The sequence below is a fragment of the Moschus berezovskii genome, chromosome 6, assembly GCF_049115385.1.
Source record: "Moschus berezovskii isolate FMDL1 chromosome 6, NW_MosBer_1.0, whole genome shotgun sequence".
NCBI lineage: Eukaryota > Metazoa > Chordata > Mammalia > Artiodactyla > Moschidae > Moschus > Moschus berezovskii.
The window spans coordinates 96,089,729-96,161,817 of NC_142465.1; the positions used below are offsets into that span (position 1 = coordinate 96,089,729).

The 72,089-nt window shown below is 40.3% G+C and overlaps 2 pseudogenes; one reads left to right on the top strand and one right to left on the bottom strand.

Moving 5' to 3' along the window:
• Positions 1–2,332: 2,332 nt before the first annotated feature.
• On the bottom strand, positions 2,333–4,312 carry LOC129536119 (heterogeneous nuclear ribonucleoproteins A2/B1-like; annotated as a pseudogene).
• Positions 4,313–18,691: 14,379 nt separating this feature from the next.
• Positions 18,692–39,491, top strand: LOC148777691 (uncharacterized; annotated as a pseudogene).
• Positions 39,492–72,089: the final 32,598 nt, after the last annotated feature.

The window sequence follows — 72,089 nt, forward strand, 5'->3', positions numbered from 1 at the left end:
TTTGGTTCATATATATTTGAATATATTCATATGAAAGTAAGGAAAAAACATTTACAACCATTACTAGTTTCTGCCACTAGTAACATGGTGAAGTTGGTCTTTAAAAACAAACAAACAAACAAACTTGTTTATTTACTTGGCTGCATTGGGTTTTAGTTATGGCATGTGGGATCTTTTGTTGCAGAGCACTAACTCTTTAGTTTTGGCATGTGGGATTAGTTGCTCCACAGCATGTGGGACCCTAGCTCCCTAACCAGGTATCCAACAGGCAGTCCCTGCATTGCAAGGCAGATTCTTAAGCACTGTACCAACAGGGAAGTCCTGAAGCTGATATTTAAAAGTTCCCTCTTCCACTCCTCATTTCATATTCTCTTTGCCTTAGAGAGAACCTGACTGCTCATGGTTCTCTATGATCCAGTGCATTAATCCCTAACGGGCTCTGATGTTAACAGTCTTGCTTATATTGGGTTGTTGTGGACTGGAACTTTTACCACAGCATGGGTGATGCTAAATGGCACTAGAGAGAATTTTCCAGGTCCCAAACATACTCCTCCTAGTCTACATAGTAGTAGGAGAAATCCAATTCCTTCTTAATAGTCAGAGTCGAACACCCCAACCAGTGTGGTAAACATCCTTCCTTGCCTTTTGCTTCAGTGGAATAAAGAGCCTATGGTGTCCAGGAAGTCCCACAACTTCCTGTTCAGGGGAGCTATGGCTGTGTCCCCTGATGGAAGCAGTCCTTCTTTGGGAACTAAGACTTCTAAATCGGCATAGCCCAATGTTGTAGTTCAGTTCAGTCACTCAGTTGTGTCTGACTCTTTGCGACCCCATGGACTACAGCACGCCTATCCATCACCAACTCCCGGAGTTCACCCAAACTCATGTCCATTGAGTCGGTGATGCCATCCAACCATCTCTTTATCTGTCGACCCCTTCTCTTCCCACCTTCAATCTTTCCCAGCATTAAGGTTTTTTCAAATGAGTCAGTTGTTTGCATTAGGTGGCCAAAGTATTGGAGTTTCAGCTTCAACACCAATCCTTCCAATTAACACCCAGGACTCTTCTCCTTTAGGATGGACTGGTTGAATCTCCTTACAATCCAAGGGACTATCAAGAGTCTTTTCCAATACCACAGTTCAAAAGCATCAATTCTTTGGCTCAGCTTTCTTTATAGTCCAACTCCCACATCCGTACATTACTATTGGAAAGCATAGCCTTGACTAGTTGGACCTTTCTTGGCAAAGTAATGTCTCTGCTTTTTAATAAGCTGTCTAGGTTGGTCATAACTTTCCTTCCAAGGAGCAAGAGTCTTTTAATTTCATGGTTGCAGTCACCATCTGCAGTGATTTGGGAGCCCCCCCAAATAAAGTCTGGCACTGTTTCCACTGTTTCTCATCTGTTTGCCTTGAAGTGATGGGACCAGATGCCATGATCTTAGTTTTCTGAATGCTGAGTTTTAAGCCAACTGTTTCACTCTCCTCTTTCACTTTCATCAAGAGGCTCTTGAGTTCTTCTTCACTTTCTGCCATAAGGGTGGTGTCATCTGCATATCTGAGTTTATTGATATTTCTCCCAGCAATCTTGATTCCAGCCTGTGCTTCATCCAGCTCAGCATTTTTCATGGTTCCTCTGCATAGAAGTTAAATAAGCAGGGTGATAATATACAGCCTTGACGTAATCCTTTTCCTATTTGGAACCAGTCTGTTGTTCCATGTCCAGTTCTAACAGTTGCTTCCTGACCTGCATACAGATTTCTCAAGAGGCAGGTCAGGTGGCCTGGTATTCCCAACTCTTTCAGAATTTTCCAGTTTGTTGTGATCCACACAGTCAAAGGCTTTGGCATAGTCAATAAAGCAGAAATAGATGTTTTTCTGGAACTCTCTTGATTTTTTGATAAGCCAGGGGATGTTGGCAATTTGATCTCTGGTTCCTCTGCCTTTTCTAAATCCAACTTGAACATCTGGAAGTTCACGGTTCACATTTTATTGAAGCCTGGTTTGGAGGATTTTAGGCATTTAGTAATGTGTGAAATGAGTCCAATTGTGTGGTAGTTTGAGCATTCCTTGGCATTGCCTTTCTTAGGGATTAGAATGAAAACTGACCTTTTCCAGTCCTGTGACCACTGCTGAGTTTTCCAAATTTGCTGGCATATTGAGTGCAGCACTTTCACAGCATCATCTTTTAGCATTTGAAATAGCTCAACTGGAATTCCATCACCTCCACTAGCTTTGTTCGTAGTGATGCTTCCTAAGGCCCACTTGACTTCACATTCCTAGATGTCTGGCTCTGGGTGAGTGATCACACCATCATCAGTATCTGGGTCGTGAAGATCTTTTTTTTTTTTTCTTTAGAATTATTTTATTAAATCATAAATGTACAACAGCTTCTTAACTCTATACACGCACTTAAATTTTTTTAAAGGAAAAACGTTATGTCTTATTACACCATGATCCTGGCTCATAGCTTTTCAAAACTTTGAGAAAAATCTTAAAAAAGGTTTCACATGTCACCTGAAACTTACAAATTTAACATTATCCAAGAAGGAATGCTTTTACACTCTTACAAAGACCACTAGAAAGAAACAACGATTAAAAAGCTAAGAAACTGTCTCAAAGGCATTTTTCTGTTTACAATCCTTCCTCCATAGTAAGGTAATGTTATTAAATAATCCAATCCATTCACAAAATGGCTCTCTGCATCTGCTCTGGTGTCTTCTGCCATATCACTGCATATTTATGCATGACTGAGGAAAGATTTTCCTTAACATTGTCATTTCGATAACCTGAAGCTGTTCTGTTACCTCTGGGCTCTCATCCTCTCCTATTTATACAGTGAAGCCCATGGCAAATAGGAAGAAGCTCAGTGTCTGCTTCTCGCTCCATAACCCCCACTTCCTCCACTGCCTCCTGGACTATAGTTTCCTCCACCATATGGTCCACCCATGTTCCTGCTACCACCAAAATTTCCGCTCTTCACTGGACCATAGTTAGAAGGTTGTTGGTTATAACTTCCAAAATCATTGTAATTTCCACTCCCGTAATTTCCTCCTCCATAATTGTCATAACCACCTCCGTAGCCCCCACCCTGGTTGCCATATCGAGGTCCTCCACCACCATATCCTCCTCTTCCTCCTCCATAACCAGGGCTACCTCCAAAATTGCCACCTCCAGGTCCTCCTCCATACCCATTACTGCTGCTGCTAAGTCACTTCAGTCGTGTCTGACTCTGTGCGCCCACATAAATGGCAGCCCACCAGACTCCCCCGTCCCTGAGATTCTCCAGGCAAGAACACTGGAGTGGGTTGCCATTTCCTTCTCCAATCCATATGCATTACAGCCATCCCCAAATCCACGGCCACTTCCATATCCATCAGATCCTCCTCTAAAGTTACTTCCTGGTCCTGGTCCAAAATTTCCACTGCCACCACGAGAATCTCCAAAACCAAAGTTGCCTACAATAAACACCCTGGTTAGTAACTAACATTTATACAAATAAATCCTAAGAAAAAAATTGAATTATAAGTTACCTTCTCTTCCACTTCTAGACCTTTGGACTTCTTGCATTTCTTGTCTAGACAAAGCCTTTCTTACTTCTGCATTATGACCATTGATAGTACTGTATTTTTGCAACACAATCTTATCCACAGGATCATGGTCATCATAAGTAACAAATCCAAAGCCTCTTTTCTTTCCAGACTGCCTGTCAGTAATTATCTCAATGGTATCAATTTTTCCATATTCCTCATAGTAATCTCTAAGATGATGTTCTTCAGTATCTTCCTTAATTCCACCAACAAATAGCTTCTTCACAGTTACATGAGCCCCTGGCTTTCCAGATTCCTCTCTTGCAAACAGCACGTTTTGGCTCAACCACTCTCCCATCAATTGAATGAGGTCTTGCAGCCATGGCAGCATCAACTTCAGCCATGGAAGAAAAAGTCACAAAACCAAATCCTCCTGATCTTTTGCTTGCAGGATCCCTCATTACCACACAACCTGTAAGTTTTCCCCATTGCTCGCAGTAGTTCCTCAAACTTTCTTCTGTAGTTTCAAAGCTCAAGCCACCAATAAAGAGTTTACAGAATTGTTCCTTTTCTCTCTTTTTTTCTCTCCAAAGGAACAGTTTCTAAAGTTTTCTCCAGCGCGGACTCAGTCGTTTCAGCCCGATTTCCCGCAGCCGAGCGAGATGAGAGCCATCTCTGCGGACGAACATGAACCGGACTCGTCCTGGCGCTGTAGTGAGGACTGCCGCTGCTCGAGAAACAACACGCTGAAGCACCTCCACTCCAGACCCGGCGCTGCTGCTGCTCCATATTTATTTTATACTTCCGCTGTAACCTTGGAGTTTCACACTTGAGGTGACGGTTTGGTGAATGGAGGCTGATCTAGTCCCAAGAGCAAGTGTGATTTCTGAGTTCTTCCTCTTTCGATCACAGCTCCCTCTACTTGGAGCTCTCTCCTCCTCTGCAAGGAAAACCTCCATTCAGCCTTCCGATAACAGCTCTTGAAGATCTTTTTTTGTAGAGTTGTTCTGTGTATTCTTGCCACGTCGTCTTTATATCTTCTGCTTCTGTTACACCCATACCATTTCTGTCCTTTATTGAGTTCATGTTTGCATGAAATGTTCCCTTGGTATCTCTCATTTTCTTGAAGAGATCTCTAGTCTTTCCCATTCTATTGTTTTCCTCTATTTCTTTGCATTGATCACTGAGGAAAGCTTTCTTACCTCTCCTTGGTATTCTTTGGAACTCTGCATTGAAATGGATATATCTTTCCTTTTCTTCTTTGCTTTTCACTTCTCTTCTTTTCACAGTTATTTGGAAGGCCTCCTCAAACAGCCATTTTGCTTTTTTTGCATTTATTTTTCTTGGAGATGGTCTTAATCCCTGTCTCCTGTACAGTGTCACAAACCTCTGTCCATAGTTCATCAGGCACTCTATCAAATCTAGTCCCTTAAATCTATTTCTCACTTCCACTGTATAATCGTAGGGGATTTGATTTAGGTCATACCTGAATGGTCCTGTGGTTTTCCCTACTTTCTTCAGTTTAAGTCTGAATTTGGGAATAAGGAGTTCATGATGTGAGCCACAGTCAGTTCCACGTTTTGTTTTTACTGACTGTATATAACTTCTCCATCTTTGGCTTCAAAGGATATAATCAGTCTGATTTAGGTATTGACCATCTGGTGATGTCCATGTGTAGAGTCTTCTCTTGTGTTGTTGGAAGAGGGTGTTTGCTATGACCGATCTGTTCTCTTGGCAATACTCTATTAGCCTTTGCCCTGCTTCATTCTGTACTCCAAGGCCAAATTTGCCTGTTACTCCAGGTGTTTCTTAACTTCCTACTTTTGCATTCCAGTCTCCTATAATGAAAAGGACATCTTTTTTGGCTGTTAGTTCTAGAAGGTCTTATAGGTCTTCATAGAACCATTCAACTTCAGCTTCTTCAGCATTACTGGTCAGGGCATAGACTTGGATTACTGTGATATTGAATGGTTTGCCTTGAAAACAAACAGAGATCATTCTGTCGTTTTTGAGATTGTATGCAAGTACTGCATTTTGGACTCTTTTGTTGACTACGATGGGTACTCCACTTCTTCGAAGGGATTCTTGCCCACAGTAGTAGATATAATGGTCGTCTGAGTTAAATTCACCCATTCCAGTCCACTAAGTTTGCTGATTCCTAAAATGTTGACATTCATTCTTGCTGTCTCCTGTTTGACCACTTCCAATTTACCTTGATTCATGGACCTGTCATTCCATTTTCCTATGCAGTATTGACCTTTACAGCATTGGACCTTACTTCCATCACCAGTCACATCCACAACTGGGTGTTGTTTTTGGTTTGGCTCCGTCTCTTCATTCTTTGTGGAGTTATTTCTACACTGATCTCCATGTGACATGATAAAGTAAAATTTTTGCTAATAGATCATTAAGTTGCAAGGAATCGCTCACATCTGTATTTCTTGATTCCCAGGCCATGAATCCTCGCTATGGTAGAAAGAGTATTGTATTTTGTTTGCTGAATCAGGGCATATATTGACTCCTAAAAGCAATATCCGAGCTCTAAAAGCTGGCATGATAACTGAGTCTTCAGGCCACTCCTCTATTCTATCAAGCCAAGCTCTTGAGAGTGATGTAGAACCTGATGAAAGCAGGGAATCCTTTGATCAGGAGCATGATGCCACGTTTCATTCACTGGACAGTGAGCCCTTTGGTCAGAAGTAATTCGGGTTGGAATACCGTAAGGGTGAATAAAGGATCTATAATAACCTGGAAACTAGTTTTGTCTGAAGTATGTAAGGCAAGGCAGATCCACATGAAGAAATGAAACAGACTGATGTCTTCTGTGATGGGTCTCATTCAGTTAATCAGTGTACCTTCATTTCTTCTTAGTTGCCACATTGAGGGCTCAGTGTTGGTTCCTGCTGATGACCGGTCATGGTTGCAGGTTGACCTTTCTGAGCAAAAGCCCGTGTTGCTGAACTCTCCTCTAATCTCCGTTCCTGTTGCTCTTGTCGTTCTGTGCAGGAGCCCATATGGCAGTGGCAGAAGTGACTGGAGAATAAGTGACTGACCTTCCCAACTGGGTTGTGTTTTCTGTTTGAGTTTCAAGAATCAGTTACAGTGAGCATTTACATGGGGCACAGCTATTCTCACATGATTTGCCAGTCCTGAGAGGTCTGTCCAGATAACTCTTCCCCTGACCTTGTTGTCATCCGTGTTAAAGTTGTGCTCTTTCCAAGTCTCCGATCACCTCGAGAAATGGTTAGCCATTGCTTGCGAATAAGTGTAGATCTGTACCTCTGGAAATCATTCCTTCCAGTCAGAATGAATGTATCCAGTTCTCTGCCCAACGATGTGCCTGCTGGGATAGTTTCCTTTTACTGCTGTCCATGCCTGAATGGACTGCAGTGCTCCAACTAGCCACTTATAGGTTGTATCTGTGTTTATACAAAACCATCTGCAGAACAGGCTCACATTTTTCATTTATCAGCTAACTGGCCCCTATTTTCACAAACGTGGTGGTCTAGAAAATACTAGTTCATGATTGGTGGCTCAGATAAATTTCTAGTTCGTGTTCAAGCATTCAGTTTGTATTAGGTCCCATGAGCAAGCTAGGGAGGATAGTTAAATGGAGAATAGTTGTATGTAGAAGTTGAAGTAAAGATTAATGGCTTCAGAATACTGAAGGCCTATATTGTGATTCACCTTTAATGACCACAGGCTTCCTGCTGCTGCTGCTGCGAAGTCACTTCAGTCGTGTCCGACTCTGTGTGACCCCATAGACGGAAGCCCACCAGGCTCCCCCATCCCTGGGACTCTCCAGGCAAGAACACTGGAGTGGGTTGCCATTTCCTTCTCCAATGTGTGAAAGTGAAAAGTGAAAGTGAAGTCGCTCAGTCGTGTCCAACCCTTAGCGACCCCACGGACTGCAGCCTACCAGGCTCCTCCATCCATGGGATTTTCTAGGCAAGAGTACTGGAGTGGCTTGCCATTGCCTTCTCCGACAGGCTTCCTACTGCATCTCTTTAAGTACCATTGGATCTACTGGGTTATATGGACCAAACAGTAGGGTAGCTTGCACGATAAGCTGCATCTGGTGCAGAGCCTTCTCTTCCTGTGACTCTCACTCAAAACAGATAATTTTATAGATTACTTGGTAGATGGGTCAGAGCAGCCTGTGCAAGTGATGTGTGTGTTGTTGTATCTGTTTTTTAGTAACAGCTGGTACAAGGTCAGCAGCACATCCATCTTAGGGGGGCTGTCTCAACATGCCTTTGAACCCCTGGAAATAATAGCAAGAATTCAGGTCTGTGTTTATTTGCTCCAGTTGGAAAAATATACATCTGGACCAGAAGTTGCAATTGAAGCTGAAACCTGAATTATTGTTATTCCTTAAGAGCTATTTATTTTCTCCCAGTCCAGAGAGGTGGATTAAATGGGGATTTGGTAGGAATTGGGCTTCCCTGGTGGCTCAGATAGTAAAGAATCTACTTGTGATGCAGGAGACCTGGGTTTGATCCCTTCATTGGGAAGATCCCCTGAAGAAGGTAATGGCTACCCACTCCAGTATTCTCACTGGGAGAATTCCATGGACAGAGGAGCTGGGCAGACTACAATTCATGGAGTTGCAGAGAGTTGGACTTGACTGAGCAACTAACACTTTCACTTTCTTTTTCACTTGGTAGGAATAATCATACTTCATCCTTCAAGTCCTTGGTGGTAGCGCTAATTTTTGCAGTGCTTACAGAAATATACTTTACTCTTTTTGTAGGTAGAAGTTATAGAAGATTAAAAAAAAAATCTGTGTGTGCTTAATTGCTCAGTCACGTCCAACTCTTTGTGACTCACGGAGTGTAGCCCACCAGCCTCCTCTGTCCATGGGATTTCCTAGGCAAGAATACTAGAGTGGGTTGCCAAGCCCTCCTCCATGGGATCTTCCTGACCCAGGGATCAAATGCATCTCTTGTGTTTCCTGCACTGCAGGAAGATTCTTTATCCACTGATCCACTGGGGTGTCACTTTTTAAAAAATAATTTTGTTTATTTATTTATTTTTTATTGTTAGTGGTACTGGGTTTTCATTGCTGTTCAGTCTTTCTCTAGTTGTGGTGAGTGGGGCTATTCTTTGCTGTGGTGTGAAGGCTTCTCATTATGGTGGCTTCTCTTGTGGAGCATGGGCTTTAGGGCACTCAGGCTTCAGTAGTTGCTCCCATGGAGCACAGGCTTGATAATAGTGACACAAGGGCTTAGTTGCTCTGAGGCACGTGGGAGTCTTCCCAGATTAGGGATTGAACCATGTCTCCTGCGTTGGCAGGCGATTCTTATCCACTGAGCCATCATGGAAAACGTGTTATAGAAATTTTCGCTTGCTTTTTCCCTTAATATTCCATAGGGGATCCATTTGGTATTAGTCTATTAGGCATACCATAACCTAACACCACTGACTAGATGACTTAAACAGTAGGAATTAATTTTCTCACAGTCCTGGAGGCTGGATGTCCAATATCAAAGTGTTGGTTTTAGTTGGTTTCTCCTGAGGGCTCTCTCCTCTTGACCTGAAGATGGCCCCTTTCTTGCTCTGTCTTCACATGGCCTTTCTGTGTGCACATCATCTCTGCTGCTCTCTTCATGTCCTAATCCCCTCTTCTTATAAAGATATCAGTCAGATTGGAGGAGGGCCCTCTATAATGGCTTCATTTTAATCTAGTCACCTCTTTAGAGGCCTGTCTCCAAATACAGTCACATTCTGAGGTGCAAGGGCTTAGGGCTTCAATATAGGAATTTTGGGGAGACACAGTTCAGTTCATAAGACTTACTGTGTTAATTACCTTCTGTGATTGGGGAAGTAGCCATGGAGAATCATTGAGATTCCTTTGGGAGAAATCCAAGCCAAAATTCCCACCTGATTTCCTAATTCTGTGCTCTGACTAGTAGACCACGTTTGAGTTTGGGTCCCTAGGAATTCATGTTGGATGTGAGCTACTGAACAGAAGTCTCTGAAAAATGTGGGTAATTACTTTACTCAATGCACAATACTCTGGAAAATGGTTAACTGGGTGAATGGCTATTGGTCACGTTGTTGTTGTTTTAGTCTCTAAGTTGTGTCTGACTCTTTGTGATGCCATGGAGTGTAGCTTGCCAGGCTCCTCTGTTAATGGGATTTGCCAGGCAAGAATACTGGAGGCAGTTGACATTTCCTTCTCCATGGAATCTTTCCAACCCAGGGATCGAACCCATGGCTTTTATATGACTCTGGCAGTAGCAGGCAGATTCTTTACTACTGAGTCACTAGGGAAACCTGTTGGTCTCTTTAATAAAGTGTGAAAGGAAGATTTATAGTACACATTTTAAAAGGATAACAAGGATCTTCTTCATGGGGACCTGGCCTTTTCTTCCTCAGTAGACTGTAGGTCTGGGAACACTCTTAAGTCTGGAAATCAGTTGAGGACTCACAGCTCTATGGAGGTTATTGAAATCACACTTTTGCTCATCAGAACAAGACAAATCAAATTAAACTTTTGCCATCTTCCCATTGGAGAAGGCAGTGGCACCCCACTCCAGTACTCTTGCCTGGAAAATCCCATGGACGGAGGAGCCTGGTGGGCTGCAGTCCATGGGGTCACTAGGAGTTGGACATGACTGAGAGACTTCACTTTCACTTTTTACTTCCATGCATTGGAGAAGGAAATGGCAACCCACTCCAGTGTTCTTGCCTGGACAGTCCCAGGGATAGGGGAGCCTGGTGTGTTACTGTCTATGGGGTCACACAGAGTCAGACATGACTGAAGCGACTTAGCAGCAGCAGCAGCAGCAGCAGCAGCATCTTCCCACTGGTTCCAGTCCTAGTGACAGCATGATCCATTAGCTAACATGAAAGAACTCAGGGTGGGGGGGTACTTTCTGATGGCTTAGCTTTGCTGTCATTACAATAAAATTCATTTCCATACATACTTTTATTCCCCAGGTTTCCATCACTGTAAACTGGAAAAACCTGATATTTTGTCATGTGTGGGACCTCTTACTGGGCCATGCTTTGTCCTCAGTCCCATAGATCCTACTAGGATCTGAAGCTAGTTATAAGTGTAGAAGCAATGAGAGGTCGTAGAGATGAGTCTTGAAAGAGGATCGTCATCTCCCTGCAAGGTCACTTACATCAGCAAAGATCACTGCAGTATCTTCAGATAAGGCAAAGCTGCTCTCTTTGGAGAGGAGATGAAGAGCTATTTGTGTTAGAAGAGGAAGTTCAGCAGAATTTAGGTGTCCAAGGCCCGCATTTCCTTTCTATCTGCCCAAATTTTCAGGACCCCATTATTTTCCTAGTCAATATCTTTAACATAGATCTCTTAAAGCTATGAATTTAATTTGCATTGTAATTCAGTCACCTACAGATACAGATTTTGGGTTTCATTTTCAGAAATAAAAACCCTGCGTGAAGAGGAGAGGAGGATCTCCTGCAGAAACATTATAAATGTTTTTTGCCTTCTTACCTGAGTCAAGATGAGAGAATTTTAAACTTAGAGATGATCATTTTCTTTCTCCGAGCTCCTCTGGTAGACAAAGAACTCCACAGTCTTTATTCTCTTTCTTTCCATGATGATGTTAGATGGATGGCAGCAATTTGGTCACCCAAGCCTTGACTTTGATAGGCATGCAATTGTGAGTGACTTCAAGTGATAATTTAAGTGACTTTTGCCACTGGATATTATGGAGTACTATTGTCTTGTTTACTAACAGCAACAGGGTCACTCATGCATTTCTTTATATCTAATTAAAACAGAGGGGGAAAATGTCAGACTAATATAATATCACTTGTATGTGGAATCTAGAAAAATGGTTCAGATGAACTTATTTGCAAAGGAAAAATACAATCACAGATGTAGAGAATAAACTTATGGTTACCCAGAGAGGAAGGTGGGATAGGATGAACTGAGAGATTGGCATATATATATGTACACTGCTGCTGCTGCTGCTAAGTCACTTCAGTCATGTCCAACTCTGTGTGACCCCATAGACAGAAGCCCACCAGGCTCCCCCTTCCCTGGGATTCTCAAGGCAAGAACACTGGAGTGGGTTGCCATTTCCTTCTCCAATATGTACACTACTATGTATAAAATAGATAACTCGTGATAATAGACTGTATGGCACAGGGAACTCTGCTCCATGCTCTGTGGTGACCTAAACAGAAAGGAAATCCAAAGAAGAGGGAATACATTTATATGTGTAACTGATTCAGCTTGCTGCCCAGCAGAAACGAATACACCACTGTAAAGAAACCATAGTCCAATAAATAGCTAATTTTAAAAAAGTCAGAGTCCCCTCTCTATGATCTTGTTCTTCTGAAACCATATTCAGTACTAAACTGGAACCGGCAGTAGTCACTCAGTAAACCAGCCACTAAAACACTGGGATTTACCTTAGAAATTAGCACTTACTACTTATATGCAGAGTACATCATGAGGAACGCTGGGCTGGAAGAAGCACAAGCTGGAATCAAGATTGCTGGAAGAAATATCAATAACCTCAGATATGCAGATGACACTACCCTTATGGCAGAAAGTGAAGAGGAACTCAAAAGCCTCTTGATGAAAGTGAAAGAGGAGAGTGAAAAGGTTGGCTTGAAGCTCAACATTCAGAAAACAAAGATCATGGTATCTGGTCCCATCACTTCATGGGAAATAGATGGAAAAACAGTCGAAAAGTGTCAGACTTTATTTTTGTGTGCTCCAAAATCACTGCAGATGCTGATTGCAGCCAGGAAATTAAAAGACGCTTACTCCTTGGAAGGAAAGTTATGACCAACCTTGATAATATATTAAAAAGCAGAGACATTACTTTGTCAACACAGGTCCGTCTAGTCAAGGCTATGGTTTTTCCTATGGTCGTGTATGGATCTGAGAGTTGGACTGTGAAGAAAGCTGATCGCTGAAGAATTGATGCTTTTGAACTGTGGTGTTGGAGAAGACTCTTGAGAGTCCCTTGTACCACAAGGAGATCCAACCAGTCCATTCTAAAGGAGATCAATCCTGGGTGTTCATTGGAAGGACTGATGCTAAAGCTGAAACTGCAATACTTTGGCCACCTCATGCGACGAGTTGACTCACTGGAAAAGAGTCTGATGCTAGGAAAGGTTGGGGGTGGGAGGAGAAGGGGACGGCAGAGAATGAGATGGCTGGATGGCATCACCAACTCGATGGACATGAGTTTGAGTGAACTCCAGGAGTTGGTGATGGACAGGGAGGCCTGGCGTGCTGTGATTCATGGGGTCACGGAGAGTCGGACACGACTGAGCCACTGAACTGAACTGAACTGAACTTGCAGGAGGAACCAGGAAAGTGATGATCCGGATGAGTGGAATCAGGATCAGAAAAAGCCACTAACACAAAAGCCAGAACCTTTAGTGTTAATGTTTGGGTCAAAACTCATGGGAAAAATCCCCCAAGCAGAAAATCCCCCAAAGTGTCTGTTTAAAGCAACGTTGCAAAGATAAATTACACTGAAGGGGAATGTGAAGGGGGAGCTGGTGGAGAGGTTTGTAGAAGCTGCCACCTCTGTGGGAAATGCAGTCTAGGATTTGATGGTGGACTTGGGTTACTCTTGACTGACATAGCCAGAAGCTGGGAAAAGACCTTAAAGCTGGAGCCCTTCAGGCACTTTTACCGCTTCTGTCACTTTGGCTGGCTAGCTTTATTTAACCCTGGAATTTATGGGAAGGATATCCTGGGAGATGTCATTACAAGCCTCAGGGGAAGTGATAACACCACATTGACAAAACACAAGCCAGCATATAGGCAGACAGTGGAATATGGGTACTCTGTGTTATCCTTTTATAAATTAACAAGCAATTTAAAGTAATAGACACAGTGTAATATTTGTTTTGTTCCCGTTCATCAGGTTTGTCAAGAAGGGTGATATTAATTGCAATTTGGACTCCTTTGCATCACCGACTCTGTGGACATGGGTTTGAGTGAGCTCCGGGAGTTGGTGATGGACAGGGAGGCCTGGCGTGCTGTGATTCATGGGGTTGCGGAGAGTTGGACACGACTGAGCGACTGAACTGAACTGAACTGAACTGAGAGATTTTACTCAGTTCTAAGACACTTTACCCATTCTTGAAAAAGAGATACCCATTGTGATCAGTCATGTGGCTGCTCTCAGGGCAGGGTCTAGGTTTTTCAGAGACAGGCACTTCTCAGTGCAAAGTTTTACCACGGAGACATTCATCTTCCTGGTGGCCATATTTAGGAACCCTATACTTTCTTGATGAAAGTGAAAGAGGAGAGTGAAAAAGTTGGCTTAAAGCTCAACATTCAGAAAACTAAGATCATGGCTTCTGGTCCCATCACTTCATGGGAAGTAGATGGGGAAACAGTGGCAGACTTTATTTTTTGGGGCTCCAAAATCACTGCAGATGGTGACTGCAGCCATGAAATTAAAAGACGCTTACTCCATGGAAGGAAGGTTATGACCAACCTGATAGCATATTAAAAAGCAGAGACATTACTTTGTCAACATAGGTCCATCTAGTCAAGGCTATGGTTTTTCCAGTGGTCATGTATGGAGGTGAGAGTTGGACTATAAAGAAAGCTGGGTGCCGAAGAATTGATGCTTTTGAACTGTCGTGTTGGAGAAGACTCTTGAGAGTGACTTGGACTGCAAGGAGATCCAACCAGTCCATCCTAAAGGAGATCATTTCTGGGTGTTCATTGGAAGGACTGATGTTGAAGCTGAAACTCCAACACTTTGGCCACCTGATGTGAAGAGCTGACTCATTTGAAAAGACCCTGATGCTGGGAAAGATTGAAGGCGGGAGAAGAAGGGGACGACAGAGAATGAGATGGTTGGATGACATCACCTACTCAATGGACATGGGTTTGGGTGAACTCTGGGAGTTGGTGATGGACAGGGAGGCCTGGCGTGCTATGGTTCGTGGGTCGCAAAGAGTCAGACATGACTGAGCAATTGAACTGAACTGAACTAAACACTTTTTTTCCTATGTGATTAACTGTTTGGGGCCATGCTTAGGAGGAGTTTTGTGCTTTCTATTACAGGGAGTCTATACTTCTCTTCCCCAAACTTGTTTATGTCAAGAAGCTTCCTTCTTTAACCATAGAACTCTATAGCATCGAAAATGTCTTCTCTTCAGAGAAATTCAGCCTCATTCTTTTGAGAGGCTTGAGTTTCCAAAAGCAAAGAATATGTACAATTGTCTTTATAGTCATCCCCTCCTTCTGTCAACAACTCTCCTAATTCCCCCAAATTGGAAGGTTATCTTTCTCATCTGTTATTTTTTAAAAAATAAAGCATAAGTGAATTTCCTAATCACTCTTCTTTTTAGTAAATTGTAATAAATGTCTTATCTGTTGACTAGACCGAGAAGGTTATTGTTTCAGCTAGATTTCTTAGAGTTTCTGTATTTGTTTTTTTGCATACTAACCTGAGAAAAATTTGATGGGCTTTGATAAAGTTTGGAACAGTTTTAAAGGTTATAGGAAAAATATTTAAGTTTGATGTATGGTTTGACGGGGCTTCCCTGATGGCTCAGTGATAAAGAATCTACCTGCTAATGCAGGAGACATGAGTTCAATTCCTTTGTGGGGAAGATCCAATGGAGAAGGAAATGGCAACTGACCAGTATTCTCGTTTGGGAAATCTCATGAACAGGGAAGCCTGATCGGCTACAGCCCAGGGGTCATAAAATAATTGGACATAACTTAGCAACTAAACAATAAGCAACAAGCAGTGGTTTGATCTTTGAGGATGAATTTTCAAACTAGCTTATATTTTGTAATGTTAAATGGATTTCAAAGATACTTGATATGTAGGCAGATATTATGATATTAAGTGATTGGGTTGTGAAGACTTCTAGTTTGTGATTTGAAATCATACAGACTCTCTCTCTCTCTTTTTTAAAGCTGTGATGAACTCTTCTTTTTTAAAAAAGTATTTATTTAATTTTGGCTGTGCTGGTTCTTCCTTGCTGTGTGTGGGCTATTCTCTAGTTGCAGCAGCCAGGGCTTGCTTCACTGTGGTGAGTGGGCTTCTCATTGCAGTGGCTTCTCTTACTTCTGAGCATGGGCTCTAGGGTGTGCAAACTTCAGTAGTCATGTGCAGGGGTTTAGTTGCTCTGTTTATGTGAGATCTTCCTGGACCAGGGATCAAACCCATGTCCTCTGCATTGGCAGGTGGAGTCTTAACTCCTGGACAACCAGGGAAATCCAGACTCTTAGGAGATACTGTGTATGTAATCGTGTGGGGTGTGTGTGTATTTACCTTTGTGTTTACTCATATCAGTATAAGGGAAATTACCTGTCATGCAACAGCACTAAATCCACTACTTACAGTCTGGTTCAGCACAGAGCAATCTTGTATTTTGTCAGTATTACCACAAAAGACTCTCCAGATTTGATGTCACCATTGGGGAATTTTGTATCCTCAGGCTCTGAACAAAGTGATAAATAAAAGAAGAAAATGACAGATGGAGGACACAGTATTATCTTCAATATTGACAGTGGCTTAGAGGATGTGGCTCCAGTTCTGGTTAGCAAAGTGACCTTACTAGTTCTGAGCCCCAGAATTAGACAGGCTGATGCCAACAGACTCATGCAGTGTTGGACCAAGCCAGACACATTGCCTCCACCCCCACCATACAGTAGAGGATTCTAGACTGTCTCAGGACAAGCTGTCTCCTAAAAAGGAAGAAAGAGAGAGGTGGGCTTAGCATACCCAGATTATTATTCCCAAATTCACCAAGAAGTTGAAGCTTTCCAGCTCCCTTAAGGTGGAGTGATTATGAGTGAAGCTAGCTGGAACACTGAGTTGTCCTCTTAGCAAGGAAACCTAAAGACCAAGGAATAAATTTTATCTCCTAATATTGTCAGATTGAGAGGATTATAAAGATAGTGAGAGACTTAGGTAGGTTGATAAGGGGTCTGGAGCCCTCAAAGAGGAAGGGTTCCAGTGACCTCAGGGAGAAGAAAGGGACAGACTTTTTTTCTACATAGATTTGTCTTAGTCATGTAAAACATTTTTCTTAAACTCTGAGTTGTTAGGACAACAGTCTTTAAGACTAACTTTCTTTAAGCCCAGAGCTAGTGATTATACAACAAAACAACTCATCTTGCTCAAGGGTATGTTTGTCCTTAAGCTCTGTAAAATTAGAGATACCAAGGGAACATTTCATGCAAAGATGGGCTCAATAAAGGACAGAAATGGGACCTAACAGAAGCAGAAGATATTAAGAAGACGTGGCAAGAATACACAGAAGAACTCTACAAAAAAGATCTTCACGACGAAGATAATCACAATGGTGTGATCACTCACCTAGAGCCAGACATCCTGGAATGCAAAGTCAAGTGGGCCTTAGGAAGCATCACTACAAACAAAGCTGGTGGAGGTGATGGAATTCCAGTCGAGCTATTTCAAATCCTAAAAGATGATGCTGTGAACGTGCTGCACTCATGCCAGCAAGTTTGGAAAACTCAGCAGTAGCCACAGGACTGGAAAAGGTCAGTTTTCATTCATTCCAGTCCCAAAGAAAGGCATTATCAAAGAACGCTCAAACTACCACACAGTTGCACTCATCTCACATGCTAGCAATGTAGTGCTCAAAATTCTTCAAGCCAGGCTTCAACAATATGTGAACTGTAAACTTCCAGATGTTCAAGCTGGATTTAGAAAAGGCAGAGGAACCAGAAATCAAATTGCCAGTATCCCCTGGCTTATCAAAAAATCAAGAGAGTTCCAGAAAAACATCTATTTCTGCTTTATTGACTATGCCAAAGCCTTTGACTGTGTGGATCACAACAAACTGTGGAAAATTCTGAAAGAGATGGGAATACCAGACCACCTGACCTGCCTCTTGAGAAACCTGTATGCAGGTCAGGAAGCACCAGTTAGAAGTGGACTTGGAACAGCAGACTGGTTCCAAATATGGAAAGGAGTACGTCAAGGCTGTATATTGTCACCCTGCTTATTTAACTTATATGCAGAGTACATCATGAGAAACGCTGGACTGGAGGAAGCACAAGCTGGAATCAAGATTGCCGGGAGAAATATCAATAACTTCAGCTATGCAGATGACACCACCTTTATGGCAGAAAGTGAAGAAGAACCAAAGAGAAGACCTTTCTCTTGTTGGTAACCGAGTTAAAAGGTATATAAGGCCTTGATAAGACTAATGAGTGGGGCACTCTCCATCCCCCTTCTGACATCTATGTCTTTCTCTGTCCTTTTAAACTGTAATAAAACTTCTGTCATACAAAAGCTCTGAGTGATCAAGCCGGGTCCCTGATCCTGAAGCTAAATCTTCAGAAATCACGAATCCGACATCATTCACTGTAAGCTATCAGTAGCTGGTTGTTGGTGGTCAGTTGCTAGGTCGCATCTGACTCTTTGCAGCATGCCAGGCTTCCCTGTCCATCACCATCTCCCAGAGTTTGTTCAAACTCATGTCCATTGGGTCGATGATGCCATCCAACCATCTCATTCTCGGTCACCCCCTTCTCCTGCCCTCAACCTTTCCCAGCATCAGGATCTTTTCCAGTGAGTTGGCTGTTTGCATCAGGTGGCCTAAGTTTTGTAGCTTCAGCTTCAACATCAGTCCTTCCAGTGAGTATTCAGGGTTGATTTCCTTTAGGATTGACTGATTTGATCTCCTTGTTCTCCAAAGATATCTTTGTTGTTGTTCAGTCGCTCAATTGTGGCCGACACTTTGCGACTCCATGGACTGCAACACACCAGGCTTCCCTGTCCTTCACTATCTCCCAGAGTTTGCTCAAACTCATGTCCATTGAGTCAGTGATGCCATCCAACCATCTCATCCTTGTCCAAAGGTAACCATGACTTATCAAATTGCTTCAGTCTATTCTTTTGTCTGATTCCTTTAGTCCCTGAGACTCTATTGGCTGCTAACCTGTTATAGAAATCCAGTGGGTGCTGGGTGTAGTAGGCATGTGTGTGATGGAAAAGGTGCCTGAACCTAAAATATCCCCTCATCTAGTTTCTGTTAGAAACTACTGACTTAGATTGCAAATATGCCAGTTTATATTCCTCTGTGGCTTTCATGAATCTTCAATTTCTGTTGCTTATCTGATTCTGACTCAGCACTTCATGGACCCTGCAGGTTTGCATATGTTCTACTTTTCTGGTCCTGGAGTTTCACCCAGGCATCAAGCACACTGGTGTCCCTATGACAACCAAGCCTGAGGAGGATGGAAACGAGGTACGGACATGCTATGGGAGAGAGTCGCCGCCTTCACGGCCGGCACTGATTGGAAAGAGAACAGTTGGCGGCTATAACGCTCCAACTTCAGGTCAGCAGCTTGAAGCCCTGAGCTGCCACCAAACCAAAGGACTTATCTGGATGGGGTTGGAGGAAACCAAAGAGAAAAGGATGAGATATCACAAGGGCATATGAGAAGGACATCTGTTTAGTGAACGTTTGAATGTGTAGCAAAGAGTGTCTTGTTCAGGGCTCATGAACTGGCTGATGCATTGGGAAAAGAATCCAATTTGATGCCTTTTATGACTTAGACTCTCTAGTTTGGTCCTGTCATTCTCCTCCTTTTGCTGTTTCTTTTTAAACTAGGCTGAGGTCCATGTTGATGTTATCTGTTCTGACCAAAAACCATTTGAGTTTGTTGCCCCAGGTCTACTGTGAACTTGAGATTTTTTAAATAATCCAAACTCTTGATCCTCCCTCTGCAGCCATCTTTGGCTTTCTTGGGGAAAGATCTTTAATTTCTCATTGCTTAGTTCCTCTCTAAACCTCAATATAATCCTAAAATGCCTTGGCAGTGAGGAGTCAGTCAGTTACCAGTTAGGATGACACTGTAGTTTTTATTTTATTTTTAAAATTGTCTTTCTTTATTTCTTTTAAAAATATTCATTTCTTTTTGGCTGTCTCAGGTCTTAGTTGTGGGGTGCAGGCTCTGTAGTGTGGTGTGTGGGCTTAGTTGCCCTGTAGCATGTGGGATCTTAGTTCCTGGACCAGAGAGCAAACCTGTGTTGCCTGCATTGGAAGGCAGGTTCTTAACCACTGGACCACCAGGGAAGTCCCTGAAACCATGGTTTTTTAAATTTAAAGAACATGGTATGCTCTCATGTTATGGGCTGAACTGTGTGTGTTCCCCGCACCACCCCATGCCCCCCTGCCCGAGTCCCCAACCCCTTGTTCTGTCTGTTAAAGTCCTTACCCTCAGTAACTCAGAATGTGAGTATATTTGGAGACTTTAAACAGGTACTAAGTTAAAATGTGGCTGTTAGACTGGGCCCTAATCCAAACTTATGGGTGTCCTTATAAGAAATGGAAATTTGGGCATATGAAGGGTGTGTGTATAGGGGGGGTGTTCCCAGGTGGCTCAGTGGTAAGAATCTGCCTGCCAATGCAGGAGACACAGGGTTGATTCCTAGGTTGAAAAAATCCCCTGGAGAGAGAAATGGCAACCCACTCCAGTATTTTTGCCTGGAAAATCCCATGAACAGAGCATCCTAGTGGGCTATACAGTTCGTGGGGTTGCAAAGAGTTGTACATGGTAGGAAGGCCACCATGTGCAAGCCAAGGGGGGAGGTCTCAGAAGAAACCAACAGGGCTGGCACTTTGACCTTGAACTTTTAGCACCAAGAATGTGAAAAAATAATTTTCTGTTGTTTAAACCACCCAGCCTGTGATATTTTGTTATAGCAGTCCTAGCAAACTAATACAAACCATTTTATGTAGGAACCTGCCATTCTGCATGTATCCTAGTGGAAGGAGAAGAGGAAGATTCTAATATTTTGTTTTTCTTTGCTTTTATCTACAAAAAGCCTTATGTAACAGTGTCTCCGTTTGTGCCAAACATCCTGTCTTCTTTTTTTTTTAGCACATGTCACTAAGCAGACTATATTCCAAGTCCCACTCTCCAGAGCTTCTTTTTTTTTTTTGTTTTAAAAAGACTGTTTATTATGATATACAACTGGTAGTTAAAGACAATCTAGTACATTTCTTGGTCTGCCTGTCACTCAAACCAAATGGCCCAGATCCAGTGCAAGCCTGAGGGACCCCAAAGATAATCTAGGTAAAAAGTAACCTAGGTCATCTTCCCTCATGATTTTATTTCCTATTTTCCCTATAGGTTCCTTTGCCCATATTGTATCCAAAATGAAGTACAGAGATAAATATAGTTACATGTGGAAGCTAAGCACGTACAGGGGAATGCAGGGGAAAGCTGAGCAAACAGATAATAACTTTGATCGACTTGAACAGTTATCTGAGCACCTTGGGTAAAACACTCCTGTGTGCTGTTTACGGCATCTGGTAGACTTTTAGTCAAAAATAATGTAATTGTTGATTTCAAAAAGAAAACTGCATCTCCTGTTCCAACATAGCATTTTGGCTCCTTCATCTTCAGACATTCCTGTCATTAAGATTATTAATTTATTCCCTTAGCAAACACTTTGAAAGCCTTATGTGATTCTTGACATTGAAGATTAGAAGAGTGTAGGAGACCTATGACCTGCCCTCAAGAGATTACAGTCTGGACGGAGGAGACAAACATAAACAGATAACTGCAGTGATGTATGTGGGGTCACTTCACCATACACAGATGATTCTGCATTAGCAGTTGCCAAAGAAAAAACCACGGGCATTCTTTATAGAGAATATTGCTGATATCCTCAATATAAAAATCACTCTAGATGAAAGAAATCATCCCTGAATATTCATTGGAAGGACTGATGCTGAAGCTGAACCTCCATTACTTTGGCCACCTTATCCAAAGAGCCGACTCATTGGCGAAGACTCTGATGCTGGGGAAGATTGAAGGCAGGAGGAGAATGGGGCGACAGAGGGCGAGATGGTTGGATGGCATCACTGACTCAATGGACATGAGTTTGAGCAAGCTTCGGGAGACGGTGAAGGACAGGAAAGCCTGGAGTGCTGTAGTCCATGGAGTTGCCAAGAGTCGGACATGACTGAGCAACTGAACAACAACTAGATGAAGATCTAGGAAGACGTTCCTCTGAGGAACCATGATGAATTCCACTCCCTCTTTCACTTTGATGGAAAGGAAATCCAGAACAAAATTTACAATGCAATTTTAGTAAATTTGTAGTGTGGATTGGTAGCTGAGGAACCCCCTGCCCCTTTCATCATCCCTCAAACACACACATACAGGCACTAGGAAGAAAGAATTGGACTAGGCTTTCTCCGTTGTCAGAACTATGTGAGAGAACAAGAAGTGTGGGGTAGGATGGGAGAAGGAAGTGAGGAACGCTGGGTGGAGGAGAGGTTGATGGGAGGGAGAGTTAAGGAGTTAGGACCTTGGAAAATCTGGTTTCTCATGTAGGATGAGAGAACTGCAAGGTTGGGCCAAGGGCTTAATTTCTGAATCAAGGGCTCGTCCCTTGCCTCTCACCCAGATACAGTCTCTAAAGCTTTGGCGGGTACTTCCTTGATGGCTCAGCAGCGAAAGAATCTACCTGTAATGCAGGAGACACAGGAGACACAGGCTTGATCCCTGGGTTGGGAAGATCCCTTGGAGGAGGAAATGACAACCCATTCCAGTGTTCTTCCCTGAAAAATCCCATGGACAGGGTCACAGAGTCAGGCACAACCGAGTGCCTAAACAGACAGAATAAGCAGATCTGTGATTTTGCAGGGCCTTCTATAAAGAGCTGTTTACATCAGGGAGGCTAGAGTATTTCCTGTGGGAGAGACAAGGGCTGTGGCTTTCATCCCAGTTCAGTGATGAGTGGCAGCTTCCTCTTGGAGATTCCCAGTCTGAGAGGAGCATCTACCCAGACTCCATGCACAGTTGAAGAAACGAGGACTGTCCACCCAAAAAAATAGTTCTCAGCAAACTTTGTGGGATAGGAAAACCAAAGGTACTTCTTTCTTGGGCCAGGACCTTAGGGCTTGACTGGAAACAGAAATTTCCTCATGATACTGTCAGTTCAGTTCAGTCGCTCAGTCATGTCCGACTCTCTGTGACCCCATGAATCACAGCACGCCAGGCCTCCCCGTCCATCACCAACTCTCGGAGTTCACTCAAACTCATGTCCACAGAGTCGGTGATGCCATCCAGCCATCTCATTCTCTATCGTCCCCTTCTCCTTCCGCCCCCAACCTTTCCCAGCAACAAAGTCTTTTCCAGTGAGTCAACTCGTCGCATGAGGTGGCCAAAGTATTGCAGTTTCAGCTTTAGCATCAGACCTTCCAATGAACACCCAGGATCGATCTCCCTTAGAATGGACTGGTTGGATCTCCTTGCGGTACAAGGGACTCTCAAGAGTCTTCTCCAACACCACAGTTCAAAAGCATCGATTCTTCGGCGATCAGCTTTCTTCACAGTCCAACTCTCACATCCATACATGACCACGGGAAAAACCATAGCCTTGACTAGACGGACCTTTATTGGCAAAGTAATGTCTCTGCTTTTTAATATATTATCCAGGTTGGTCATAACTTTCCTTCCAAGGAGTAAGCGTCTTTTAATTTCATGGCTGTAATCAGCATCCACAGTTATTTTGGAGCCCCAAAAAATTAAGTCTGACACTGTTTCCACTGTTTTTCCATCTATTTCCCATGAAAAGATGGGACCAGATGCCATGATCTTTGTTTTCTGAATGTTGAGCTTCAAGTCAAACTTTTCACTCTCCTCTTTCACTTTCATCAAGAGGCTTTTGAGTTCCTCTTCACTTTCTGCCATAAGGGTAGTGTCATCTGCATATCTGAGGTTATTGATATTTCTCCCAGCAATCTTGATTCCAGCTTGTGCTTCTTCCAGCCCAGCGTTCCTCATGATGTACTCTGCATATAAGTTAAATAAGCAAGGTGACAATATACAGCCTTGACGTACTCCTTTTCCTATTTGGAACCAGTCTGTTGTTCCATGTCCAGTTCTGACTGTTGCTTCCTGACCTGCATACAGGTTTCTCAAGAGGCAGGTCAGGTGGTCTGGTATTCCCATCTCTTTAAAAATTTTCCACGTCTCATTATGTGTCCTCCAAATCCATCTCTCATGTACCAATTTCATATTTTTGCCCATTTTACATTGAATACTTGCGCTCCTGGTTTTTCTTTTAGAGGAGCGCAAGTATTCAATTTTTACTTACTATTTCTGTTAATAAGGTCATTTTGAAATTCTTAAAAAAAATTAACTTTGTTCTAAGTAACTAGTACTTGTGAAACCATAGATTCTATGTGGTGTTTTTTTAATTATTGTTTTTTTATTATTTACTATTATTGTTATATTACTATTGTTAATATCTTACTATTAATATAATACTTAATATTATTATGCACAGGCTTTTCTCTAGTTGCAGTGAGCCGGGGCAACTCTTGATTGCGGTGCGCAGGCTTCTCATTGCAGTGGCTTCTCTTGTTGGTGATGCGTGGGCTTCAGGCATGTGGGCTTCAGTAGTTGCAGCTCCCAGGCTCTAGAGCACAGGCTCTGTAGTTGTAGCACACAAGCCCAGTTGCCCCAGGGCATGTGGGATCCGCCTGGACCAGGGATTGAACCCACATCCCCGGCATTGACAGGCAGACTCCTATCCGCTGCACCACCAGGGAAGTCCTGTGCTATATTTTTAAAAATGTACATAAAATACAAGTAAAATTTCAAATAAAGTGAATTTACATATCACTTAAAATCTCATGTACCAGTTTGAGTAACACTTTCATAATATATTTATTTTAAAAATTTTTGGTTATAAATTTAAGAAATGTATCTTCCTAAGCTACCTTGGTAACCCACTCCAGTATTCTTGCCTGGAGAATCCCATGGACGGAGAAACCTGGTAGGCTACAGTCCACGGGTCGCAGAGTCGGACACAACTGAGCGACTGAACGGAACGGAAGCTACCTTAGTTACTGTGTGGTGGATGCTGATGAGAGTGTGTGTAGGAAGGAAATACGGGTACAGGTGTGATGCTGTCAGGATGGATTTGGGGGTCTTGGGGTAAGTCTCGTTGGCTTCCCACCAGTAGAAGCCCTTTCTGGAGTTGGCGGTCCAGTCTCATTTAATGATGACTCTTCTGCTCCCGATTCTCATGGACACCTGCCCCCCACCCCGGGTTATTTGGGGGGTTCTGACACAGCGGAACTTGTCCAAGGAGCTCATCCTTGATTTTTCTGACTCTTAAGTGAAAACCCACAAATGTGTCACGTTATCTGGGAGAACACACAGGTTGGCATTTCTAGGTACCAGGGCTGCCAGATTGCCAGGTTTACATTTTCTATATTTTTATGAAATTTTGGCCTACTTTTGACTATATTATTTCAGGCCTGCCTAGCAGAACTCATGCATAAATAGACAGGCTTGTTTTTGCCCGAATCACTATGGTGATTGCAAAACCTTTTCTCAGCTTTGGCTGGAGACTCGGGGTAAGAAGGGGAGGTTTGGAGTCTGCCTGAGTCAACCCCTGTACTTCTTTCCATCCCTCAGGCCCCCTCTGGCAGGACCCTCACCTTTGGTTTCTTTACCTGTGCCAGCCAACTTGCTTACAAAGAGAAAGAGTGGCTTCTAGGAGTGAAGTCTTTTTCAAAAAGCTTTCAGAAGCAAAAATAGCCCATTTCTTTTCTGTGAGGACTCAGATTAATCGCTGATCTCTCTTTTTTTTTTCCATTTGCAAAGTTCAATTGCACCTTTCCTCACAAATGTGGTCTGAATGTGCACAGCTTGGGGTGGCCTAGAATTGTCACATATGGAAAATAAACTGAAAAGGAAGTTGGCTTAAGAAATTGGGAAGAAGCAATGGGCAATTCATTTTAGGACCGTAATCGGCCAGTGTTCGCGAGTTTTACTGTCGTACAGCAAAACCCACGGATACATTTCCCAGGCGATTTCTTAGAGATATTCCATGACTGCCTTGCCAGCTAAATACGGTGCACATTGAGAGCTGGCTGTTTAAGAAAGCCCAAGATTTTGTACAGTAAGGTTAAGAACTGTAATATTTTCTGTGAGCCAAACAATGGGAGGCTTTCCTTTTAGAGGAAGCACATTTTAATGGCAGAAGAGGAAGAATAACCCTGCATGTTTATTTTTTCAACAGTCAACCTGAACAGATTCAATTCAGCTAAAAAGCGTTTGCCTTCCATTTGCATTAAGCCTTTTCTGTTCTCCACTGTGAATTGGCCATACCCCTCTGCATCACTTTCTTAAACCGACTTCATTGGCTGATGCTCTGGGATATCACATGCTTTCAGAGAAGTAGAGAGATGGAGCTTTTAATTCTGCATACAGCAGGGGCCTAACTCAGAAGGGGATGATGCTCTCCCTCCACACCTTGACCTGCTGATCACAGTTGAAATGAAGTTGGCATCCTCTGTGGTCCTGGGGTGCAATTTTAGACTCCATCTTGGAGTGCCTCCACAGCAACCTCGTGCTTGTTCTGTGGGTTCTGAATCATTGCGTCATGTAACACAGTCCCTAGAATAATCTGAAACAGTGAGCAGTATCATTCTTGTTTTTTTTTTTTTTTCAGATTATGGTTAGCATTTTTAGCAATAAAGCATTTGTTAAAAATTCATTCTATTTATTTATTTACTCTCTTTGGCTGCCCTGGGTCTTTGCTGCTGTGTGCAGGCTTTCTCCAGTTGTGATGATTGAGTGAGTGAAGTTGCTCAGTCGTGTCTGACTCTTTGCGACCCCATGGGCTGTAGCCTGCCAGGCTCCTCTGTCCATGGGATTTTCCAGGCAAGAATACTGGAGGTGTTTGCCATTTCCTTCTCCAGGGGATCTTCCTGAGCCAGAGAACAAACATGGGTCTCCTGTACTGCAGGCAGACTCTTTACCATCTGAACAACCAGGGAAACCCAGTGACAAGCAAGAGATGCTCTCTCGTTGTGGTGCTTCTCATTGCGGAAGCCTCTCTTGCTGCGGAGCATGGGCTGTGAGGGGTGCAACTTCAGTAGTTGCAGCACATGGGCTCAGTCGCTCTATGGCATGTGGAAGCTTCTCAGACCAGGGATGGAACCTGTATCCCCTGCACTGGCAGGTAGATTCTTAACCACTGGATCACCAGTGAAGTCCTCATCCTTGTTTCTTTTTTAGCAAGGAAAGCAAAGCGTAGATAGGTTAAGCAACTTGCTCAAAGTATCACAGTTTGGAAATACCTGGTTCTGAAACCTGTTTTCCTTGCACACCATTGCAAACATTGATGGAAGTAGATGGTAATTTCAAACATGGTGTTCAAAGTACCCCTGGCCCCCAGATGTTTCTTCCTGTGCAAACTGACCAGAAACTCTCCTTTAATCAAAAGAAAGGCTTTGTCCAAAATGAAAATTCATTCATAAATGCAGAGAACAAATGAGTGGTTGCCGGAATGGAGGGGTGTGGGGGCCAAATAGGTGAAAGGATTAAGAAGTACAAATCTCCAGTTATGAAATAAGTCACCAGGATGTAATACATAGAATAAAGAATATGTAATACAGCATACAATAATAAGAACTTTTTGTATGGGGACAGGTGGTTACTAGACTTACCATGATGATCCTTTCATAATGTATGCAGATGTCAGATTGTTGTGTAGTACAGTCGCAATGAACATAGTATTGTACACAACTATATTTCAGTAAAAAAATAAAAAGAAATTGTGGGAAGGGGAGAGGTATATGGAAATTCTCTGTGTTATCTGCTCATGTTTTTCATATAAATGTAAAACTGTTTCAAAAGATAAAGTATTTTTTATTGAAATATAGTTGACTGACGATGTGGTGTTAGTTTCAGGTGTACAGTAAAGTGATTCGGTTATACACACACACACACATATTGTGTGTTAGTCACTTAATCGTGTCCAACTCTTTGCAACTGCATGGTCTTTAGCCCACCAGGTTCCTCTGTCCATGGGATTATCGAGGCAAAAATACTGGAGTGGGTTGGGTAGCCATTCCCTTCTCTAGGGGATCTTCCCAACCCAGGGATCAAACCTGCATCTCCTGTGTTGTAGGCAGATTAGTTACCATCTAAGCCACTAGGGAAGCCTATATATATATATTCTTTTCCTTTATGGGTTATTGCAAAATGTTGAATATAGTTCCCTGTGCTGTACAGTAGGTCCTTGCTGGTTATCTACTTTATATAAAGTAGTGAATATATGTTAATCCTGAACTCCTAATATATCCCTTCTCCCTTTCCCCTTTGGTAACCAAAGTTTGTTTTCTATGTCTGTGAGTCTATTTCAGTTTTGTAGATAAGTTTATTTGTGTCTTTTTATTTCTTAGATTCCATGTATAAGTGATATCATATGATGTTTGTCTTTCTCTGTCTCACATACTTAGTATAATCATCTCTAGGTGCCATCCATGTGGCTGCAAATGGCATTACTTCATTCCTTTTTAGGGCTGAGTAATTCAGAAAACTAAGATCATGGCATCTGGTCCCATCACTTCATGGGAAATAGATGGAGAAACAGTGGAAACAGTGTCAAACTTTATTTTTTTGGGCTCCAAAATCACTGCGGATGCTGATTACAGCCATGAAATTAAAAGACGCTTACTCCTTGGAAGGAAAGTTATGACCAATCTAGATAGCATATTAAAAAGCAGAGACATTACTTTGCCAACAAAGGTCTGTCTAGTCAAGGCTATGGTTTTTCCCGTGGTCATGTATGGATGTGAGAGTTGGACTATGAAGAAAGCTGAGCACCGAAGAATTGATGCTTTTGAACTGTGGTGTTGGAGAAGACTCTTGAGAGTCCCCTGGACTGCAAGGAGATCCAACCAGTCCATTCTAGAGGAGATCAATCCTGGGTGTTCATTGGAAGGTCTGATGCTAAAGCTGAAACTCCAATACTTTGGCCACCTCATGCGACGAGTTGACTCACTGGAAAAGACTCTGATGCTGGGAGGGATTGGGGGCAGGAGGAGAAGGGGACGACAGAGAATGAGATGGCTGGATGGCATCCCCGACTCGATGGACATGAGTTTGAGTGAACTCCGGGAGTTGGTGATGGACAGGGAGGCTTGGCATGCAGTGATTTCATGGGGTCACAAAGAGTCGGACACGACTGAGTAACTGAACTGAACTGAAATGAACTGAATAGTCCTTTGAGTATATATTTATAAAACACATCATTTTTATCCATTCATCAGTTAATGGGCATTGAGATTGTTTCCATAGTTTGGCTATTTTAAATAGTATTGCAGATAACACTGGGGTGCATGTATCTTTTCAAATTATAGTTTTTTCAGGATGTATGTACAGGTGTGGGATTGCAGAATCATATGGTAATTAAAAAAATTAAAGTCTAATTTTTTTTAAAAAAGGCTTCATCTTTCTTTATTGATTACTCCAAAGCCTTTGACTGTGTGGATCACAACAAACTGTAGAAAATCCTTCAAGAGATGGGAATACCAGACCACATGACCTGTCTCCTGACAAATCTGTATGCAGGTCAGGAAGCAGCAGTTAGAAGTGGACATGGAACAACAGACTGGTTTCAAATTGGGAAAGGAGTACCTCAAGGCTGCATATTGTCACCCTGCTTATTTAACTTAAATGCAGAGTACATCATGAGAAATGCTGGGCTGGATGAAGCACAAGATGGAATCAAGATTCCCGGGAGAAATATCAGTAACCTCAGATATGCAGATGACACCACCCTTACGGCAGAAAGTAAGAACTAAAGAGCCTCTTGAGGAAAGTGAAAGAGGAGAGTGAAAAATTTGGCTTAAAGCTCAACATTCAGAAAACTAAGATCATGGCATCTGGTCCTATCACTTCATGGCAAATAGATGGGGAAATAGTGGAAGCAGTGGCAGACTTTATTTTTTGGGTATCCAAAATCACTGCAGATGGTGACTGCAACCATGAAATTAAAAGATGCCTGCTCCTTGGAAGAAAAGTTATGACCAACCTAGACAGCTTGTTAAAAAGCAGAGAAATTACTTTGCCAGCAAAGGTCTGTCTAGTCAAAGCTGTGGTTTTTCCAGTGGTCATGTATGGATGTGAGAGTTGGATGATAAAGAAAGCTGAGCTGCGAAGAATTGATGCTTTTGAACTGTGGTGTTGGAGAAGACTCTTGAGAGTTCCTTGGACTGCAAGGAGATCCAACCAGTCAATCGTAAAGGAAATCAGTTCTGAATATTCATTGGAAGGACTGATGCTGAAGCTCCAATCCTTTGGCCACCTGATGCGAAGAGCTGACTCATTTGAAAAGACTGGGAAAGTTTGAAGGCAGGAGGAGAAGGGGACGACAGAGGATGAGATGGTTGAATGGCATCACCGACTCAATGGACACCAGTTTGAGTAAACTCCGGGAGTTGGTGATAGACAGGGAGGCCTTGCATGCTGCAGTCCTTGGGTTCGCAAAGGGCTGGACACGACTGAGCAACTGAACTGACCTAAACTGAGCTGAAGGCTGTTGAAGACTCTTGTTTATGCCCAATGTTTGTGGTTAGATTTATGATGGTTCTCAAGCTTGTTCTGGATACAGACATCAAAACGTCATGGTGCTTTTCTTGTGTAATACAATGAAATATGGTTATATTAGTTTTCCAACTCTGAAATAATTAGTTTTTGAGAAATGAGGGTAATAGAAATCAAGTATTAATTACCAGTGTGAGAGGGAGGGAACAGTTCGGAAAACAGGGATGAAAATGTGACTTATCTGAATTTATTTTATGAGTTTGTCTTTGAAAATATTTTGTTTTTATTACTATTCTTAAGAAGTTATTTTAGTCTATACTCTTAAAATAATGGTTGAAAAGTGAAAGTCACTCATTTATGTCCAACTCTTTGTGACCCCATAGACTATACAGTCCGTGGAATTCTCTAGGCCACAATACTGGAGTGGGTAGCCTTTCCCTTTTCCAGGGGATCTTCCCCACCCAGGAATCAACCCGGGGTCTCCTGCAATGCAGGTGGATTCTTTACCAACTGAGCTATTATTATATATTAATTTAATTAATAAAATATAAGCCGAAAAACTTATAAGCTTTCTCTAAAAAGTATTCTTGATTTATAGGCAGCTTTGAGTGAACTCCGGGATTTGGTGATGGACAGGGAGGCCTGGCGTGCTGTGATTCATGGGGTCGCAGAGAGTCGGACACGACTGAGCGAATGAACTGAACTGAACTGAACTGAAGTTTGTTTCTGCTATCCTCTTGAGATGCATGTCAGTGTAACTGTCTTTATACGTTAAACCCTAGCAGGATTAGCGGTTTAATAATGAAGTCCAGATACTCATTTTTGCCAAGTTTTCAAGTCATACTGTCTTTGTCCCTTATGGTTTTTAAAAACAGCTTTGTTTAGCTATAATTCCTACACCATACTTTCTACCCACTTAATTGTACATTGAATGATTTTTAATATATTCACAGGACTGTTCTGTCATGACCACAAAAATCTATATTAACTGTGTAGAACACTTCTAGGATCATTTTTCTTATTCACAAAATACATAACTTGAAAGTTCCTTTGGTGAAAGTCTGTTGGTGGTAAGCTCCCTCAGTTTTTGTTCCTTTGAAAATATCTTCATTTTACCCCCATTTTGAAGTGATAATTTTGCTAGATTTACAATTCTGGATTGACAGTTATATTCTGTCTGGCTCTGAAGTTAGTAATGCTCAGCCTTTGGCTTCCACTGTTGCCAATGAGGGGTGGGTTATGGGTATAATTATCATTCCTGGTAAATGACCTGTCTTTTCTCTCCATCTGTTTCGATGTTTCTTTTCTTGTTTTCAGTATTCTGTAGCCTTTTAAAAAGTGCCCCAATGTGTATCTCATGGTCTGTCCTGTTTGGTTTATGTGCAACTTCCTATTCATGTGTGTGTGTGTGTGTATACAGTGTATATACACTTTATCAATTCTGAAAATTTTTATACTGATTGTATCTTCAAACCTATCCCTTCTGTGTTTTTTTCCATTTTGTTTTTAAAAATCATTCAGCAACATTGTTTAATCATGTTCTTATCAAAACAAAATTTGCAGAAAAGTTCACAAATCAGACATCTTGGCACATTATCACTTGGTTATCCATTTTATTCATTTATTTATTTAAATTTTTTTAAAATTTATTTTTAATTGAAGGATAATTGCTTTACAATATTGTGTTAGTTTCTGCCATTCATTAACATGAATCAGCCATAGGTATACATATGTCCCTTCCCTCTTGAACCTCCTTCTCTCCTCCCACCCGATCCCATGTCTCTAAGATTGTCACCGAGTACCAGTTCTGAGCTCCCTGCATCATACAGCAGTCTCACTGGCCGTCTGTTTTAGATGTGATGATGTACATGTTTCCATGCTGTTCTCAATTCGTCCCTCCCTCTCCTTCCCTTCCTGTGTCCACAACTCTGTTCTCTATGTCTGTGTCTCCATTCCTGCCCTGCAAATAGGTTCATCCGTCCCTTTTACATTTTCAAACGTTCTCTTCTTCCGGGGCTCCATTGGATGCATGATAGAATCTCTCATTTCTCTGTTCTTTCATACCGTTCTAGTTTTCTTTCTGTGCAGTACTCTAGGTAATGTTTTCATATCTGTCTTCCAGTTTACCAGTTTGCTCTGCTCTGATGCCTCACCCATTCCCTGAGACTCCATCTTTACCCTATATGTGTTTTATTTCTAAATGTTGATTCTGCCTTAATTCCTCGTGGTGTTTTCTGATCGTCACTTCCTTAATCGTATTTTGGCCCAAATGCTTTAAAAGATTGTACCGTTTTATACATGTTCGTTTATGCTGTTGTTATGTTTCAGTCATTGAGTCTTGTCCAACTCTTTGTGACCCCATGGACTGCAGCACCCCAGGCTTGCCTATCCTTCACCATCTTCCAGAGCTTGCTCAAACTCATGTCCATTGAGTCTGTGATGCCATTCAGTCATCTCATCCTCTGTCGCCCCCTTTTCCTACTGCCCTCAATCTTCCCAGAATCAGGGCCTTTTCCAATGAGTCAGCTCTTCTCATCTGGTGGCCAAAGTATTGTTTATGCTTTGTATCTAATAATTATAAAAGCCAAGTCTTTGATGTCCTAAAACCGTTGTCTGGCTTTTCTGCTCATACTCACAGTGGGTTGTATGGTCTCTATTTTGGCCATCTCTGTTTCTGAAGTCTCATTACTTTGAACTTAAATTAGATCCTAAATCAGGGATATATTTCTGAATTTTTTAAAATTTATGTGTCTTGTAGCCTGTATTCCTTGACAGGAATATTAGCTCCCCAAGATTAGGAACCCTATCTTATTCACACTGTATTTTCAGTATCCTGAACAAGACCTGATAAGTAGAAATTACTCCATCTTTGTGTATTTTCTCATCCCCCTACCCAACACACATACACATGCTCATACTTTGTCATGAGCTACCATTGATTCTGCTTCCCAGGTGACTCAGTGGTAAAGAAACCACATGCCAATGCAGGAGATGCATGTTTGATCCCTGGGTTGGGAAGATCCCCTGGAGAAGGAAATGGCAACCTACTCCAATATTCATTGTTCATGCCTAGGAAATCCCATGGACAGAGAGGCCTGGCAGGCTCCACTCCATGGGGTCGCAGAAGAGTTGGACACAACTTAGTGACTAAACAACAGCAGCAGCCATTGATTGTAATTCAATAATGCTGCTCTAAATTCACTTGTTTGGTCATATACATATAGTGCACTCAGCTTCTAAGATGGGAAAAAATGTGCCAAGTATTTTCAGGTCATATTTCCTTATATTTTTCCAATTTATGCCTCTGAGATGGGTGCTTTTAAATACAAGTTACTATTGATTTTGGATCAATAAGTGCTTGAAATTGCAAGCTTAAGACGTTTGCCCTCATGGCTGAAAGGGTAAATGCAGTTGAGAGTTCCTTACTTAATCCTGAAAATAATTTCATGTGTTTTCTGAAGAGACTTTTCTAAGTCACAGTAAGTTGTTAAGATCCTCAGTGTAAATGAGGTAACGAACAAACATTGCCTTATTAAGCTTAGAATGATTTAAAATATAAAGATTGAATCCTACAGTCTTGAAAAAATGTTTGTGATTAAGTGGACTGCTTCAGGAGCACAGAGAAAATATGACCAAATCAATAATACATTTATAAAACTGATATTTACCCAGGAAATTTTGCATTTAATCTCTAAAACAAGAGATTTGAAACAGTCTTATCAGGCTCACACTTAACTTGGAATTGAAAATTATAAACTATTTCTCATTCTGAAGTCTGAACTTTGTATGCTACATCTTCTTTAGGTATTTATAAAATGCCTATGCAGAGTAGTAAGTTCAATTCAGTCACTCAGTTGTGTCCAACTCTTTGTGACCCCATGGATTACAGCATGTGAGGCTTCCCTGTCCATCACCAACTCTGGGGGCTTGCTCAAACTCATGTCCATCAAGTCGGTGATGCCATCCAACCATCTCATCCTCTGTTGTCCCTTTCTCCTCCTGCCTTATCTTTCCCAGCATCAGGGTCTTTTCTAATGAGTCAGTTCTTTGCATCAGGTCACCAAAGTATTGGAGCTTCAGCTTCAGCATCCCTTCCAACAAATATTCAGGACTGATCTCCTTTAGGATGGACTGGTTTGATCTCCTTGCAGTCCAAGGGACTCTCAGTCTTGTCCAACACAGTCAAAAGCATCAGTTCTTTGGCACTCGGCTTTCTTTATGGTCCAACTCTCACATCCATACATGACTACTGGAAAAACCATAGCTTTGACTAGATGGGCCTTTGTCGGCAAAGTAACAGTTGAGTCTCAGAAATTAAGCATTTTTCTCAATTTAGTTGCTTGCATACATAGGGCACTTGACAATAACCTCCACACTATAAAGTAGGCATTATCATTTATTAAGGTCATAAAAGATAACGATAATAAGAACCCTGGAATGAATCCCTTAAGAAAAATCGTTAGGCCACTAGGGAAGTGGATTTAGGGAAATGATTTTAGGAACTAAGTGCTATGTATGTTATTAATGAATTGTATGGTAGTGGTGGCAGTTTAGTCTCTGAGTCATATCCAACTCTTGTGACTCCATGGACTGTAGCTCACCAGGCTCCTCTGCCCATGGGATTTCCCAGGCAAGATACTGTGAGTGGGTTGCCATTTGCTCCTCCAGGTTATCTTCCTGAGCCAGGGGTCGAACCTGTGTCTCCTGCATTGGCAGGTGAATTCTTTACCACTGAGCCACCAGGGGAGCCCAATGAATTGCATGTTTACCTTCAAAGTATCATTCATGAACTTGTAACCTGTTATCAGAAGCAGTGTGTACTGGAACATAAATAGCTTTATAAAACATTTTGAAGACCCTACGAAGATCACAAATGACTAAAGTGTTTCTACCTTTTTCTTCCCTGAAAAATTGGAAGTAAGGCCATTGGAAATTCTACTTCATTAACAACTGTGTGTTCTCTGCATTTCATCCAGTGAGAGTGATTTTATGGAACCACTTTTTAAACAAGGATTTTCAAGCCTTTGGAGAACTTCCAGATCCTTTGGGTACTTAACAGGAAGAGAGTCAGGGACTGAATTATCTGTGTCAGTGCTTCAGTGCTGTCTCATCCTCATTTTGGAGTCTCAGCTTCTAACTCCCTTTCTGGTGTTTCTTCCCTGTGCTTTATTCTTCCTGACACCTAGAGTATACAGGTGATGAGGACAGATCGAAAGTTTCTTCACCTCCCACCAGGTGAACAGTATCTGAAGTAGCCTGCAAGAAGACATTATGCATTTCTGAAAATATCAAGACTCTTGGGAGAAGTTTCTACTTGGACTAGTAGAGTAGGGAATCATATTATGTTTGATTTCATGAGTAATGACATGCTTAAGATACTAGTAAAAATTCAGGAAATGCTTATTGAATGAAAGACTCATTTTTAAAAATTTATTTATTTTTAATTGGAGGATGATTGCTTTATAGTATTGTGTTTGTTTCCACCATATATCAGTGTGAATCAGCCTGAAAAACATATTGAATGAAGTTATTACATGTGGAAAAAGGGTGAGGTTGTAACTGGCTACCTTGATGCCAGGTATAAAGTAAAAGCAAATGTGTTTTTGCTGTTAAAGTACCTGAATTGTCTTCCAGAATTTTATTCAGAGATTAAATCTTTAAACCAGAAGTTGTAAATGAATGAAAAAAAATGTGAAAACTGAAACAAGGAGCCAGTGTAGGTTGGCTTAAAAAATAAATATACACTGAGTGAGTATCAAGTTTATAGCTCTACAAATGACTAATGAAATCGCTGCCACAATAACACAGAACTGAGCCTGGAGAATATCCAGGTAGACTTGATTACATTACATTTCCTTTATATAATTCTCCAAACCCAGCTTGCCTTCCTTTCTATTCAGATATTTCCCTCTGGATGAGATTCAGTTGTGCTTTTTTTGACTTGTCCTCACATTTGCCTGTTAAGAGTCCCTTCAAGCACCAATGTCCTTTTCTTCAACACTTTCAGGCAAATGGACCTTTTTTAAGATATTAGGCTGCTGATAAAGTCTCCTCTACCCCTCTTTCTTTTGTGTTGACTGTGCTAAGGTTTTTCACTGTTTTCCTGTAAGTTCTTTCCCTTCCTTCTAAGGCACTAGAAATATGATACAGGCCTATTACCTTCCAGCCAAATGTACTGGAAGAAATTGTTCAAAGCAAAATGTGCATGAAAGGAAGGATCATTATGAGTACTGACATCTACCTCCCATGCTTGGTGAATAAAGAAATGGAATTCATAAGCGAAAAAAAAGAAAATAAAATTTTTTGATGTGGCACTTCAGTGGCAGCTTCGTTGGTAATTATGGGACATTAAAAGCTTCAATAATTATCACCACTATTAATAATAATGCCACCTGAACAACCAGTCACTCTAACCCAGTCATCTGGAAAAATCATGGCAGCCTCTTATCTAATTATCACTTTGAGCTTTTATCCACAATGCACATTAATCTGAATTTATCGACTTTTTGGTTTTAGGGCATGCAAGATGGCAACTACAGCATCACAAATTTTGTAGAAGATTAAAACTGCTAAACCTTTTTTTCAATGACTAAAATAAAATTATTTTGTAATTGATGTTATATCTCCGTCATTAATGAAACATTGCTCAGAATTTGGAGTGATAAAATAATAATGATAACAAAAACAACAATAATAGCAGCTCCTGTTTGATGAGTGCTTCATGTGTGTCAAGCACAAGGTTAAATGATTTACATGCATTGTCTCATTTGCTTTTCTACCTCAAAGTAGGTATTATCTCCATTTTACAAGTGAAAATTGAAGCTTAGTGAGTTTAACTTGCCCAAGGCCACTTAGCTAATACGTAGAACAGAAACCTCAGTCTGGATCTGATGGCACAGTCTAGCCTTTGGCCACATTGCTGTTCTGTGTGTGTGTGTGTGTGTGTGTGTGTGTGTGCGTGTGCGTGCGCGTGCGCATGTGTGCACACATGTAGGGATTGTCCATATACCCAGCTCAACTGCTCATGAAATACAATAGACATTTGTTAGCACTGAGACACTTGCCATTGCCGAAACAGGTTTAAATCTAAAAGACACAGTTTTGGTTACTGAGTAATTTCTTAGGGGCACCATGTCTCTGCCTTGGAAGATGTCATCAACCACTTGATGATGCCAACTGGGATAACCAGTTATCACTAATTAGGGCCTTTCCTCAGGCATCCCTCTTTGAGAATTTTAGACATACAGACATATAATTCAGCAATTATGTTATGGAGATATGAAAAAACAACTCTTCCATCCATATATTTATGATTTGTCATTTTCCGTATGCAGGTGTTTCAGTTTCTAAGAACTATTGTTTTGTTTCACTGATGAAAAATCTGATGTACAGGCAGTTTAAGCAAGTTACCCTAAAGTGTAAAGACTATAACTGGCAGAGCTGGGGTTGTAATCAGACCACTATACCACAGAGCACATGACCTATGACAGGGGAGTCAGTGGTGAGAAGAACTCTCTAATCCTCAGGAATGTAGAAGTTCAGTTCAGTTCAGTTCAGTTGCTCAGTCATGTCCGACTCTCTGCGACCCCATGAATCACAGCACACCAGGCCTCCCTATCCAAAGATATAAATAGCAGTTCTCCGCTTTAGTCAATGAATAACCAATGAATTAATTTTCCAAATCAGAGCTTCATTGTGCAATAGAAACTTCCAATAGATTGTGGGGAAACTTCATTTCTTGTGATAATTTGCTTATTGGTAAAGTCTTGGGGCTTCCCAGGTGGCTCAGTGGGTGAAGAATCTGCTTGCAGTGCAGGAGACACAGGTTTGATCCCTGGGTTGGGAATAACCCCAGGGAATGGCAACCCATTCTATTATTCTTGCCTGGAGAATCCCATGGACAGAGGAGTCTGGCAAGCTATAGTCCATAGGGTCAAAAAGAGTCAGACGTGACTGAAATGACTTCGCATACATGAAGAGTCTTGAACTATTGAAGGTGAGGCTGACAGTAGCGCCTGCTGAATTCCTACCTTTAAGCTTAACATGGCTTGAAATACTACACCTGGATAATTCGTGCCAAAACAAGCACTTTCAAGCCAGAATTTCCCAGATATTTAGCTTAAAGCAGTGGCCAATAAATATTTACTTTGTGCTGCTATTTTTTCAAATCCATTCTTCACTTATATGAGTGTACATGGTTTACATAACCCTGATAAAACAAAGTTTGTATGTCTTCAAATGGTATCTTTCAATCAGATACTCTCGTGAGGTATCTTAGTGTGTTTGTGCTGCTGTAAAAAAGTATCATAGACAAGGTACTTATAAACAAGGGAAATTTATTTCTTATGGGTCTGGAGGCTGAGAAGGCCAAGATCAAGGTGTTGACAGATCTGGTGTCTGATGAGAGCTTGCTTCTGGGTTCATGTGTCCTTACTTGGCAGAAGAGGTGAAGGAATCTCTGGACTCTCTTTACCAGGGAACTAACTCCATCATAAAGGCTCCATCCTCAAGACTTCATAACCTCCTAAAGACCTTGCCTCCAAATACCATTGCATTGTGAATTTTTTTTCAATATATGAATTTTGAGGGGACACAAACATTCAGTTTACAATGTGAGGTCAAATTATAAATAAGGCAGTGAAGATGAAAAAAAAAAAAAACGAAAAACAAAAACCAAGAGCTAAAAGCCAGAATAGAGATCAAGACATATTAGTTTTGATAATTGGGTAAAGACAGAGTTTATTACTTCATTTATTTATTTCCAAACTCAAACTGTCCCACAAAGGATTTGAAGTGGCTTATACAAAATTCATAAACAAGCATGTTAAAAACAACAAGAATTTTTAAGTAAAAATATCACGTAAATATACATTAGAAGATCAAGGCAAAATTATAGGCAGGATTAAGAGTTTGAGGTAATGATGCATCTCAGTCAGTTTTTAAATTGCTATATATGAAAAGGTAAGAATTTATACTCCTGAACTAACTACATTGGGTATCTCTACCAGCTAATTTGTCTGGGTAGATGCAGGCTTCATTGGGCATTCCAGTATAATTTTTAGTACATGTGTGTTACAACATTGTTCTGAAAAGCACAAGCCTACTCATTCACAGAGCAAAAGCTGGACAGACATAAAATCAAGAGATGATGTCACAATCTTAGTTAAAACATCCATTCAGCCTCATTTACTTTTTTTTTACTTTTGTAGACTGGGAATTTTCCATTGGAAACTGCATTGTGATTGGGAGTGCAGTAGCAACACGGACTTATTTAGCTACTGTGCATTTGCCCGCATTAGACATTGTCAGAAGGATTGGCAGTGGAATGATTCAAGTGGGTGCTTACTGGGAACCACCCACACTCCCCCACCTACCTCACTATGGCCATCAGTTCCACCACCAGGCTGGAGGGACTTGAGGAGCCACCAGTGATCACTAATGGAAAGTACTTTGTGTTCCTGCAGTACAGTCAGCAGACAACTGTTTATTACTGTTGCTGTTATCTTTATCATTATCATTATTTTTGAATGGAGTCAGGAAGGAGGAGGAGATGAGGAGGAGAACGGGGATAGGATGACGATGGTAGATGTCACACAGGAGAACAAAGAGGAGGAAAATAACAGCCGAGGGAGGAAGCACTGATCAAAGGAGAATAGAAGGGGAAAGAGAAAAACCAAGAATGAGATCGAAACTGATGGGAAAGAAACAGATTTGAGGTGGGGAACCAGAGACAGAATCAGTTTGACATCTCTGTTTGTCCCGTTATGATCCTACTAATTCCTGTGGATGCCAGCTTGTTCATTTCTGGGATAATGGGGGAGGATAAGCAATGAGACCTCAGAGGTCACTGCCTCGGTCACTCTTTGGTAACTCCAGCCTCTAGGAACCTGTAGGCAGCTGTGACCGCTGTGGGAACAAAGTGCGGGGGAGGAGGAAAAGTCTCAGTTTATTGGTGACTCATTCTGGCACCGACTTGGCCTTCTGAAAGTAATTTTACTCCACTGGGCTGAACCTCGTCATAATTAATAACAGGATACCTGTTTATAGAGTTGGTCCAGTATTATCAACAAAGTGCTGCCTCAGGCAGAGGCTGGCAAGAAGAAACAATGGCAGCAGAAAAAGAAAAGGGAAACAAGAAAAGGGAGAGAGGACAGCAATAGCTTCCAACATTCTTTGGGTTGTAGGGGCCTTGCAGGGGGGCAGTTTGTGGGTTCATATGTATAGTGCAATTGAGATTTTATGAAATTAATACTTCACTGCCTATTAGGTACCAGACAGAGTGCTGAATGCTTTTTCTATGTAACTTGTGTAATCTCTTCAACAGTCCTGGGCAGCAGCTGTTACTATACTTCTTCAACTGAGGCTAGGAAAATAGCTTGCTTGATATAACAGGTTTGAACTCAGGTCTACAGGGCTTGAATAAATGCTTTGAACTTTAAAATAATTGGACAATCTAGACTATACTTAAAGAGACATAGCTCCAGTGTTCTTGCCTGGAGAATCCCAGGGACGGGGGAGTCTGTGGGCTTCTGTCTATGGGGTCACACAGAGTTGGACACGACTAAAGTGACGCAGCAGCAGCAGCAGCGCATATAAAAAAACAAGCAAATTTTCTGCTGGAGTCATTGCCTCTTTTTTCTAGTGTCTAACTGTCTTAAAATCCCAATGTGCCAATCTGTCTTTCAGACTTAGAAGATACTCAAGGATTCTGGGGTGGGAAGAAAGTGGAAGGAAATGAACTTCAAAGTTAGAAATCTGGCCTTGGATTTTATCCTCACAGTTAGGCGTCCTTGTGTGTATTTAGTGCGTGTGGGTGTGTACTTAGTTGTGTCCAACTTTATGGCCCCGTGGACTGTAGCCCACCAGGCTCCTCTGTCCATGGAAATTTCCAGACAAGAATACTGGAGTGGGTTGCCGTTTCCTTCTCCAGGGGATTTTCCTAACCCAGGGGTCAAACTTGTGTCTCTTGCATTGGCAGGTGGATTCTTAACCACTGTGCCACTTGGGAAGTCCTAGATGATCTTTGGAATCTGTAAAATAGGATTACTATGGGTTGTTTTTTTCTAAGGATGGATGAGTTATGGGGACGTACCTAGCATGGTGCTTTTCACTTATGGGGCACTAAATTATTGGTTTCCTTTCTTGAAATTTTAGATAGGATTCGTTTCATAATTTCCCAAACTAGGCTTTGCAGAAGGTTAGGAGTTGTGAGAGATGTTACTAATATTCATCATTAAAACATTTTTAATGGTTGCCTATGTTGGCATTAAGTAAATTATTGTTTTTCCTTTATTCTTACCACCCCTCCCCCCAAATATTCTACCACATAGGGTTCATTGTATTAAGAAACTAAATGTAAAAACTAAAAAATAAAACCACTTAGAAAAAACATATAAAAATATTTATACGATCTTTTGATAGTGAGGATTTCTTTAAAAAGATAAAACCTCAAAATGTGGAGGAAATAATTTCGACTGTGTTAAACTTCTGTATGACAAAAGACACTATTAAAGTATATACCAGTCATACACTATAAGAAGATATTCAAATGTATTTTACTCACAAAGGATTAGTATCTGAACACATAAGCATTCTTATGTATTAGTAAGAAAAAGGCAAACAGTGTGATAGAAAAATAAGCAAAGGGTGTAAATTGACAATTCACAAAAGGATATGTTACATGGCCAAGAACATAAAAAAAAGAATAATTTCACTAATAATTGAGGAAGTGTCAACTAATATAAAAATACATTACACTGATGAAATTCACAAAAGTTGAAAAGGTTGACAATATATGCCTCTTTATTGTTAGTTATTAATATTATTTCTACTATATTTCTGCACTTTACTAGAAGTAGAGTAACATACCTCAACACACAAACACGTGCAAATGATATGGATTGCACAAGGATTGGGAAAGAAGACACAAAACTGTTATTATTTATAAAGAGTGGAACATCTACCAAGAAAATTCAACAGAAACTCCCGATGAACTATTAAAACCAATAAGGTAGTTTAGCAAGTTGATAACGTTTAAGATGAAGTTTTTTTTCTTTGTGTTTTTAAATTCAATTTTGGGGAATTCCCTGGCAGTCCACTGGTTATGACTCCAATGCAGTGGGCATGGGTTCGATTCCTGATTGGGGAGCTAAAATCCCACGTGCCAAGTGGCGTGGCCAAAAAAAAAGTTCAGTTTGTATAAACTGTACAGTAGTAACTACAAGAGCCTTTAATGCTGTTCAGTAAATAATTTTGGTTCTGTCTTAGTACATGGCAGTTTGATCAGATGATTGTCTGTGACCAATGAAATGTAATCAGAAGTGATTCCTGTCACTTCCAGGTGAAAGCATTGGGAACTAGTATTGATACATGACTGGAAACACTTTTTCATTGTTTCTTAGAACATGGCAATCTTTTGGGTAACACCTGTTTTGTCAGTTGGGCCCTGGGGTGAAAAAGAATAGAGCAGTGGCCCACCTAATACATGTTAGACATGCAGCATAAATGAGAAATAAACTTTGTTGCTTTCAGTCACTGAGATTTTAAAGTTAAAACTTCTCTGAGTCCATAAGAATGAAATCTGTGAGGGTTGATACAGGAATAGATAAACCAGTGGAATAGAAAAGGAAATTTAGAGCCAAATCTATTTGAGGAGTGTAGTAATAAAATTTGGCAGAAACAAGATGAATTATTAAATAAATGATATTGTGACAAAAATTGATATAGAAAAAGTTTATATCTCTTCATGTATACAAAGTGAATTCCAGATGAACTAAAAGCCTAAATTTAAAAGGTAAAATAATAAAATATAGAGAAAAAACATGGGAAAATAGTATTTTAGTTATATCAGCTCTAGATTTCTTACATGTGATGTAGAAGCACAGACAAATAAGGAAAATATTAATAAATCTAACTACATGATCACTTCTGTAATATTCTGAAAAATGTGAAAAAAGAAGATAAAAACTGTCAGAAATTTGTAGTGTATATAACCATTAAAGTATTAGTATCCAGAATATGTAAAGAGCTTCTGCAAATTAATGATAGAAAGCAAACCAACCTAATAGAAAGATAGGCAAAGGCCATGATAGGCAATTCACAGAAGAAAGTGAGTACAAATGAAATTTTGAAAAGGTTTCAGCATTGTTAGTATTCAATTAAAAGTCATGACATGCTATATCAAACTTATATAATGAATACAATGTAATAATTCTGGTGACACCTGCTGGAGAGATTATGTATTAACAATGGTGTTATAAATGTGAAAAGAGATGGGGACGGCAGAGGATGAGATATTTGGATAACATCAGCAACTCAAAGGACATGAATTTGAGCAAACTCCGAGAGGTAGCTAAGGACAGAGGAGCCTGGCATGCTACAGTCCATGGGGTCCCAAAGAGTAAAACAGTACTTAGCAACTGAACAACAACAAATATGAAGGTACAATTATACATTTAGGGAGAAATTCATGTATATAAGCAGACACATTATATATTTTTCAACACTGTGTTATAGAGCCATACAAATAAACAAATTTGAACTGCAGGTGCCAGCATAGATAAATGTCAGAAATATAATTTTTAGGGACTTCCTTGATAGTCCAGTGGCTGAGACTCCTCACTCCCAATGCAAGGGGCCTGGGTTCCATCCCTGGTCAGGGAACTAGATCCCACAAGGAGCAACTAAAAAAAGATCCAAAGTGCCGCCACTAAGACCTGGCATACTCCAATAAATAAAAAGATATTAAAACAGAAATGTACTTTTAAAAAAAGAAATATATGTTTTAGAGGGAAATGGTTATATTTTTTTAAATTTATGTATTTTAATTGGAGGCTAATTACTTTACATTATTGTATTGGTTTTGCCAAACATTGACATGAATCTGCCCTGGGTGTACATGTGTCAAAAGGGTATATTTAGTATGTATGTAAAGTTTTAAAGTACACTAATATTAGTACATTTTCTTTATGGAGGTAAATGTCTCAAAACTTATATGAAAAACATACACAACAATTTCAGCAAAGTGATTGAGAGGAAGAAGAGAGGAAAACAAGGGATGTAGGTCTTTAATTTTAGCTGGAACATTTTATTTTTTCAAAAGGAAAAACTGAAACATAATGGGAAACATTAACATCTGTTCATATTAGAGGTAAGTTAATAGGTCACTGTTACCGTATTTCTACACTTTTCATGTTTGCAGTATTTCATGATTAAAATTTGAACTTGAAATATCCTTGGATGGTATATTTGTATTGTAAAACAATGGTTCTTAAATCTTACAGCTAAGCAAAGGAGGAGGAAATGGCAACCCACTCCAGTATTTTTGCCTAGAGAATCCCATGGACAGAGGAGTCTGGTGAGCTCCATGGGGTCGCAAAAAGTCAGACACGACTGAGTGAATAATACTTTATAGTTGGTCCTTTATCATAAATAAGACAGTTTTTTCTCAGGTGTGTTTTTCTAATCCATGTTTTAAAACAGATGGCTTAATTATTTCTAGGATCTTTAGCAATAATATGCATATTCTTAAACCCCACCCCCTGAGTTTATATGTCAAAGCCTGTTATCCCCACGTAATGGTCAGTTGGAGATTTGGCCTTTGAGAGAGAATTCAATTTAGATGAGGTCTTAAGGGTGAGAACCTTGTGATGGATTAGTGTCCTTATAAGAAGAGAAAGAGATATGAGTTCTCTTTGTCATACAGGGGCACAAGAACATGGCCATCTGCAAGCCAGGAAGAGAACTTGACCATTCTAGCACTCTGATCTCAGCCGTTTAGCCTCCAGAAATAAATTTCTGTTGCTTACATAAAAAAAAAAAATGGTAAGGTCTACGAGCTTAATTTGAAGATGTTCGCTTGATTGTCACACATTCCTCAGGAAGCAGACGCCCTCTTTTTATTTTAAAGATTTTTTTTTTTTTGATGTGGACCATTTTAAAAATCTGTATTGAATTTGTTACAATATTGCTTCTGTTTTACATTTTGGTTACTTGGCCTTGAGGCATGTGGGATCTTAGCTCCCTGACCAGGGATCAAACTTGCAGCCCCTGTATTGGAAGGTGAAGTGTTGGAAGGTTAACCATTGTACCGCCAGGGAAGTCCCCACCAGAATCTGACATGAAGATCATAGGACTGGGACAGATTGCCTCCAGTCTTCTCTTGAAAAGCAACAAGGCTGTTCCTTGTACTTGGGATTTCATCCCTTAAATCAAATCATTCTTTTCTGCCTTCAACTGTCATCATTTTTTGTTTTCCTTTCGTGTATGATGGGGTCCATACTGGGCAAAGGTGACCTAGAAATACAACTCTTTGGCCATGTTCTCAGTGATCTCCTTTTTATTAAATATTTTAATTTGCCTTCAATGTATGGGACTGTTAATGATTTTAAGTCCTAGCATGAAAAGGCAGACTAGAAACATTTCAAAGGAAATTTTTTGGGCAAGCATTAGCATTATAAATTCTGAGGGAATAAGATATCCTTAAAGTAACAGGTATCTACAGGAAGAAGTGAGAGAGGTAAGAGCGAAATGAACCAGGGAGAGGAGAGCAAGATGATGGAAGGAGAGAAAAGAGAGAAGAGGAACAGGATCTATGATGATAAAGTGCTGCTGACAACGGCCTCATGGGCTCCTCAGTGGCCCTCAGGCTCCTTCGCATCTGCTGTCATCCATCCTTTCTGGTCATGCAGGGTTTTCCAGGTGGGAACCTGACATTTAGGAACGAGTTTTGCAACCCAATCTGCTGCGGTCCATGCACTGACTTGCGTGTAATGCTGGCAATTGGCATTGCTGGAAGTGGAAGCAGACAAGATGCTAAAGGGTGAGGAAAGGAGAAAAACTCGGACACATGGGAGCTTCAAGAGAAGAGTCACTGAAGTGTGTGACATGTAGGTCTTCTCTCTGCCAGGCAGAGTTCATTAAGTGGCCAGTGTCTACCGCTTCCAGCTCACAAACAGAAAGATGGCAATGACAGCTCAGTTGTCACTAATAGATCAGACAACTCTTTCTTGACATTATTCCTCCAATTAAAGAGAGTATCAAATCCGACATTGGAAGGAATATAATTAACATGTAAGATCAGCAAACTTTCTATGTAAATTTCACTTAAAATATCAGAATTGAAGACATTTTAGCTAGGTTCTAAGCTGAAATTTGTATAGAAAAAGGCAGAAACAAGTTTAGTGGGGGTATTTTTCAGAAACTTGTGTGTATGGATGAAATTTTAAATATAGGTAGATTTTTAAATACTGCACTGTTGAGAAATGCAGATTCTAAGAAAAGTAAGGAGAAATAAAATAATATGAATGAAAGAATCTCTGTGGTATTCTTTACCAAAACACCTATCTTGCTATATGAGAGAGATGAATTTAATAACTGAACTATTTTTTTGTTTGTTAAAATTTATGTATTAAACTTATCGATTGAGGATCTGTTCTGTGCTTGGCATTGTTTTAGGTGTTTGGGATGTATAAGTAAATCAAAGGCACAAAATCCCTGCTCATGTCCTACATTCTACTAAACGTAATAAATAAGTAAATTATATAATACATTAGAAAGCAGTAAGTAATATAAAAATCGAGCCTGTTTGAGGCCAGGGAGCATGTGTGTTTGGGAGAAGGTCTGTGCAGTACAGTTTTATACTAAGTTAGGCCTCATGAGGAGCTGATACTTGAGCAAAGACATATAAGGAGGGGGAAATGCCATTTCACGCAGAGAAAACAGCTAGTACAAAGCCTTCAGGTTGGAGCGTGCCTGGTGCGTTCAAGGACCAGTATGGAGGCCAGTGATGACTGGTACAGAGTGAGCAAGATGGCAGGCAGAGGATGATTTCATCAAGGTAACAGGGGCTAGAGCACAGGAAACCTAGAGGCTGTGCATGCCACGTTGCTTCAGTCGTATCTGACTCTGTAACCCTGTGGTCTGTAGCCCCTAAGGCTCCTCTGTCCATGGGATTCTCCAGGCAAGAATACTGGAGTGGGTTGCAATGCCCTCCTCCAGGGGATCTTCCCGACCTAGGGATTGAACCTGAGGAATCTCCTGCGTCTTCTGCATTAGCAGGTAGGTTCTTTACCACTAGCGCCACCCGGGAAGCCCCACCTAGAGGCTATTGTAAGGCTTTTGTCTTCAGGGGGTCTTTGAGGTATCTTGAGCAGAGTGACATGATCAAACTTTGATTTTAGAAGGATCACTGTTGAGAACAGACTGGAATGGTGAGTATGAAAGTACATAGATTCATAAGCATTCCAACACAGTAATCCAGGTCGAAGATGATGGTTGGAGCAGGGACAGCAGTGGATCTTGGAGCCAACACGTTTCTTTGATAGAATGGATAGAAAGAATGTGGAGTGAAAGAGAAATCCAGAAATCCAGAATGACTCTTGAGGTTTGTGACAAAAGCACCTGCCAGGGTGGGATTACAGTCAGATGAGTTAGGAATCTACTGGTTTAGAGTGAAAGATTAGGAGTTTGATTTTAGACTTGTTTAAATTTGAGATAACTATTAAATATATGGGACTTCCCTGGTGGCTCAAGGGTAAAGAGTCTGCCTGCCAATGTGGGGGACATGAGTTTGATCCCTTGGTGGGGAAGATCCCCTGGAGGAGGAAATGGTGACCTACTCCAGTATGCTTGTCTGGGAAATCCCATCAATGGAGGACCCTGGTGGGCTACAGTCCATGGGGTCACAAAAGAGTCAGACACAACCGAGCAACTAAAGAGTAACAACATTAGATATACAAATAGAGGTTGTATCAGTTCAGTTCAGTGGCTCAGTCATGTCTGACTCTTTGCGACCCCATGGACTGCAGCACGCCAGGCTTCCCTGTTCCATCACCAACTCCTGGAGTCCACTCAGATTCATGGCCATTGAGTCGGTGATGCCATCCAACCATCTCATCCTCTGTCATTCCCTTTTCCTTCTGCCTTCAATCTTTCCCAGCATCAGGGTCTTTTCAAATGAGTCAGTTCTTAGCATCATGTTGGCCAAAGTGTTGGACTTTCAGCTTTAACATCAGTCCTTCCAATGAACATTCAGGACTGATCTCCTTTAGGATGGACTGGTTGGATCTCCTTGCAGTTCAAGGGACTCTCAAGAGTCTTCTCCAACATCCCAGTTCAAAAGTATTAATTCTTTGGTGCTCAGCTTTCTTTATTATCCAACTCTCACATCCATACATGACTACTGGAAAAACCACAGCCTTGACTAGATGGACTTTTGTTGGCAAAGTACTGTCTAGATTGGTCATAAATTTTCTTCCAAGGAGTTAGCGTCTTTTAATTTCATGGCTGCAGTCACCATCTGCAGTGATTTTGGAGCCCCCCCAAATAAAGTCTGTCACTGTTTCCACTGTTTCCCCATCTATCTGCCGTGAAGTGATGGGACTGGATGCCATGATCTTAGTTTTCTGAACGTTGAGCTTTAAGCCAACTTTTTCACTCTCCTCTTTCACTTTCATCAAGAGGCTCTTGAGTTCCTCTTCACTTTCTGCCATAAGGGTGGTGTCATCTGCATATCTGAGGTTATTGATATTTCTCCCAGCAATCTTGATTCCAGCTTGTGCTTCCTCCAGTCCAGCGTTTCTCATGATGTACTCTGCATATAAATTAAATAAGCAGGGTGACAATATACAACCTTGACGTACTCCTTTTCCTATTTGGAACCAGTCTGTTGTTCCATGTCCAGTTCTAACTGTTGCTTCCTGACCTGCATACAGGTTTCTCAAGAGGCAGGTCAAGTAATCTGGTATTCCCATCTCTTTCAGAATTTTCCACAGTTTGTTGTGATTCACACAGTCAAAGGCTTTGACATAGTTAATAAAGCAGATGTTTTTCTGGAACTGTCTTGCTGTTTTGATGATCCAGCAGATATTGGACCACAATCTAATAACATGGACCACAGCCTTGTCTAACTCAATGGAACTATGAGCCATGCCGTGTTGGGCCACCCAAGAGAGATGGGTCATGGTGGAGACTTCTGACAAAATGTGGTCCACTGGGTAAGGGAATGGCAAACCACTTCAGTATTCATGCCTTGAGAACCCCATGAACAGTTCAGCTCAGTTCAGTTTAGTCGCTCAGTCGTGTCCGACTCTTTGCGACCCCATGAATCACAGCACACCAGGCCTCCCTCTCCATCACCAAGTCCCGGAGTTCACTCAAACTCATGTCGAGTCGGTGATGCCATACAGCCATCTCATCCTCTGTCGCCCCCTTCTCCTCCTGCCCCCAATCCTTCCCAGCATCAGAGTCTTTTCCAATGAGTCAACTCTTCGCATGAAGTGGCCAAAGTATTGGAGTTTCAGCTTTAGCATCAGTCCTTCCAATGAACACCCAGGACTGATCTCCTTTTGGATGGACTGGTTGGATCTCCTTGCAGTCCAAGGGACTCTCAAGAGTCTTATCCAACACCACAGTTCAAAAGCATCAATTCTTCAGTGATCAGCTTTCTTCACAGTCCAACTCTCACATCCATACATGACCACTGGAAAAACCATAGCCTTGACTAGATGGACCTTTGTTGACAAAGTAACATCTGTGCTTTTTAATATGCTATCTAGATTGGTCATAACTTCCCTTCCAAGGAGTAAGCATCTTTTAATTTCATGGCTGCAATCAGCATCTGCAGTGATTTTGGAGCCCCACAAAATAAAGTCTGACACTGTTTTCCACTGTTTCTCCATCTGTTTCCCATGAAGTGATGGGACCAGATGCCATGATCTTAGTTTTCTGAATGTTGAGCTTCAAGCCAACTTTATGAAAAGGAAATAAGAGGTTGTATAGTTAGTGCCTGAATAGAATAAGCTGGGTTTCAGAAGAGAAGTCCGGGTTGGAGACATAGAAATCATCCCATGACCCAAAGTGATGGGATGAGTTAAGATTTCCTGGAAAATAGACATGGATTGATAAGGGAAAGAAGCCCAAGGACTGAGCGCCAGGGTTCTCCAGTATTAAAAGGTGGAGAGAAGAGGAGAAACTCGGAGTAGAGACTGAGGAGGAAACCTTGGTAAGTAGGAGGAAGATCAAGGAAATATAGTATTGTCAAAAGACCTGGGAAGAAAGTGTATTAAAGAGGAATGGGGGATCAGGTATGTTAAGTGCTGATGGAGTTTAGCAATGGGTAGGTCATTGGTGACATCACTGGTCACACTGTGGAGTCATGAGAGCACAAGGCTTGTGGCATCAGATTGTTAACAGCTCCTATATTTTGCAAACCATTTTTCAAGCTCTATTAAAAAATTACAAGCTTGTCATTTAAAGTCATTAGACTTTAAAACATGAACTTTACATTCATTTGTCTAAATCATGCCCTTTTTTCCTCTTGCCACTTTGTTTTATTTTGTTTGCGATGCAACCAGGAATACACAATACCCAGACCATGTCAGAATGATATTGTTTGTGATGGTGGATGAAACTGTAGCCTATTATACAGAGTGAAGTAAGCCAGAAAGAAAAACACCAATACAGTATACTGACACATATTGTTGAGTTATTTTCTTATTTGCATTTTTCTTCACAGCAATAACTATGGTAATTTGGGAACAATGTGTAATACTCAACATTTTCCAACATAGAATATACATTAATTGAAAAATTGTTGCTTTAACTACACCAAGCACCTTGGCTGGAAGCTTACTCCCAATATGAGAACATATGTTGAAATATTTCATCCCAAGATGTCAGTTTACTGTGATGAAACAGTATCTATCTGTAGCTTTATTTACTAGGCAAAAGTTCATTGACAGTGATCAGTTATTCACCCCTCTGTAAGTCTCCATCTTTGCCGTGCCCTTCCACCATGGTTGGAGGGATCTGTCCCACTCTTTGGCAATGGGTTCAGCCACATGGCTTGCTTTGGTCAATGGAGGTTCACAGATATAACATAAGAAGAGGCTTGAAGTGGGCTTGTGTGTTGGGGTTTGCTCTTCTTAGCCTCTGCCTTCACCACAGGAACTTCCTTAAGTTGTCCTGCTAGGGCATGTTGAACCAAACCCCACCCCAGCAGTCATCACTGTCTGGGTGATCCAACTACTATGTCTCCTAGACATGTCAGTGAGAAAAACTCACAAAAGCCACTGAAATTTTGTAGCAATAAACAACTGATGCTCTACCCTTTTCTCAATATACTCATGCAATTGAAAGTGGATAATTAACTTAGAGGCAATGCAGGTTAGAAAATTTTATATTTTTCTATATTGATACATTCCAACTTAAGACTGCTTACTTGTCTGTGAGCCTAGAGTTAAAACCCTGCTCGCATTCCAAGCAGGTGACTTCTATTTTTCTGAAAAAATTAAATTTATTTGCATGAGCTCTTTTAATTTCTTTCCTGACAACACCTTAATTTGCCTTTTGACTACTATCTTTTTTTTTTGCCTTCTGTCAAGTTTGGGAGAAGAAATACATCCTTTTCATGGCTAACCCTACCAAATTGTTCTCTTGATCCATCCCTTTACCTTCTCCCTGACTTTGCTCCATCAAGTATTCTTTCTACTTTCTTTTTTTGACAGGGGTTTATTTTTGATATATTTTAAATTAATTTTTATTGGAATGTAGTTGCTTTACAATGTTTTGTTAGTTTCTGCTGTATAGCAAAGTGAATCAGCTGTATGTTTGCATATAGTCCCTTTTTATACACTATTGATACTATGTATAAAATAGATACATTTTATACATAGGTTTTCATTAGTTTTAATGAAAACCTACTGTATAGCACTGAGAACTCTACTCAATGCTCTCTGGAGACCTAAATGGGAGGAAAGTCCAAGTATTATTTTTATTTTCTGTCCTCATTCTATTTTGCTCCACTTGCTCCTTCCCTTCAGCATATAGATTAACTTACATTTCTTCTAAGAACAGAACCTCACGGTTTTCCAAGTTATCCATGCCCTGAAGTTGCCATTAGAACTCTCTGCATAATTTTACTTTTATCACGTCTACTTTCTCAGTTCGTTCTTATTTTTTCACTTGGTGCTATGTAAATCCTGCCAACTGAAACTGCGCTCTTAAAGACACCATTGATCCTCTCCAGCCTTAAGATCATATAATGCTGTTGAGCATTTTACTTCTTTTATGAGTTCTCTGTTATAGATTCTTGAGATACAGCACTCAGCCTTTTCTTCCCCCACCTTCTTTCTGGTTTTTCTTTTCCTTTTCTAATCGCTTACATTTAAATACTCCCCAAAGCTCATCTTTTAGCTTTTCTCTTCTCTTCTCCTTCCCCTCCTTTTCCTCTTGAGCAATCTCACAGGCTCCTGTGGTTTCAACTATAATCTCTGTGCCTAGGACTTGTAAAACTACCTTGTCTGATTCCAAATGTGTTCAGTAAGTCCCCTATAAATGAATGAGTTCTGTTCCAAGAGCATTTTCCCAGTCCAGTTTGTCAGTCCAACAAAGTTAGCCTAGCCACCCAACTAACACAATTGGCTATGTAGTACTATACTATAATAGGTTTATAATACTTTTCATGCAAATAATACATAAAAAACAAACACAAAAAATAAAACATTTTTAATCGTACAGTACAGTATATTAAAATTGCAGGAGTCCAGTACAACAGCTGGCATACAGGGACTGGCATCAGGTGAACAGGCAAGAAGTTACTCACTGGAGGAGGGAGAGGGGGAGGAAGATGGTAGAGCTGCAGGATCGTCAGCAATAGGAAAGAGAGGGCACGCTGTAGTGTCACTCACCCCTGACGCTGATGGAATGCACGCTTGCATCTTTGGAAATTAGCAACTTGAAGGTTTCCATGTAGGGGATCTAACTGTATTCCCAGTCGCTCACAGGATAATTTTAGTATTTCAAATTCACATGTTGGTAATCAAATAAGTTATTTTCTCTATTTTCATGGGTTGGTGCTACAGTATTACAAACAGCATCATTATTCTCTTACAATGGTAACTTCAGATGCATCTTTAATTCTTCCATTTAGTTGATATTCAACCTCTAATCTTTCGCTGGATACTGTGTGTGTTCGTTGCTAAGTCGTATCTGACTCTTTTCGACCCCATGGATTGTAGCCTGCCAGGCTCCTCTGTCCATGGGATTCTCTGGGCAAGAATAGTGGAGTGGGTTGCCATTTCCTTCTCCAGGGGATCTTCCCCACCCAGGGATCGATTCAGCATCTCTGTTGTTTTTCTGACCTCCCACCCATTATCTTGTTTTAACTCTTATTACCTTTCATTGGAGGGACTGATGCTAAAGCTGAAACTCCAATACTTTGGCCACCTCATGCGACGAGTTGACTCACTGGAAAAGACTCTGATGCTGGGAAAGGTTGGGGGCGGGAGGAGAAGGGGACGACGGAGAATGAGATGGCTGGATGGCATCACCGACTCTGTGGACATGAGTTTGAGTGAATTCCGGGAGTTGGTGATGGACAGGGAGGCCTGGTGTGCTGTGATTCATGGGGTCGCGGAGAGTCGGACACGACTGAGCGACTGAACTGAACTGAACTGAACTGAACCTTTCAACTGCATTATTGCAGTAATTCTCTAGTCTTTTCCTCATCTAATATGCCTCCTCTAAATTCTAGAATAATCTTTCTAAAGCAAAATTCTGATTAGATTATTCCTCTACTTCAAAAGCTTTATTGTTTCCTCGTCACTTACACACTAGTGTTTATACACTAGGGTTTCTCAAAACATCCTAATACAGATATAGAACAGATTAAGCTGAAATAATTGTAGAAATGCAGATTTAGGGGCACATCCTCAAGCCCCCTGAATCAGATTCTCTGGGCATGGGGACCTGGAGTGGGCAACAGCCTGCTCTCTGAATGACTGAATATACTAAAGTTTGCATTTCTCTAGCTTAAATTTGCCTGTATGTTAAATTTGATACATGGATTAGTTCCTCGAATCAAGCTTGATTTGTAATTCCACATGGACTTCTTGTTATTCAGATCTACTTGGATTTTTCATATTATTTTGAAAAATAATAAAATTGTTCTTATTTTATATGTCAAATTTCTATTTATGTTTTTATATCTAAGATGATTATATTCAAGGATAAGCACTTTCTGTTATGTTTTTTACAGAAGACTGTCCTTATTATTTTTGCATCTGCGGGAGCAAAATGTCCTCCAATGACGGGGACAAGCTGTGCTTTCCATCCTTTCTGAAGGAATGCTGGTCTTCTTTCAGGCTCTGGGTCATTACTGTTTTGCTCCCTCTTCAGTCTCCCAGGTAAGAAGAGGGACAGTAGCAATCTTAGACTAATAGGTGGTGGGCTGGCCTGAGTGAATGTCAGCATAAGCCAAGGTGTTCTTTAAGAGTGGGTGGAAAGGGATGAGATTCACATAAAGTGGTGGAGTAAGAGGACCTGAACCATCTTTCATTCCCAGGTATTAAAAATTCTTGATAAAACTTGACAAAAAAGTGTTTTAAGTACATAACTGAGTTCACAACATAGAGAGAACTTTACAAGTGGTAGACATAAAGCTGAAAATGAAAAGGAGCAAAGTGCCATGACTGCTGAAAAGTAGTCCACTGGGGCAAGGACATTACTTAAATATGAATCTGTGTGAGTCTTTGCTTTCAGTTTTCATGAAAGAAAGTGCCTTCTTCGGCATTTGATGACACAAGAGACGATTTCCAAGACTATTTGATAGTTAACCATAAAGCTTAGCTTTACTTACCAGAGAATGGGACTTTTATGTGACAAAACCCACCATGAATGAAGCAAAAATATATACCACAAGCAAGTAAAAAATAATTATAATGCATGTAAAGAACAAAGGGTTAGTGTCTGGAATACGTGAAGATCTCAAACAAATCATAATAATAATGATCAACCTAATGGGAAAATGTGCAAATTATATGAACAGGCAATTCATAGAGGAGAAAACTACTAATAAAAAAACTGAAATATGCCAACTTGCGTCTCCTGTGTTTCCTACATTTCAGGTGGATTCTTTACCCACTGAGCCACCTGGGAAGCCTTATGCTCCTACTTCACTAGTAATCTAAGAAATTCAGACTGAATGAGAGTCAGATACCACTTCACATCCATCTGCTTGACAAATGTTTGTAAGACTAATGTTAGTATGTATTTGTGAGAATGTACACAGAAATAAATTGCTGTGGGAGAGTAAAATTTGTTCAGGTTCTTTGGAAAGCAGTTTCCAACACCTGATAAAGTTTAAGATGCTTATGCCGTGTGATGCAACATTTCACTTCTGACTGTTCTAGAAAAACTCTTACGTAAATTTACAAAGAGTTAATTCAAGAGTATCCACTACAGAGAAATAATAGTGAAACATTAAAAACAAACCAAATTTTACTTATTAGTAGAAGGGAGAAATAAGCTAGTATTAATTTATTCAATGTCATATTATATAGCCATTGAAAAGGAGTTAACTGTGTGTATATATATATTTACACACATACATACATACACACACACCCCTGTAAGAATAAACCTTAAAACATAATGTTAAAGATATGGTATATTTACGTAAAATTTTAAGTATGCACCCTTTATTATCTATTTATCTACCTACCTATTTACCTGTATATCTCCTCTGCCTAATTACCTTTTTACATTGCATTTGGACTGGAATCTGTTAGAAGCATCTGTCTTATAAAAAATTAAAACATTTTTTCGTCATTAGGTAAATCTAAACCCAAGGTGTCTGAATCTTCCTGAGGAGCAAGAGCAATTGCTCTTATATATATGGTACTGGTTTAATAAATACAAAATATATAAGGACATTTATGGCTTAGATGGCCAAATTTTAATTCTTATTACAAATGTATTATTTGGTTGAACAGTTTCCTAAAACAAAATTTGGAGTTTTCATATGCCTTCACATTCTTTGAATTTTGTAGTTAAATGTTGGCTAATGTGGGGATCTACTTTCTCCTTAATGAACACTGAAGAAAGTAATTTACTTTAATAAAAATAATAAGCAAAATTTGCACAGGTTTAGATTTAAGTAATATTATTATCTTGCTTAGCCAGTGTCATAGCAATTTCTTAATTTGCTTCCAGGGGTTGTTGGAATATTAATATTTTCTAATCATGTCCTTCTTTTCCTGAAGCAAGTAATGACCAGTACAATGGTTGGACTTTGCAAAGTACCTCTTTCAACAATGTTAGTTCAATCCAAGGTTTCTCTCAAATACCACTGTGACATAGATTCTTCTCTTAATTTTACCCAGTGCTGAGTTAACATTTTTAGATTTACTGTTCGTCTTTCCACCATTGTTGTTCAGTTGCTCAGTCATGTGTGAATCTTTGCGACCCATGGACTGCATGCAGCACGCCAGGCTTCCCTGTCCTTCACCATTCCACCATAGTACAAGAAAGACAGGTGTGAGATTGAGACACCCTGATCTCAGCAGAGCGACCATCCTGGGAGTAGAGTTAAGAGAAAATGTTTGGGGGGTGTCTTTTGCTCATATGTACCAATTTATCTCTTTAAAGATCAGTCATCAGAAGCAATTATAGCAAAATATTAACATCTGCTTAATCTCTGTAGAGGCTACACATGTATTGAATTATTTTCTGTTTGAAAGTTTTATAGTTAAACATTCAAAAGGGAGGGAGTGGAGGAGGAGAAATTGCACTTAGATAGGATAATCCTGGAATGTTCTGTCTACCTCAAATTAAGCGCATATTAAATCCAAGATCTCTAGGTGATTAAATTTTTTTTTTTTTTTTTTTTAGTTTTTATAGATAAACTGATGGAACTTTGTACCCTCTTTAAGCTTGCTTGTCAGTGGGTATGCTCTATGCTTATTGCCTTAGGACCATGCTCCTGCATTTTGTCAGCACCTGGATCCATACACCTATAGCTCCCAATCTTATTCTTGGCCAAGCCCTTGCTTCAGTTCCTGCATCCGTCCAGGCCCACAGTCAGCTTTACAACCACTTGCTCATGACCCCAGATTGCTTGGCATTAACATTGTCTCCAGCTTTTAGGGTTTCTGGGCTGGATCAGTCTACTTAGTTACAAGCTTTATGTTACCTGGGATGATGTCAGTTAGTTCTCAGCATGGCTCTTATATACACAGTCTTAGGCAGTTTGGTCAACACTTTCCCAGACTTTTTGTGAGCAGTTCCACTCATGGCCTTTTCTGCAGCTTCTGTCTCAAATGTGCTTAATCTTAAAAGTGGCTCTTTGGTGAGCACTGGAGATTAGTGACCACAGTTTTAAAAAGACTGGGAATGGAAACAAAGACTTGAGAATTATCAATATATAGCCAATGGAAGATGTAATGGGAATGAATGAAATTATCCCAGAAGAGAGCCTAGAAATGCAAAAGGAGAAAACAAAGACTGAACTCTGGAATAACTCATAATGTATCACCCAAGGCAGTGGGAGAGGATTCAGTGAAGAAAACAAACCAAGTCAAGTGAGAAGAAAGAACCTGGAGGGAATGCTACCTTGGAAGCCAAGAAATAGAAAGTTCTAAGAAAGACAGAGTGGTAAAAATGGTTATTGTTTTAGGATAGTAAATTAGAATAATGGCACTGGAGCTGAAAATTAAGATGCTTTTGGATATTTCAGCAAGAGAATGACGGATAGGGCAGTAGAAGCCAGACTGACATGAATCAAGTATGAAGTGAGGAAGTGGAAGTGAGAATAGACCATACCACTGTTGCTCTAATGTGCATCGAAATCGTTTGGATGGTGTGCTGAAGCTGTTAAAAAATGGAAATGTCAGGCTCTCACTCTCAGTTTAATTTAGTCTTAGCAAGACCCAGAAATTTGTCATTTTAAAAACTTCCCAATTTTAATAAAGGCTGGACTATAGTTTTAGAAACTGGCAATGAAACAGAAGGATTATATGGGGAAGAAGCCTAAATGCTAGTGAGGGTGACGAAAACCTTATAATTTTAAACTTGCTTCCCCCACCCCAAAAACTTTCCTCCAGGACAATTATGTGTTGTCCAGCCAAGATAAAGAACAGCCTGCTTAACAGTTATGCTTTTCATGGTAAATTATTTAATTGATTTTTGGTTTGAATCAATTTGGGCACCATGACCTAATATATCCTAGGGCCTGATGGCCCTTGGATAAACTGAATGTTGGTTTTTTAAGCTTTCAAAAAACATGTATTGTTTGATTTTTAGCTCTGCAGTCCCTAGAAACCAAGTAGTTGAGGATTAAAAAAAATTCTGAATTCTTTCCCGACCATCATTTTTTCAGCCTCCATTCTTGTTTGCCAAGAACAAAGATTACTAGTGATAACCTTCCAGGCAATCTTTGCAAGAAAAGCCTTTTACTGTTTTCAATCTTTCCAAAAAACCTTTTATTATTTTCAGAGTTCTTAAGAGCTTGCTCTTTTCAAACCCTTGCCATCTGAATTCTACCCTTCCTGTTCTGCTTAAATTTTACCATTTAAGGTTACTCAGTGATGTCAAAATCCACATTAAATTTTTTTTGTTTTTAATTTTTGACTATTCTAAAACATTAGAAGTTGTTAATGTCACTTTTCTAAAATTAACCTATTCTTTGGATGTTTCTTATTCTCCATATTGCAGCCTAATTGTGGATGGCCACAAAATACCTGATTTCCAACTTTTATGTAGTAGTCTCATCTACTTCTAAATATACAAATGTAAATATGTGCCGTTTATTTACAGAATTCTAATTTTCAGCCCTGGCTTTTTAACTTGATTGGCCTGACCACTGTCATGTGTCTTAAATGTAGTGGTCAATGCTGAAATAAACATTCATATCCTTTTAATTCTTTTCCAGATATTTTGCTGTCAGTGCAACTGATTTCTATATGTTCATTTTGTGCCTTGCAACTTTACTAAATTTGCTTTAATGCTGACTTTTTTTTTGGTGCAGTTATTAGGATTTTTTTGTATGTAAGATCACATCATCTGCAAACAGAGACAATTTTACCTCTTTGCTTCCAAGTTGAATGCATTTTTCTTGCCTAATTGCTCTGACTAGGACTGCTATGTTGAACATGAGTCGTGAGAGTGGGCACCTTGTCTTGTCCCTGATCTTGGAGGAAAAGCTTTCAGTCTTTCACCACTGAGTATGATGTTAACTATAGGCTGTCATGTGTGCATGTGTGCTCAGTCGTGTCCGACTCTTTGTGTCCCCATGGACTGTAGCCCACCAGGCTCCTCTGTTCATGGGATTTCCCAGGCAAGAATACTGGAGTGGGTTGCTATTTCCTTCTCCAGGGGATCTTCCTGTCCCAGGGATTGAACTTTTGTCTCCTGCATTGGCAGATGATGCTTTACCACTGCACCACTTGGGAAGCCCAAGCTTGTCATATATGACCTTTATTATGCTGAAGTACATTCTTTTTATATCTACTTTGTGGAGAGTTTTTAATCAGGAAAGAATGTTAAACTTTGTCAAATGCTTTTTCTGCATATATTGAGATGATTATATGATTTTAATCTTTCATTCTATTAATGTGGTTTATCACATGCTAGAGATAAATCCTACTTGATCATGGTGTATGACTTAACGTGTTGCTGAATTTTGTTTGCTGTACTTTGTTGAGAGATTTGGTATCTATTCTCGTCAAGTATGTTGGCCTTTAGTTTTCTTTTCTTATAGTACCTTTATCTGGTTTTGTTATCAGGGTAATGCTGGCCTTAAATGAAGTTCCTGCTCTTCAGTTTTTTGAAGGAGTTTGAGAAGGCTTGATATAAGTTCTTCTTGTTTGGTAGAATTTACCAGTGAAACGATCCAGTTATGGGCTCTTCTTTGTTAGGAGGTTTTCGGTTACTGATTTGATCTCCTTACTTGTTATTGGTTTGTTCAGATTTTCTGTTTCTTCATAATTCAGTTTAAGTAAATTGCATGTTTCTAGGAGTTCATCCGTTTCTTCTCGGTTGTCCAATTTGTTGGAGTAACAACTATTTGTAGTAGTCTTTTATGATCTTTTGTATTTCTGTGGTATCTTTTGTAATGTGTCTTTCATTTCTAATTTTATTTCAGTCTTGTCTCTTTTCTTAGTCTAGTTAAAGTTTTGTCAATTTTGTTTATCGTTTTAGAAAATAAGCTCTGAATTTTGTTGATCATGTCTATTTTTTCTGGTCTTTATTTCATTAATTTTGTTCTCGTCTTTCTTATCTCCTTCCTTCTGACAACCTCAGCCTCAGTGTGTTTTTCTTATTCTAGTTCCTGAAAAAGAAATAAAATAATCTAATTTACAATATCGTTAAAAATGATACAGTATTTGGAAATAAATGTAATCAAGGAAGTGAAAGGTTTGTACACTAAAAGCAATAATATTTTGATGAAAGAAATTGAAGAAGACACAAATAGATGGAAAGATATCCCATGTTCATGAATCAGAAGAACTGATATTGCTAGAAAGCTCATACTATCCAAAGCCATCTATAGATTCAATGCAATCTTCATTGAATTTTCAATGACAGTTTTCATAATAATTAAAAAAACAGAGACCCTGAATAGCCAAGGCAGTTTTGGCAAAGCTGGGGGCATCACACTTCTTGATTTCAAACTATATTACAAAGCTATGGTAATCAAAATATTATGGTACTTTCATGAATACTCAGTGGCAATAAAGGATAGACTTTTCAATAAATGGTGTTGGCAAAACTGGATGATCACGTATAAAAGAATGAAAGTGAAAATAATTTATTACATCATTCACAGAAATTAGCTCAAATGAATTAAAAACTAAAATGTAAGACCTGAGAAGTGGGAATGTAAAACTGGTGTATCCACTATGGAAACTAGTATGGAAGTTTCTTAAAAAATTAAAAATAGAACTACCATATGCTGTTCTTAGTCATTCAGTCATGTCCAACTCTTTTCAACCCCATGGACTGCAGCCTACCAGTCTCTGGTGTCCATGGGATTCTCTAGGGAAGAATACTAGAGTGGGTTGCCATGCCCTCCTCCAGGGGATTTTCCCAACCTAGGGATCAAACCAGGGTCTCCTACATTGCAGGCCGATTCTTTACCAGCTGAGCTACCAGGGAAGCCTAAAGAACTACCATGTGATCTAGCAATTCCACTCCTGCATATTTATCTGAAATAAACAAAATCCCTATCCCAAAGAGACAGCTGCACTCTCATATTCATTGCAGCATTATTTATAATAATCAAGACATGAGAACAATCTTAAGTTCATCCACTGTTGGCTGAATGGATAAAGAAAGTGTGGTAGGTATATGCAATGGAATATTATTCAGCCACAAAAGAAGGTAATTATGTTATTTGTGACAACATGGGTGGACCTTGAATATATAGAAAATTACTGTAAAGTCTCACTTATATATGGAATCTAAATAAATGAGACTCACAGATGCAGAGAGTAGAATGGAGGTTACCAGAGGCTGAGGGTGTGGGAGAAATGAGATACTTGTCAAAGAAAATAAACTTTCAGGGATAAGTTGAATAAATTTTGGGAATATAATGAACAGCACTGTAGCTGTAGTCAGTAATACCGTATTATATATTTGAAAGTTGCTTAGAGAGTATATCTTAAATGTTTTCACAATAAAAGCAAAATGGTAATTATATGAGCTAATGAAAATGTTCACTAACCCTATGTGACATTCATAATATATACATATTCAGATCTTTACCCTGCACTTTCAACTTTATGTCAATTACATCTTATTAATTCTGAAGAAAAAATCCACCTCCCAAACCACTTCCTTTTATTGCATTATTTATTTATTTATTTATTTTTAGTGATTCCACCATGCTTTCAGAAGAAAGTTACTCCTTTGATTTTATATGCAGTTAGTTGCTGGCATCTATCATTTATTCCTTTTTGATGTATTTAGTATCAGTCTCAATGTCTAGTCACACTACCATCAGATTTAATTTGGATATTTTTTATAGGTTTCAGTTCAGTTCAGTTCAGTTGCTCATTCGTGTCTGACTCTTTGCAATCCCATGAACTACAGCATGCCAGGCCTCCCTGTCCATATAGGTTTATCTGGGTGTAATTGCATATTATAAAATTCATTATTTTGAGTGTATATTTTAATATATTTTGGCAAATATATATAGTTGTGTAATCACTGCTACAGTCAAGACATAGAACATTTACATCATCTGAAAATGTGGCAGTCAGCTTGTACAGTCAGCTCCTTTGCCACCCTCCTGATCTCTAGCCCTTGGCAACTGCTGATCTGTTTTTCTGTCCTTCAGATTTTGCCTTTTTTATAAAGTCACATGAATTAGTTCATTCACTATGTAAAATTTTTAATGAGTTTATTTGTACTTAGAATGCTTTTGGAGTTAATTCATGTCACATGTATTACTGTAATTCTTTCCTTTTATATTGCTGAATAATATTCCACATATGATTGCTCTGCGATTTGTTCATTGACTAGTTAATGGATACTTGGACATTTAATTTTTTTGGCTATAATGAAAAACCTGTTGCAAATATTTGCATGCAAATCTTTGGATATATGTTGTCCTTGTAATGACACTTCAGTCATTTCTAGCATATAGTTTCTTAAGTTCACGGAGCATGAATGCATGTGTGCTAAGTTGCTTCAGTCACGTCCAACTCTTTGTGACTGTATGTACTCAGTTCAGTTCAGTTGCTCAGTCGTGTCTGACTATTTGGAACCCCATGGACTGCAGCACTCCAGACCTCCCTGTCCATTACCAACTCCCGGAGTCTACTCAAACTCATGTCCATTGAGTCAGTGATGCCATCCAACCATCTCATCCTCTGTCGTCCCCTTCTCCTCCTGCCTTCAGTCTTTCCCAGCATCAGGGTCTTTTCCAATGAGTCAGTTCTTTGCATCAAGTGGCCAAAATATTGTAGTATCAGCTTCAGCATCATTCCTTACAATGAATATTCAGGACTGATTTCCTTTAGGTTGGACTGGTTGGATTGCCTGCAGTCCAAGGGATTCTCAAGAGTCTTCTCCAACACCACAGTTCAAAAGCATCAATTCTTCGGCTTTCACTTTCATCGATTCTTTATAGTTCAACTTTTACATCCATACAGGACTACTGGAAAAACCATAGCTTGGACTAGACAGACCTTTGTTGGCAAAGTAATGTCTCTGATTTTTAATAATGCTGTATAGGTTGGTCATAACTTTTCTTTCAGGGAGCAAGTGTCTTTTAATTTCATGGCTGCAGTCAACATCTGCAGTGATTTTCGAGCTCCCAAAAATAAAGTCAGCCACTGTTTCCACTGTGTCCCCATCTATTTTCAATGAAGTGATGGGATCGGATGCCATGATCTTAGTTTTCTGAATGTTGAGCTTTAAGCCCACTTTTTCACTCTCCTCTTTCACTTTCATCAAGAGGCTCTTGAGTTCTTCTTCACATTCTGCCATAAGGGTGGTGTCATCTGCACATCTGAGGTTATTGATATTTCTTCCGCAATCTTGTGCTTCTTCCAGCCCAGCGTTCCTCATGATGTACTCTGCATATAAGTTAAATAAGCAGGGTGACAATATACAGCCTTGATGTACTTCTTTTCCTATTTGGAAACAGTCGGTTATCCCATGTCCAGTTCTAACTGTTGCTTCCTGACCTGCATACAGATTTCTCAAGAGGCAGGTCAAATGGTCTGGTATTCCCATCTCTTGAGGAATTTTCCAGTTTGTTGTGATCCACAAAGTCAAAGGCTTTGGCATAGTCAATAAAGCAGAAATAGATATTTTTCTGGAACTCTCTTGCTTTTTCGATGATCCAGCGGAAGTTGGCAATTTGATCTCTGGTTCCTCTGCCTTTTCTAAAACCAGCTTGAACATCTGGAAGTTCACGGTTCACATATTGTTGAAGCCTGCTTGTAGAATTTTGAGCATTACTTTGCTAGCATGTGAAATGAGTGCAACTGTGCCATAATTTGAGCATTCTTTGGCATTACCTTTCTTTGGGACTGGAATGAAGACTGACCTTTTCCAGTCCTGTGGCCACTGCTGAGTTTTCCAAATTTGCTGGCATATCGAGTGAAGCACTTTCACAGCATCATCTTTTAGGATTTGAAATAGATCAACTGGAATTCCATCACCTCTACTAGCTTTGTTCATTGTGATGCTTCCTAAGGCCCAGTTGACTTAACATTCCAGGATGTCTGGCTCTAGGTGAGTGATCACACCATCATGATTATCTGGGTCGTGAATATATTTTTTGTATAGTTCTTCTGTGTATTGCCACCTCTTAATATCTTCTGCTTCTGTTATGTCCATGCCATTTCTGTCCTTTATTGAGTCCATCTGTGCATGAAATGTTCCCTTGGTATCTCTAATTTTCTTGAAGAGATCTCTAGACTTTCCCAGTCTATTGTTTTCCTTTCTTTCTTTTTTTTTTTCTTCTTGTTTTCTTTTTTTTACTTTACATTATTTTATTGGTTTTGTCATACATTGACATGAATCTGCTCCAGGTGTACATGTGTTCCCCATCTTGAACCCCCCTCCACCTCCCTTTATTTCTTTGTATTGATTGCTGAAGAAGGCTTTCTTATCCCTCCTTGCTATTCTTTGGAACTCTGCATTCAAATGGGTATATCTTTCTTTTTCTCCTTTGCCTTTCATTTCTCTTCTTTTCACAGCTATTGGTAAGGCCTCCTCAGACAGCCATTTTGCCTTTTTGCATTTATTTTTCTTGGGGGTGGTCTTGATCCCTGCCTCCTGTACATTGTCACAAACCTCCATCCATAGTTCTTCAGGCACTCTATTGGATCTAATACCTTGAATCTATTTGTCACTTCCACTGTATAATTGTAAGGGATTTGATTTGGGTCATACCTGAATAGTCTAGTGGTTTTCCCTACTTTCTTCAATTAAAGTCTGCATTTGGCAATAAGGAGTTCATGATCTGAGCCACAGTCAGCTCCCGGTCTTGTTTTTACTGATTGTGTAGAGCTTCTCTATCTTTGGCTGCAAAGAATATAATCAATCTGATTTTCGTATTGATCATCTGGTGATGTACTTGTGTAGAGTCTTCTCTTGTGTTGTTGGAAGAGGGTGTTTGCTCTGACCAGTGCGTTCTCTTGGCAAAATCTGTTAGCCTTTGCCCTTCTTCATTCTGTACTCCAGGACCAAATTTGCCCGTTACTCCAGGTATGTCTTGACTTCCCACTTTTGCATTCCAATCCCTTATAATGAAAAGGACATCTTTTTTGGGTGTTCGTTCTAGAAGGTCTTGTAGGTCTTCATAGAATCGTTCAACTTCAACTTCTTCAGCATTACTTGTCGGGGCATAGACTTGGATTACTGTGAGATTGAATGGTTTGCCTTGGAAACGAATGGAGATCATTTTGTCGTTTTGGAGACTGCATCCAAGTGCTGTGTTTCAGAGTCTCTTGTTTACTATGCACTATAGTGTACCAACAGAAAAAGAGTAATAGTTGTGATAGTGCTTTGCACTTACACCAGAACCTTTAGGGGTTTTCCATTACATTCAGTTCAGTTCAGTTCCATCGCTCAGTCGTGTCCGACTCTTTGCAACCCCTTGAATCACAGCACGCCTAGCCTCCCTGTCCATCACCAACTCCCGGAGTTCACTCAGGCTCATGTCCATCGAGTTGGTGATGCCATCCAGCCATCTCGTTCTCTGTCGTCCCCGTCTCCTCCCACCCCCAATCCCTCCCAGCATCAGAGTCTTTTCCAGTGAGTCAACTCGTCACATGAGGTAGCCAAAGTATTGGAGTTTCAGCTTTAGCATCAGACCTTCCAATGAATACCTAGGATTGATCTCCTTTAGAATGGACTGGTTGGATCTCCTTGCAGTCCAAGGGACTCTCAAGAGTCTTCTCCAGCACCACAGTTCAAAAGCATCGATTCTTTGGCGATCAGCTTTCTTCACAGTCCAACTCTCACATCCATACATGACCACTGGAAAAACCATAGCCTTGACTAGACGGACCTTGGTTGGCAAAATAATGTCTCTGCTTTTTAATATGCTATCTAGGTTGGTCATAACTTTCCTTCTAAGGAGTAAGCGTCTTTTAATTTCATGGCTGCAATCAGCATCTGCAGTGATTTTGGAGCCCCAAAAATAAAGTCTGACACTGTTTCCCCATTTATTTGCCATGAAGTGATGGGACCAGATGCCATGATTGACTAGACAAAATTTATTCATTAGATAACTTTATTAGATAAACATCAAACCACTTGTTTTTGCATTAAAGACTTCCATAGCTGATCTCAATCCACATTTTCGGGTATATTACTTACTTTATGCTCATCTGTGCTTCTGGATTATTTATCATTCCCAGCATGAGCTATATTAATACTTTCTCTGCTTCCACCATTAATTTAAATAGAATTTAGCTAAGTAAACATTCATTGATTACATACTATGTATAAGTTGAAATGTTTTGTAGATACTAGTATTCCTTGCTGGTCACATCTTATTGGTTCTTGAGTTTCTGAGAGCAAATGGTGAGAATTCAGCTATTGAAAAATATTGGCTCCATATTAAAAGTTTATTTGTGTATTTAAAGAAAAGCTTTTTATTTTGTATTGGGGTGTAGCAGATTAACAATATTGTGATAGTTTCAGATGAACAGCAAAAGGATTCAGCCATACATATATATGTATTCATTCTTTACTAAACTCCTCTCCCATCCAGGCTGCCACATTATGTTTAGCAGAGTTTCATATGTTTTACAGTAGGACTTGTTTGTTATAAGAGACTCAACATTGGAATGTAGAGGATTAGCATATGTTTATTTGGTCAGTAATTCCTGTCTTCATGATGGCAACAAAAAGCCTACATATGATATCGATGAGTGCTAAGTCATATGTTATATGACTTCAGTTCAGTCATATTTTATACAGTCATATGTTATACAGTAGGACTTGTTGGTTATCCAGTTAAAATACAGCAGTGTGTACATGTCCATCTCAAACTCCCTAACTATCCCTTTCCCCATCCTGCCCCTGTTGCTTCCGACAGCCCTAAGTTTGTTTTCTAAGTCTGTGAGTCTCTTTCTGTTTTGTAAGTAAGTTCATTTTTATCATTTCTTTTTAGATTCCGCATAAAAGGAATGTCATATGATATTTCTCCTTCTCTGTCTAACTTCACTCAGTTTGACAATCTCTAGGTCCATCTATTTGAGTATTTTCGAGTTCAGATAGTGGCAGGAGAATCTCTAGCCCACGACAAGTCTCTTGTATACAATGGATGTTTAGTAACTGTTTGTTGAATTAAATATTATTCATGTCAGTGGTATGAGCTTTGAAGTAGATTTCAGGTGAGTAGGATGAGTTTATTTTTAGACACACTGAGATAGAGGCATCATGAAAATGTGGGATAGGAACTAAAGAGAGATCTCAGTTAAAGACATCGCTTGAAGCAGCAGTTACAAAGATGTTGAGGTTGATGCCAAGGGAGTAAGGTCCCTGAGGGAGAAAGTAAAGCAAGAGGAAAGACAGAGCTGAGAAAGCTTTAGGGAATGCAGGCATTTCATGCCTGTTTGCTGGAGTGGGACTGAGATAATTAAGGAATGAGTGAAACAGAAGCAGTGGAGTAGACAAGCATATGCAGGAAATGGGCAAGGTGATGGAGAAGGGAGGGCCTGGTTAAAGGCTTGAACATTTATTGAATGACTATTATATGTCCGATAAGGATTAATTGGCAATTTACATAATTGCCTCATTTAACCATAATCATATTTCTCATGAAATGGTACTATTCTCCTTTTATAGGTGAGCAAGATTACACCCAATTTAGTAGGTTTTCTCATGCTGATATGGCTGGGAAATGATATAGCTGGGTTAAATATTAAGCACAGTGAGGGCATGGTGTTTCATGTCTGTCTTTACCATTGATCCCCCAGAACCTAGTTTAGTCCCTGGCACAAACTGTGCATTCTGTAAACACTTATTGATTGCATTAAATCAGATTTAGGTTCATTGACTTCAAGGCCCATGGTCTTTGCACAGTACCTTGTTGAACGATCACAGAAACCAAGGAAGGTGAAAGTTTGAATATAAAAGCAAACATTAAATCATGCAGAAATGTTGAGTCATCACAAGTACTTAAAGTGCATTGAATTTTTCAGCATGGAAAGTAGTCAGCGGCAGCTTTTAAAAGAGCCTTATTCTGTAGAGGAGACCTAGAAACCAGAAGGTATAGGCTGGGAGATGCCTTGCCCCAGTAAACACTGGGATTTCACACTGATCCCTACACATAGCAGCAGCACGCCAGTGCTCTTAAGATGACTGCAGCTTCCCAGCCTATTTCTATCTCCTCATCTTTGTGGGAGTTAGATTCCAGCCAACTGTGCTCCTCCCAGCTTCAGGGCTCACATGCTGAGTTTCAGGAGCAGACTCACTGATGCTCCCTCATGAGGCCTGAGAGCTTCTCCACCCCCACGGAAGTTGTGACTCCAAGCACAGTCTTGGAAACAGAAAGTCCATCTCCTATCTCCATTTTTCATTTTTTAAAATACTTTTGATGTGGTGAGGGGATTCAGGCATTGTTTCTAATGAACTATTTTTAAGTTATTTTAAAATTAATTAATTTACTTTTAAAATGTTTTATTTTGTATTGTAGTGTAGCCGATTAACAGTGCTGTGATAGTTTCAGGTGGACAGCACAGTGACTCAGCCCTGCATATACGTGTATTCATTCTCCCCCAAACTCCCCTTCCATTCAGGCTGCTACATCACACTGAACAGAGTTCCCTGTGCTATATAGTAGGACTTTGTTGATTATCCATTTTAAATAAATCAGTGTGTACACAATGATCTCCAATGAACTATTTTTAAAATTCTCTAAGTGGTCTGGGCTTCCCCGGTGGTTCTGTGGTAAAGAATTCACCTGCCACTGCAGGACATCAATCCCTGGGTCAGGAAGATCCCCTGGAGGAAGAAATGGCAACCTACTTCAGTATTCTTGCCTGAGAAATGCCATGGACAGGGGAGCCTGGCAGACTACCGTCCATGGGGTTGCAAAATAGTTGGACACAATTTAACGACTAAACAACAATAACAACAAGTAAATGGTCTAACACCTCCTTTGGAATGTAACATCTATTGTGTTGGTGTCTCCATTGACACTTACAATTTAACATCCTGTTATATCAGCAAATATTTGTAATACAGTGTAATGTGTATTATATAAGAGGTATGAAAAGGCATGGGGCAAAGGAAAGAGTGATCAAATCTCCCCTGGCGTGGGGATATGATCAGGCAGGACTTCACAGGAAATGTGACGTCTGACTTGGGTTTTGAAGTATTGCAGCATGTGGGTGGCATAGGGCTTTGACAGTGGATGGCAAATAGTGTTCTTCTTGTATTTTTCCCTCCCTGGCCTCTTTCCAAACTATTTTGGTTCAGGTGATAAACTGCATGTGCAGAGCATTGCATTTTTAAGAATAATTTTGTCCTTTTTTTCCCCTTTAAATTTATATAAGAAATCGTTCTGCTGCTGCTGGCATGCTCACATGCAATAGGTGGAAAATAAAAAGAAAAATGACTTAAAACACAGAGGAAGCAAAATTAGATTTTAAAGAAAGGCTGGAGAAGCCAGAGAAGAAAGCTTTTTATGAACCAGTTATGGGAAGGGTGACTATTAAAGAAATGGGATGACTATCTAGAATGTCATTTTGCCTACTGAATTGCTTTATATAGGCAAGTTGAATCATAGACATAATTTAATGTGTTGAAATAAATTCCCACAGATTGAACCAAATAGATAGCATTAATATTAATGTGGTAATAGCATAATATTTTAAGTCAAATTTCAGACCATGCAGATAGAAAGAAAGACCTCCCTGGTGACTCAGTGGTAAAGAATCTACCTGCAATGCAGGAGACCGTCTGCAATGCCAGAGATGTAGGTTCGATCCCTGGATCAGGAAGATCCACTGGAGAAGGAAAAGGCAAGCCACTGCAGTATTCTTGCCTGGGAAATCTTACGGACAAAGGAGCCTGGTGGGCTGCAGTCCACGGGGTCACAAGAGTCAGACACGACTTAGGGACTGAACCACCAGATAGAAGAAAAAGAGTATTGAGGATACTTGTCATTCGGTGATCAGAAAGTTCTTTCTGAGGTCATTGAGGGTGGGGAGAGAATCAGGGTCATGGAGTGCAGACCTGCATGCAAAGTCCAGTTGTGCTAGTTTCTGTGTCTTGACTTCAGGAAAACCTCTCCTTTAAGATTTCAGTTTTCTCATGTCTAAAATGCAAATGATGACATCTTTGATGTTAGTTATGTGAATTACGTGAATTCAGGTACCCGCAGTACCTTACATAGTGTCTGGACCAAAGTAGTTGCTCAATTACTATTGGTTAATTTCTCCCTTCTCTTGTTTTTTTTCCCATCCTTACCCTGTTTATCTCCTCGTATTTTCCTTTCCTGCTCTCTTACTATTATAAAATGGGAATGAGAAGCTATGGTATATTTAAGGAAAGTCTTGGTAATCATTAAAGAGTCAAGAATTGAGAGTCTGGACTTATATAAAAGAGTGATGACCTGGTAGATGTCATGTTGAAGATTATCACTCTCATCTTACATATAAGGGAACTAAGCTTTGGAGAGATTAAGTAATTTGCCCAGCTTAGTCCGCAATACAAGTCAGATCTGGGACTTTATCCTTCCATCTTTTTGACTCTAAAGAGCAACTCCCTAATCACAGTTCACGCTATTGATTGATGGTAAGCTCTCCATGAACTTGACTAAATTCCTCAGTTCTCATTTCACCTGCTGCCTTAAGCCACAACTCCCCCAGCCTGTGCTTGAATAGCAAGGCTCTGTTCTTTTCTTTGTCTTGTTGTTGTTGTATTGACCTTACATTTATCCTTATTAAATTCCATCTTGTCAGGTTTGGCCCATCTCTCTAGCCTGTCAAGATCTCTTTGGCTCATGATACTGGCATACTGTCATCCAATCTATGCCTTATCCTTCCAAGTTTTGAATCCTCTGCAAATATAATACACATATATTTTCTGTCTTCATTCAAATCATTGATAAAATCGTTGAACAAGACAGGGCTGAAGGTAGAGGCCACAGGCTGTGACATCATTTCATTAATCAGTATCCTCAAGAAATGACTTTCAATTCATTTCAAGTTCGTCCAGTGGTATTAGCTTTCAATCACATTGTCTCTTTCACAAGGGTATTAAAATAAGCTTTCTCAAGCCTTTTGGCCTTGACAGTTTAGATACATGATGTCTTCTGCATTTTCCTGATGTATAAGTCAAGTAACCCTGTCAAAAGGGGAACTCTTCAGTTTTCAACATAGTATGCATTACATATTGTTTGCTAAAATATCTCCTTAAGAAGAGGATCAAATTCTGTTTAATATATATTTTTTACAGCTACCTAGTTAAAATAGAACTTAAATCTGCAGCTCCTGATTGTAAACATCTTTGTACAAAGGTTCTCACTTATGCCTTTTCTAAATACCATAGGCTCATAGATCATTCTCTTCGTCATGAAGTTGAATACAAATACATATACCTTCTATTAATTTTTACAATTCACACATTCTCAGTAGAGTGTGCTTAAAGCTTCTTGTTTTCCCTAGATAAAGAATTTGAAGGTCATTTCCAGGAAGCTGACAAAAATCACAAAATTCTATATTAAAAGTAACTGACACAAAGAATGGTGCAAGGCAAAATCAAACATATTTAAAATCTAAAGTGATTGTATCTTCATTATAACAGGAATATTAAGAAGTGATGCCGTGATGATGGAGTAGGAGGCTGTCCCATAAAGATCAATGTTCCCCCACAAAGACCAATCATTAGACAGTGATCTGCCAATAAAAACAGCTCTGGGTGATCGCAGGAGTTCACTTAAGAAACTTCAGAACAGTAGAACAAAACCTCTGGGAATAAGAACAAACAAAGGGAAGGAAGAGCAGCTTCAGTTTTGCCTTGCACCATCCCATTCCCCAGATGCCAGTGCTCCATGCAAAGAGGGAACTTCCAGCTAGAGAGAGATCCCCTGGCCAGGAAAGAGAGAGTAGGGTGAGCCACTGGCTTCCCCAGCCTTTCAGGGACCACATGAAAGACCTGCTTCAGTTTCATTTAAGCAGAGACCAGCAGAGCTGAGACGTAGTGACAACTAGTAGCAAGGAAGAAAGGCTGTCAGCCATGCAACAGGAGTTCCTGGGGTTCCCAGTGACCTTCTCTGCAGAGGAAACTCCAGCAGCTTTAGCCACTAAAGAAACCAGCAACCAGCACAGCCACTGCAGACCCTTTGTAGATTTTATTGGGCTTTGTCCCACAGGTTTTTTTGAGTGTGTTTACAGGTGCTAGCACAAGGTGTCAGCCTAGACCCCTGCAACTGACCTCCACCCCCACCACGAGATATAACTGACGTATAACATTGTGCCATTTTAA